Source organism: Rhea pennata, chromosome 6 (assembly GCF_028389875.1).
Source record: "Rhea pennata isolate bPtePen1 chromosome 6, bPtePen1.pri, whole genome shotgun sequence".
Lineage (NCBI taxonomy): Eukaryota > Metazoa > Chordata > Aves > Rheiformes > Rheidae > Rhea > Rhea pennata.
Genome location: NC_084668.1, coordinates 34,990,196 through 35,044,781, shown reverse-complemented (window position 1 = coordinate 35,044,781; position 54,586 = coordinate 34,990,196). Strand labels below are relative to the sequence as shown.

Here is a 54,586-nt window from a genome sequence, read left to right as displayed (position 1 = left end):
CAACTCAAGTTCTGGACGGCTCTCTCAGCAAGCCGAGTATGCACTGTTTTAGTGACACCATGTGGCTCACAAGGATATTGTTGTGTTGTGTAGGATCGCCTCCCTCAGACCAGGGTCAGAGCTAACTTTGGCAGAAAAAAAGTGAGAGGATCTTCAAGGATAACGAAACAGACCTTCGGCCTCATTCACAGGATCTGGAGGCCTCATTCATGGCAGCTGTAATGACAAACGTGTCATTTACAGACTGTGATCTGCGTGTCACCTCTGGGCCACAGGCCCTAAGCATCCTTTTCAATTGGGAAGTTTGATGGGAGCAGAGGAGATCAAGAGTTCGTCGTGTCCATGCCTCAGAACAGCTGGTGGCTTGTGCTGGTGCTAGTGCTGAACCCATCAACATGCTCAAAGCTTGAGTCTGATCTGGAACTTCGAAAGTTAAGTATAAAACAGAAGAAGTTCCACTTACATGAAAAAAAAAAAGGACTTAAGCAATTCCTGCATTTAGAAGCATAGCTGTCTTCCACGAGGCCACTGGACGCTTTGACTTTTCACCAAAGTCATTCTCACCCCATCAGAAAAAGGAGGAGGTCTGCTTGGGACGCGAGCCGCATTCCAGCCTGCAGCATTTTTCACTTAGGATTTTATGGGATAAACACACACAGGCGTTTGTTTCTGCAAGCCCAAGGAATGAAATCGGTTGCTTAGGACGGGGTCTGCCTCCCAGAGCACACAGAAAGCTCGCCAAGGCCGAGCAAGCTCCCAAGCAGCACGAAGCACACGCGGGCCCTGACGCTAACCTCTACGGCAGCTCCCTGCTCCCCTACGCAGCGACTCTCAGAGACCAAACGAGCCACAGACAAATTAAAGCAGGAAGCAGAACACGAGCTGGTAGCACTTCGAGAGTCAAGAGCTGTTTCGATCTCTAAAGAACAGTTTGAGTCTTCTTGTTGCAGCTGCCCTACTGGCATACCTGTGCATTTGTATCTGCCCCGGAGGAAAGTTACTTTTCCAGTGGTGAGGAAAGGGATAAGGGAAAAAAATTAACTTATCTACTTGTATGTGTCCCACAGCAGTCATTACGGAGTTTGATTTTAAACAACAGATCTTTTAATAATGTTTTACATACATGGAGATGTCTACGATTTAAATCAGCTTCGAGAAATGGTATTAGATGAAAAGTCAGTGGAAGACTTTATACATCTCGTATCGAGGAATTAAGCACAGGTTCAACAGGCAGATTGCTAGCGTGCACAATCCTTGCCACATCGGACAAGCCAGTGGAAAAAATACAATCCCTGCAATTTTATGCTTAAAAACAAGTGTATTCGGTAGAAACAAGGGGAGGATTGAACAGCATCGATGGCTTACTAACAAAGCAGGGAGTCAAATTTCATCCTTGCGACCGGCCCGCTGCGCTTTGTATACATGTACGTCCTTACTGGGATCGTAGTGGACCTCCTGTACGGAGAAACGGCCTCTCAGCATCTCCAGGAAGCTCAGATCCCGCTCGTAGCGGATGCGGCAGGACAGCAGGACGACGGTGTGCGCGGCGCACAGGTGCTCCAGCGTCCGAAGCAGATCCGCAAAAGTGTCTTCCAGGTAGACGATGTCTGAGCCCAGGATGAGGTCGAACGCCCCGGCAGGGAAGCCGCCTAGGTCCTTTCCCCAGGTGAGCTCCTTCACGGCAGCCCGCGGCTGAAGCTCGGGGGGTAGGTTAGCCCGGACGTTTGACTCCAGGAGCGCCAGCGCTGCCGCCCGGTCCGTGACGGTGACGCGAGCACCTAAGCGGTACAGGAGGGCACGTCTCAGGCGAGCGGCCGCCGACCACGGCTGCGCCGCAGCGCTGCAGCCTGCTAAGAAACCAAACCAGCAAAGGGCCCTTACCCAGCAAGGCGGCCACTATTCCCAGCAGGCCGGTCCCGGCTCCCAGCTCGATGACAGTCCGCTCACGGAGATCAACGCTTCCCGCCTCCAGGTAAGCGCACAGCACCACGGCCTGAGGCAGGGTTGGGGAAAAGGGGCCGCGTCGGCCATTTTGGTCGGCCATTTTGGTCACCATTTTGGTTGGCCATTTTGGTCAGCCATTTTGAGGCACGGCATTCGTGGCCCTGCCTGTGGTGGGGCGAAGGGACGGCCGCCGGCCACCTACCGCGTCCCAGACGACGGCCGCGACGCCCTGCTGCGCCCAGCTCTGCTCGATGCGGAGGGGACGGCCGGCGAAGTGGTAGGTGACGGCGGGGCTGTGCAAGCCGGGCAGGGCCCCGCCGCCGCTGTAGGGAACCAGCGCCATGGCCACCCTTCGCGTCGCCTCGCGTCGCCCTGTGGGGAGAAGAGGCCCTGAGGCCTGCGGCCGGGGCACGGCCGTGTGCCAGGGAGCGGGAAAGCTGTGCTTGGCTTGCCCCAAACTGCTCAGCGTGGCGTGGGGGCGACGCCAGCGGCGCCTCGCCGGCAGGCCCGGGCAGGCGCCCGTGTGCCCAGCCTGGCGTGTGACCCGGCAGGCAGGCTCAAGGAAAACAGCTCATTTTAGGGTAAGCAGGAAGGAGTTAAAATAAAAAAAGACACTGGTTCAGGTCCGTTCTTACCTCACTCCGTGACCGACAGAGCACAGACACGGTGTGCCCCACTGTAGGTAAACCCAGCTAGGTCACATGCAGGTAAGCTTCTCGGGATAATTTAAAAACTGTTTAAGAGCAATGTAATACGCAGAAGATGGAATAATCGAGCAGATGAGATAGGAACGAGTACAATAGCAATTTTAAAACTATACTCGTGTACTGCCTTTACCAAAATCTTCTCTTTGCTGCTTGATATTTAAAACTCTCCCTCAGAAACGAGCCCTCTGCACCCAGTGCGCGGCTGCACCTGGAGTCCAGAGCCGTCCACAACATGGGGGAAATGCTGCATCCACCACGTCGTCACAGTCACCACGGCACAGGCAGGTATAAATAGAAATAGCTGGATTTTTTTGTCTGTTGTTTGTCAATTCTGCAACTAAAAAGCTGTGATGTTGATAACCATCTGGCAGCAATGCCTTCCTCCGAATGGCTCTGCTCTGCTCTTGGAAAGGCTAGCAGCGACTACTTGTGTAGAAACTTCTGGTCATGCATGTATAATTCCATCCTCTCGACAAAAATTTCGGCTACTTCTGGTTGTTATTCTGCTGAAATATGAACAGGCTTTGAAGTAATGTTTTCACAAATAGCTATCTTGCTAAAAACTTCCATCAACCAACTAAACACTAGCTAATGAGAAGCTTGGAGGAAAACCAGGAAAAGAAAGCGGTCTTTCTCTCTAAGTAGCACCATATATGGTCATTCAAATGATTAGCAGTGAAATGATTAACACTTTTTATGTTTACTTCTCCACCAGTAGCTCCCAGACTCTCCACAGCAATGAGACAGATGGAGCGGTGAAGCCCTTGCTGTTAAATACAAAAGGAATAAAGCAAGAAATGAATCTGGCTCCTTGCAGCTTGTAGTTGCAGAATCAAGAGAGCCTCCGTCTGAACTGATCTGCATCATCCTGGAAACCAAGGAGGTGAATGAAAATGAAAGCCTAAGTTTTTTGCAGAAACTGATAGGCTATCAGTGGACTTTATATCTTGCTGGTTCAGCAAGATCCCTGCAAAAATGTTTAATATTGAGATGAATATGTGGTCTGATCTACCATGTCATTTCCTTTACACACAGTTACATTAATCAGTGCACGTAATGAGAAAAAATATAAAGATGCATAATTTCTTAAGAGAGCGCTGTGCACAAAGTGAAACTCAAGAAATTTCTGGAGCCTCTGAAGAAGGAATAGTTCCCATCAGTAACATTATGTTCATGACTTAAACCTCATGCCTTGATGAACTGTCATACATAATCACCACCTTTATTAACATGCTTTGTTACAGAAAGAGCACTTAGCTGTTAGTGGCAGTATGTGACTGCTCTCTCAAAGGCCTTGCAGTTCTAAAAACCGACATTACGCTGAAGTTTTAATTAAGCAACAAAAAGCAAAATGAGCAAGCTCTTCCTACTTGTAAGCAAGAACTGCAGTTCCAGCTGCACTTCATTTACTGGAAACCGCCTGTATTTATCACCATGCTTTCAAACATTCACAAACCTACAGGCATGTCTCCATTCTCCAGGCTTCCAGACCACAAGATGCCACGTGTCCAGTCCAGTGACAGGAGCATGCCTCTCATGCCGTGGCACATGAGTGAAATGTGAGAGTGCATCAGTTCACAACTGGGGTCGGATGTGGCCCTGCTGGGTCCTCCGACGGGGAAGGGCCGCCCTGTCATACTCGACTCCTCTGAGCGCAGGGCGGTGGTAGGTAAGTCGCAGTGCAGTGCTTTGATTTCCCTACCCGTTGCAGCTGGCTGGTGGTCTAGATCAGACTAATGTGTGTCTAGCATGTGGGATAGTGGGGGAGGAACAAAAAACTGTGAAACACTGTGTTTGAAATGCCAGTGCTGCTGCAAGGAAGTGAGAATCTTGCATTAAAAAAAAAAAAAAAAAAAAAAAAAGCCTCAGTTTTCACAAATTTGCTCTGGGGCTCCTAAAGGTCAAGCTGATGTTGCAGCACAACAAGCACCAACCCTTTCTGTTTCTTTTTAGTGAAGCCTGCAAGGGTCCTACACTCCTAAAAGTCCTTTTATGGGCCCTGAATATGGATCTAGAGTCTTAATTTTAGGTGCCCACATTTCTTGTTTTATTTATAGGTGCAGCATTATATAATCAGAGGGGAAATTATAGTGCAAGCAGTTTTCTTTAAAAACAATTATGTAGATAAGCAGACAACAGAGCATTCGCGTAGATGCAAAAGGATCTGCCCCAGTGCAAGAATTACCCTTTTAAAACCAGGCAGAACCCAAGTCTAAGAAAGCGTTTTTATATTTTTATGCATAATGGCATTAGCAGTGTTTCTTCTTCTCCTCTTTAGGCACTAAATCCTTCAGACAACAGAGACCAAGCAACAGTCAAGTCTAAGCAATTTCAGGTACCTAAAACCTAATGGGAAAGGCTCTTCAGAGCCCATCTCCAGTATCTGGTGACCCAGAGATGGAATTAAACCTTTAGAAGTTACCCTAAACAAACTTCTGACAGGAGCTAGATGTGCAATTTTACTCTGCTGAATGAAGTCACACATCCATGTTAGTGTCTGTGCTAAAATACTGGAAAGCATTTATCCTTTTCTCATAGGAGAGGAAACTTGTATACCTGCCCTGCAGTAACAGCTATTTTTAAGGCTTGGTATGTCAGCATGGTGGTTCTGGCAGCTCACTGCCGACAGCACACAGAGTACAACTTTGCAGGCTTTGTTCTTTTTTGCCTTTAATACATCTCTAATTCTCTTCTCGGATACTCTCCATTAACTCTGCCCGCTGCAGCTAGCTTTTCCTTAAACATTTGATAACTGAAGAGTTTTATGTTTATTAAGACAAAAGGAAGGGAGGATCAGAAAAAAAAAAGAGAAGCAAAGTTAAAAGTTAAAGTTAACTCCCATATGCTTGCGTTTTTAATGTGCCATCGGTATCACTGCAGTGATCCAGATGTTCATCTGCTGGCAAAGAATCCTCTGCATTGCCCATACTGCCCATACTATCTTAGACTGCTGCAGAGACAAAAGCGCCAATTTAATCTGTGACATGAGTACTGCAGTCTTCATGCTGTGAAACGCTGAATCCTGGGTGTGGTTAGGATATACTCACTGCCAGCCAAGAGCAGTACAGAAGATGACAAAAAAGTGTGAAAATTTAGAGCTACTAAAAATCCATGCTGTATGTGCTGAACAACCTCACTGGTTACTTTTTTTCCTAGTGCTAATGAAAATGCTGGAAATTCCTATTTCCCTAGCTACTGTTTTGCTTCAGGCTTTTTCCCTTAAATGGCCATAGTCTTATTTATGTTACTTGTCAGCTTCAAAAGACAATCATTCTTGCAATATTTTTGTCCTGTCAGCTGGTAGCAGATTTCAAAACAGGATGCCTATTTTTCCCCCATTATTTGCAACAGTGAGACACACAACTCTGAGCTTTTGTTTTCAGTTGGTTATACAGGTTCAACCTAGTGATTCATTTTTCCTGCAGCTATGTTTCCAGGAAAAGACAATGTCTTGGCTCTTCTCCAAGTTATCCATAGACTGCCTTGAAAGTAAGGTCAGAAAGCAGTCTTTCTCCCACAGCTGAGATACTTTCTTAGAAGGGGGGAAGATGAACAAAACACATCCCAAAGCTGATGTTATCTTCCTACAGACAAGCAAGGAAGCCCACAGCCTTGGGAAAGCATATTCAGTACTAAACCAAGGTGAAGATAACGATAGAATTTTCAGGACTTTAAATTCTTGGCCCTGTGAAACACAACTAAACATTTGCAAAGCGCCTTTTTCTATTTCTGGGGCTGCTGGTGACCGTGAAACTGGCTGGCTTTAGGAATATCCTACACTTCCATTTCCAATGTTGTAGCAGTCTCTCTGCTTCTTAATGCAGGTAGTGTGGGCAAAAACCATATCTGTGGATTCTGGAGTTTTTCAGGAGTCATTACTCAGGCAGGACCTCGTAACTATGGTTTCTGACATCTCCTCTCAGGGATACTGCTTCTCACAGATCATGGGAAGCATGGTTTTGCATTGCGAAGCAAAAGATTAAAGAGTTAGGTAGTTGCAAACACAAGCCCTAAACTTTCAGACAGGGAGTTAAACAAAAACATGCAAGAATCTACCTACAAGTAACCACAGTAGGGAGAGCTTGAGGTAGGAAGTGTAAAGACTTGTCTGAGAAACAGGATCCCTTTGAACCCAGGCAGACAGTGTGCTCGTGTGTGGAGCCAATGGGCCAAGCAAAGAGACAGAATTACGTTCTCTGGTGAGCCCACAAGCCAAAACACAGCTGGTGGCGCTAATATTAGTCCTGTCAAGCCTGGCAGTCATCATTTATTATGCATCCTGCATATAATTATACATGTAGCTAAGCTTACAGCTCAAAAGCTGCATGCAGTACTTGGCAGGCTAAATTCCTTGCTAGTATAGAGCCTTTGACCTCATTAGATGTACAGCAGGAACGTATCTATTCCTTTGTATTTTTCAGAATCAATCATGGGCCTTTTTCATCTCCACATCTCAAGAATCTAGGTTGCTCCTCCTCCTCCTCCTGTCATTATGATCTGACTTATGTTTCATTTCAGAATCCTGCCCAGCCTTAAAAGCTGTGTGAAGTTTTCCTGGTGGTTACAGCAACTTCCACAATGGGCTTAAGTTAGGATTAATTTCCCAGATTTTGGAAAGCTCCTTTCTCTTTTGGGAAAATTGAAACAAGCATAGACTTATTAAAATAAGTCTAACGTGAGACATCACTGAGGGCAGAAATGAAGACCTGTATAACAAACTTGCTCTCCTCAGGGAATAGTGACATTAAGTGTCAAGTTTATAAACTCCCACCAGCACTAGCATTAACACTAGCTGAAATCCATTTGGCAGTCGGTACCCCTGAGCTATTTCTTTGTAATTTGTTATATTTAGGTCGCATTTTCTTTGTGAACTCCAAAGCAAGAGAATTACTTTTCATCTTCATGAAAGAAAGATTTAAGTTAAAAAAAAATATTGCGTACTTACTGTGCTGCCTAGGCACGGTTTGCTGGCAGGACTGAGGACTAAGGAAGCGTAAGTGCCGAGATGGAATGGAATGGAATGGGAAAAGTGTGGCAGGGAAACCAGAACAGCTTCATTTAGGGTTTGCATCTGTCCAAAATGCAGGTTTTGGTTTGTGCCACTTCTTGCCTGAGTTATCCTAGTCTACTGCAGCACCAAGGCAGTGTTCAAATGAAAGTACATAATCCCTAAGAGGTTAATTGAGCATGAATGCTCGGCACTAATCCAAACTACAAATACTGCATGTATTTAAAGCTGTGTGATAAACTGTTTTCTCATCCCATTAAAGAAAAAGCTTTCACAATTTCGAGACATGTTTGCCCAGTACAGACCAGGACACAAGCTCTCTCCAGTTTGTTTGAATTTTGTCTGCAAACATGCAGTTTTGAGCCCCGCTCAGAACAGGCTGGAGGGTAGCGATTAGGCGTCTTCCCAAGAGCTACAGGCCTAATGTCTGGCTTGAAGCAAACCAACAAATATACCGGTGAATCCTATTTCCATCAGCCTGCAAGCTCTGCCAGCGTGTGTCTCTGAAATTTTCACCAAGTACCCCTCCACCTTGAAGCATCCTTCCCAAATAAGGTGTAGAAAGGGTGCAGTGCCACTGGTAGGACAGGCACTTTCCGGCAGCAAAGCGATGGCTGATCCTCAAACTCTTCCCTAGCAGAGATGTAACGCCCTACATGGCAGTAACTCTCCCACAATAGCTAGGACATAGTTATTGCTGCTCTGCAATACAACTTACTAATCTTTATGGTCCTGTAATCAGTGCAGTTCAGCAAGACCAGCCCACCTTTCTTGCACTATCATCTAAAATTAGAATTGCCTATCCCATCTGCAACCGTGGTAAAACAGGACAGCACTAAAACGAGGTGGGGTGGGGGGAACCTTGTAACTAATGGGAAACGCTTCAAGCAGACAGGAAAAGCCATTCAGTCCACTGGATTATGTAAAAGTATGGCATTTGCTGTTTGTGAGTTGCTGTTCATTGACTTTATTATTCTAGGGAGAAATGGTGATAACAGAGGACCAAGAGGCAGAAACCTCCCTTCTTGAAGCAGGAGAACACAAGGCTGAATCTCAAAGGTACATATAAGCTATTTTCAGCTTACGCATTCATTATTGCTGAGATCCACCATCCAAAATGCTTACTTATCACACAAAATGCAGAACTAGGTATATGCTGCCCATTGTACATCAAAATAATTGATTTTTTTATAATGGAACTGTCTGATGATTCACAGGGGTAAATCAAGCAAACAAAGTAGAAAGATGAGACAGATAATAGGAAGAGAACCAGGACTGGTAATAAATCATGATAGCTGGTATTCAGCATACTGCTAGAGCAGTAAATCAATAGAGTGCTAAGCTGCATAAATAAAAGATAACGTGTTTCCTCTCTGCAGGTTGTTGCTCAGGCTATACTATTAAATGGATTGCCAGATTCTGCAGAAAATACACAGAGCAACAGGTTTTGTCATATTATTCTGATAAATCAGACCTCTATTAAGATCATAAGAGCTATTTTGATAAAACTGAGGGGAAATCTAAGCAGAAGCAGATTTTTGTTCAGCTCTCCAGTCCCTAGTTAGCCACTTGCTCACTGTTTGTTTGCCCTCAAACACAGATTTTATGCTGCCCAAAACCACATCTTTGGCAAAGGGCTCCCTAAGGCCACACTGAAGCATAGATTTAGCACTGACTCAAGCCTTTCCGACATGGGGAAATTGTGCAGGATGTGTTTTAGAGTGCTGCAGTGACACCTCTGCTGGACCCATGCCATCCCTTTGCACATATTGACATAGCTGCAAGGAGCAGGACTAACACAATTTGAGAAATGGGAGCCCTCCCAGCTAGAAGTTACCGCTGTCTTTAATACTAAAATACTCCATTTTTAATATTAAATAGAGCAGATGCAAGCCAACTCTTGTTCTCACCAGGGAATTAATTATTTCACTAAACCAAACCAGCCCTTTAGCTCCTCTCTCTTCCCCACCATCAGCACCTCAAAATCACAGCTCCAAGGGGGATATGCACCGACTTTCTCTCCCCATGCCATGAGCTTTCTGAATCCTGCTGCCTGCCACAGCTATAAGCAGTTTTCAAAGAAGGTTAGAGAGGCCTTGAAGTGGTTCGTAAAGCAAATCTGCTCTGAACCGTGCTTGTAATCCGTAGAAAGGTCAGATTTCTCTGGAGTAACACGGCTTTAAAAACAGCATGTCAGAGAGGCTTAGCTGGCAAAGCTCAGGGAACACGCAGGTGAGCGAGCAAGTGTAATGTATCAGTAATATATCAGTATGAGGGAGCGATCCTCATACAAGACTGTAAATCACTTCGTTCCTCCCCTTTCTGTACCTGAGATTGTCATATTGGTTCTAGAAATACAGTTTTATGACTTCTTCTCAGAGAAACTAGGTTTGTTTGTTTTTTTCCGAAAACTGTGTGCCTGTTGTCACACGGAAATGCCAGTGTTAGGATCTTGCTACAAAATGGAGTTAAACTCCAAAATTGTCCATCTCTGGAGTAACTGCGCATACAATAGCATTATTTTATAATACTCCTTCAAAATATTTGTTTTCCTGTGCTTTCTGCAGTGCCATTCTTATCAGCGGCCAGCGTTAAGTCTTTGTGGTGACAGCGAGGTGATCCGCGGCAGAGCCACGTACGCTCAGGTTTATGAGCGCCTCCAGTATCAGGCCGTGGGTATCTTGCCCATCTTCCCTGGAGCGCGTTTGAGCAACTCTGAGAAGCTCAGCAAGCACAACCGCAGCTGGGTAAGGAGATATGTATATTTTTATATGTGTGTGTGTGTGTGTGTGTGTGTGTGTGTGTATACATATATATGTATAAAATACAGCCAAAGTCCCAGATTGCCAACCTCCAGGCGCAATGCATCTTCCCCCCACCTCATGCAGTTAAGGGTGCACAGCAGCAAATAGCAGGTCCTAAGGAAGCAGCGGGGTACAACGTACCCCATACATGGGTATATATACCTATAAATAGTGTGTTTATATTCCATATACAAGGGACCCTGCTGTGCTGGGCTACACCCCCAAATGCCTCCATACCCAATTGCCAAGGCTTAGCACGCATGCAAGGGCAGTGTGCAAACAACCACGAAAACACCACCAGAAGCCCTTAAAACTCTTAAAAAAAAAGAGGGGGGGCACCCCCCGCATCAGACACATGACAAGCTCCGGGGCAACCTCTGACACTCAGCCAGCGGCGCCCAGGCAGCCTGGAGCCCTCCCTGGGCTGCTGCACGAAACCACCGCAGCGGCAGCGTGCGGCAGCCGCGCTGAGCCTCATTCCTCCTATTGCTATCGCTATTATTATTATTATCATCATTATTATTACCGCTGCCGCCGCCGCCGCCGCCGCACGTGGGCCCCGCGAGCCCGGACCCCCGGGGGCGGGGCGGGGCGGGGCGAGGCGGGGCCCGAGGCGGCCGAGGCGCCGCCGATTGGCCGCGCCGGGGCTGCGTGCACGAGTGCGTGTGCCTGTGCGCCGGCGGAGGGCGCGGCAGGGCGCGGCGGCGTGACGCGCCCCGCGCCCATTGGCGGCGCGGCGTCACGCGGCGGCGGCGGCGCGAGGCCATTGGGCAGCGGCGGGGCGCTTCCCCCCCTCCCCCTCCCCGGCTCGGGGGACGGCGGCCGGTCGCGCGAGGCCCGTTGCTGTCGGCGCACGGGCAGCGGCGGCGCTCGGTGGCGCGCGCGGGCGGCCGTTGGGGCGGGCCGCGCCCGGCCGGGGCGCGCGGGGCGGGGCGGCGGCGATGCGGCGCTGACGCCCGCCCCCTCCTTCCCTCCCTCCCTCCCTTTTTCCCCTCCCTCCCTGAGCCCGGCGGCCCGGCCCCCCCCGCCCCCGCCGCAGCCCGGGAGCCGCCGCGCAGCCGGGGCCCGGCGGGGGAGCTCCGAGCTCCATGGGCAACACCGTCACCTGCTGCGTATCCCCGGACGCCAGCCCCAAGCTCGGCCGGGCCCGCGGCGGCGGCGGGGCAGCGCCGGGGCCCGACCGCTGGGCGGACGCGTACCAGGCGGCGGCGGGCGGCGGCGGCTCGGGATCGGCGGAGGCCGAGTCGGGAGACTCGGATCCCGGCGGCGGCGGCCCCCACCTGCAGCACATCAGCGACCGGGAGTTCCCGGATGGTGAGCGGCGGCGCGGGCGGAGGCAGCGCCGGGGGCCGCATCCCCGCCCTCCCACGGGGGGTCGGCGCCCCGTCCCCGGGGGCGGCGGGCCCGCGGCGAGGCGAGGGGTGGTGGTGTGCGGCCCGGCGGCCCCTCTACCGCAGGGCAGGGCCGGACCGCTGCCGCGGGGGCGAGCGGAGCAGCCGGGGAAGGGGCGGGGGAGCGGCGAGCAGCCGGGCGGAGGCTGCGGAGCTGAGGTGCCCCCGCCGCCCCCGCGGCCCTGGGCCCGCCGGCAGCCTCCGCTGGCAGCCGGAGGCCGTCGCGAAACGCCCTCCTGCCCAGGCGGGTGGCACAGCCTGCAGCTTCAGGTGGAGGTCTGGTTTTTAATTTCTCTTCAGCTGTGCGGTTGTGACTCAGTTAAAACGCTCAGGCAATTAGCAGAAGCTGCTGCATTTCCAATCTCTGTAGAACACGAGGAAGGAAGAGGGTGTGTGGGGATTAAGGGAGTTAAGAATTGCAAAGATCGTGCACAGCATATGACATCATTGTGACTGGACGTGGCTAATTTGTAATCTAGCTGTGCAGGATGCTCAGTTATAGCTGTGGAGTCATTGCACTGAGGTTCCTTTTTATGTGGCTCTCAGCACTCCCCGTTTGCTTTCCTTGAGCTAGCAGGAAGGTACAGGCTTGCTGTTCAGATTCCTTCCAGCTGTATCTGAAGTACTGGTGTTACAAAAACTTACTCTGTAAGATAATAGCTTCTCACCAGGCATACCTAGCAAGAGCTTGCAGGTTTGTGCTGTGGTTGGAATTACTGAGGCAGCAGGTAACAGGTTGGGGTGCTCCTGTATGTCTATCAAATCTTGTGATACTCTGATTACAGCAGAGTTAATAGTAGTATTCAAAATGTATTAATTAACAAGCATTTTGTTATTCCTTTTCATGATTATAACCATGCTTATGTAAAATATATGCCGTCAAAAAAAGCCTGTCTGACATATGTTATGTAGGATGCATACAATAACAATTAATGCTGGCCTTCCATGCTTGTTCTTGAACTTAAGGACAAATTTTTTGGCAGTTAGAAACTGGCTGCAGAGTGTGTGAGGAAAGCTTCAGAAATGGAGTTATTAAACTTCGGTGGTTTTGTGCAGTGCCGTATGGTGCAGCTGTTATAGAAATGAGATGGAACAGGCAGCTTCTTGGATCACCTTTGGGGCAGCTGTGCAATACAGCAGCACTGGGAGAAATTATATTTGCAATTTAGGAAAAACAAAATTTTGTCCTTGCAAGAATATATTATAGAAATCTCTTAACTCTTTGGTATTCGTTAAGGGAGAGCACTAAAGTCTCTAAAAATTCTAATAAGCCAAGCAAAAATGCCTAAGCTAAATAAATCTGCTCAGAATAAGAGTTGTATTTGTTTGAATCTTTAGTATGTAATCATGTCAGCAGTGCTCCAGTACTAAATAACTAGACTTAATTGCGAGTTCATCCAGATGTCAGAATTGGCCTTGAAGTAAGAAGTATTCAATTATGTGAGTGCAGACATGAATAAAACCATGTAGTCCCAGGATAAGATGACACAAATTTTATTTTTGTAACTATGGAAACTTTGATCTTGAGGCTTAAGATAATCCTGAAATTAGAGCTGCATCAATCATATGATTTAGATGATCATAAAGATCACTTATAGTGATATGCGGTTCACTGTTACGTGGCCTCTGAAGCAGATCTTGCTGCAAGTAACTGATGCTACTTGCCTACTGTCTTCTGAGTATATATTTAATACAGCTGTCTAGGGCTGTGATAAGTATCAAAGTTTGGTATCTTTATACAAGTACAATACTACATGGCCAATATTACAAATAAAGCTTTTTATGTCCATTTTTGAGCTTTATAGAATGCTAACTATAAAGCAGTGTTTGCCAAGAAAAATCAAGTGTTATGAAACAGACATTATCATGAAGTCTTACATGCTACTGCTGTTAAATTTAAGACCTTTTATAAAAATATTAAATCTGTAAATGCAGCACTTGCACATACCATATACCCATGTTTATCTCTTTTGAGCTGTAGGATGTCAATACTATCAGCATACCTAAACTGTGCAAGCAGCCTGTATATTCCTGTGCTGTTGAGTACTACAGAGCATTAGTTTGCTGATATCATGGTAGATAATTATCTACCATTCAATTTAATTTGAGGGATAAATATTATTTTGATTTTTTAAAAAATATGTAATATGATAGTTCAGCTAAGATTCCAGTTTTATTAATAACAGAAGACGTGGAATGTGCTAACTGGTGTTCTTTTCCTGAATGGTTTAAAAAAATAAAAAGAAATCAAGAGAAAGTCAAGATCATTCCAACAGATTTTGCTCTGTGATGCTCAGTTCTGGGAGTTTCTAAGAACACGGCTAAGTATATCAGAAAGTTAGCATCCAAGTTTAACGGAGAAGCTTCAGTCCTTAAATTTCTACCTTTAAGTTGTTTGTTGTTCTTAAGTCTAGCTTAATCTTTTTACACTTGTTTTGCTATAATTAATGTTTTAGTTACACTGGGAACACAGAAGATATCAGCTGTGCTTTGGACTTTGTTTTGCCTTTTTAGTGAGTGAGTGGAATGTGGTCCTCACAGGTCAATGTTCTTGAATGGGAATTATGCTATGACTTCACCAGCATACGACTTAACAGTCAATGGATTTCATATGCATTCATTTATGATTTCTTTTAGGAGTAGAAGAGGAGGAATAGATTGTGCAAAATACAGCATATAAATCTAAACTACTTAAGATACCTTTTGTTTTCCCCCAAAAAATCACAATTAGAATTGAAATACTTAAATGTGAAGTGAATTCGTATAGCGAATTAGCCTATAAAACACTGCAATTAATTGCTGTATGCTAGTGTCAGGAATTATATCATGGTCAATTATTTTACGTTATTATTTTTTTCAGATGATTAATATTAATATCTTTAGCATGTATCTCAAATTCTGAAGTAAGCTTTGGTTAAATAACCAAAATTCAGCACAGATGTAATTCTTGCTGAAAACTGAGACTTGACCCTTATCTGAAAAGACCCTCCAGGGGTATAGTAGAGTTTACAGTGGAACATTGGTTTGAAGATTTCTTGTCATCACAACCTGGATTGTCTCTGCCAAATCAAAATTGAACAGGAACAGCATCTCACCCTCCTAAAAAGGGGAGAGTAGGAAGCAACAATTAAGTAAGACAAAAAAAGAAATAAGTGTGGTGAAGATGAAAACATACTGTGAAACGGAAAGTGTAATGTTTTCAGAAAAATTGATTTGGTCAGGAAGGGATTGTCAGATCTACAGCAAAGAACAAATTTCAAGTATAGCTTTGTATTTTACAGTTATAAAGACACTGAACTGTAACATGTTCAGTGCATGCAATGAGAAATAAGCCTGTCTTCCCTGGAATTTGATGTGCTAAGCCAAGTCATAATAAGTAAATACAAAAAAAGTTTGAAAACTGATAGTTACTTCTAAATAGTTTCGTGTCTACTCTCAATGTGAAATGTTCAAGGCTAAAATTAACTTAATGTTTTGCTGAACAGTGAACTAATAGTTTTAAGCGTTCGTTCTTTTGTGTGCAAGCAACAGTCCAGATCAGTTTGAACTGACAGGGAAGACTTTCCTTCCTAAGTTTAGAAATAGCAGCTCTTTGATTTTAACCTTCTATTTAGACTATGTTGCACTGATCACTATTTTTTTTTAATGAATGTCTACTAATCTATTTTGTGGTTTTATTCCCTGTGATTTTTCTAGTTGTTTAGAGAACTACTTAAGGTTGTCAACTTTCTTGCTTCATCCCTCTGTTTAAACATAGATTTCAGTTTTCATGAATTCCTTGATCCTCTGATAAAGCTAGAACAAGGCCTCACTGAGCAGAGTTTTTTTTTGTTTGTACTTGAAAACATTATCTCCCTCCACCACCACTATTTACTGAGTTCAGCACCTCTGATGAGAGGTTTGGCTGATTCGTATGGACAAGGTGGAAGATTGTTGACTCTCCGAACTGATGAGTCTGGCTCCTGGACAAAATGATCTTGTGCCTTCATCTGAAGAATTAGGGGAACTGGAGAAGGTAGTGAAGGGAAAAGATGATCATGGATGTTAGGGAAAAGCAGATGGGATTGGGAGAAGTGCTGATCAGGATACAGTAATCGCACGCAGGTAAGATGTGGAAACAAATGGAAGAGGGCTTGGAAGAAGAGAGTTAACAGAATTAAATAAGTGGGGTTTACCTAAACAGGATCAGAGCTGAGCTAGTGGCTAAAACAACTCTTCAAGCACTTGTGAGCCTACTTCTTTTTTTTTTTTCAGTGAGCCCTTGGCTCTGAAAGCTGTGCCATGCTAAAATGGGCACGCTTCAAATTGCCTCTATGCCATGTTTATTAAGTAGTGTTAGAGACGAACAGATACTTGAGTACATTGATTATCTGTGATCTGATTTGGCCAATAACTTGTCTGTAAATCTACTGGCAGAAGATTTTAGTACTGTTCATTTATTCATCTATTGTATAATATCAGCTTACCTAAAGTATGTAGATGTTTAATTTGTTTTTAATGTTAGTTAAAAGTGCTTGTAACTTAAAAACAAACAAACAAAAAAAAAAAAACAAAAAACTTTTTGCCATGCTGAAAACTGCTGGCATCAAAGGCTTAAGCAGTTCATGTTGTCCTTTGTGGCTCCTGTTTGAAGATCTGTAGCTATATTGCTAGCAAATTGAGTTGTCCTAGATAAATGCAAAGCTGGGGATGGAAAACCAGTTGTAACTGCAGTATCAGTTCCCTATTTTTTTTTCCTTGTGTTTGCTGAGCTTTTCACCTAACTTATGCTCACTCTTCTTTCTTCAGAATTCTTGGTATCTGCTTCCTTTGACTGACTAGGAATTACAAAGGTATTTATAGAAATTACAAGTAGAATGAGAGCTTGGCAAATATGAAAGAATCAACTTTCTACAAGCTTGAAACTTCTTCCAGATTGTTGGCTCAGTATGTCTAATATGATGCCCTTTATGAAATGCTCCAAGAAATCCACGTATTGAAAGTGAGGGAATTGATAAGTCCTCCAGAAATGGTCCTGAAATTGATTTACAAATTTGAGAATTTGAAATGAAAGAAAAGCATGTGTATTTCTTTCCTTATGCCTGGGTACTACAAGCAGTTAAGGAATCTTCTATCTGTTTCTCTACCCACTAAAACTTATATATATATAAAAAAAAAAACTGTTAGCTGCAGAAGTCTGTAAGCCTTAGGTTTTTAAGAATAGTTGGTGTTGAACACACATTCATGAAGCTCATATGGAGGGGAAACTAGTTTGTTTTGTTGAGTGTGATACTTCAGGCTTGGGGTATAATAGCTGTTAAAACTAAGAGAGATTTTCATGAAATGGTAGGTATTGAAAGGAAACATGGTTAACCTGAAGGTTCTGATGAAACTTACGGAATTAGGGCAAGTGAATTCAGTTTCACCTTAAGGTATTTTACTGTTGTGTTTCTTTGCAACTTCTTTAGGACACTCTCCTGTTTTGGCTTTCTTGAGGAGACTTACTCTTTTTCCCCTACCTATCAGGGTAGGGGTTTGGAGAACAACTGAAATCTTATGACTAGAAGGCTCTGTCTTGAGTGTAATGGTTCAGTGTGGTGGGGTCATACTAAAAGGCAGAGCAACAGGAGAAATACCTCTTGCACCAGCCAACAAAAAGCAAAAGCAAAAATACTGCTCCTCCTAAATCCATATTATGTGGCTAAATTAAGCATAGTTCTAACAGTGTTTCTTCCATGGATAGGAAGGAGGAGGAGGAAGTTGCCTCTGAGAAGAAGCAGGAAAACACAACTGAACATTAAGAGCCAAGACCTTGGATTTGTAGATCCTTGCCAACAAGTTCATCTCGCTGTTTCTAAATCAATTTGTTTTTCTTCATTATAGTTATGAGTTCAAATATGTGCCTTTATCTTACTCATTCTAAAAATCATCTTTTCAGCAGAAGAAAATATGTTCTGAATTCTGAACTTCTCTGTGCAAAGAAAAAAGGGAAGAAGCAATTGTGTTTAAAAGAACTCAATGCTATTTATTTAAGAGTACAGTAAAGCAAGATGAGTAAGACTGAAGATTACATTTGCAGGTGATGCATGTATTAGGCCTGCCTCAACAACTTAGAGAAAAATCCCACAGTCTACCTGATAACATTCTGCAGTGTTTCAACTGGGTGTGTATGAAACGGCTTTACATGTGCTTGGAATTTTGAAAGGGTCTTGAATCATTACAGTAAACGTAGCTTTTGTGTGTGTTCTTTTTGTTGTTGGTGGTTTTTTTTTCTCCAGTGTCAAAAGCAATACTGACCTGTCATCAGTCATGACAGTCAGATGCTCGGAGAATAAACAGTTGAAAAGTTTCTTTTAAACTTCAAACTGCTTTTCTGTAAAATGGATGTATTTTGTATACAGGTGATTATTTTTCTTTATAGATCATAATGCAGTTAAGCTGAGGAGAATGATCATAGACACTGTAAGGGGAGAGTTTGTGCCTAAAATGGCACAAAAGAAAACTTGAGGAAACCCTGTTAATGTTAACTTTTATAAAAGCCTAAACTTCATGTAAAGTTTGCCGCAGAGCATTTATATGAACAATTGGAGGAAGAGAAAAATCTCTACATATACCAGTCCATTAGGTGGCATATGGCACCTAGGACACAATGCAGTGCATTTTTGGTTACTTTTAGATGAAAGATAATATTGGTTATGACAGACTGGAATTTCTCGTACATACTTGTTTTCCTTTCTGAACCATCTCTTGTAAGGCATAGAGAATGTAAAGAGTTGTTACAGGGAAAGCTTTCAGTTGACTGCCAGTTGATAAATTGCAGTTACCAGCATAGATTTAGGAATGCAAACTTTGGTTGATCTTACTTTAATGTGTAGAATTAGATTTTATTATTATGACAGTGAAAAAAGCAGAACTCCAAAGCTCTACTTTAGTTTCTCATTGTAGTGAATTGTGATATTTAGCACACATGAAGATTATGGAGGAAATAAAGTGGGCTGCATGGGACTATTTCTACTTGTTCTTTTAAATAATCTTGTATTAGATGCAGTCAAGAAATCATGTCTTATTTCACTTGTAAACTACTGTTTTTTTTCTAGTTCTGACCTAAAACCTTAGGGACAACTAGTTTTCTTCCTTTTTAACTGGTCCTGCTTTCACTCTGGAGTTTTGGATACTCTGGGCATCCTGGTTTTCTGCCAGCTAAAACGTGTAGAAGTGATTATAACATTTGAAGGTATAGAATGAAGCACGTGGAAGTCTACTCGCTTTCCGTCCGACCCAGAAAGGCTAGATACTGGGTGCAGTGCAATAGGTTTCTCTTCAGTTTCTCCCAGCACCGGCTGTGAACCGAGTACAAATGGGTCCGGCTGGCATTTGCTATGGAGACTGACCATAGCAGCATGGATCCTCCTGCAATTTGAGAGAGGCAAGAACTCTAAGACTGTATTGATTTTTAAACCACTGAAATGAATAGATAGCTTGAGCCACGGCTATCCTGCAACACTTAATAGATTGTCTACAGTTTCACTTTTAAAAAATTTTTGGTCCCAGTAGCAAATCTTAGATTTGTTAGTTCCTTGTTGAACCAGACCAGCTCAAGTGTATGTGTTGTAAAAGAGCAAAGAATTGATTAAGAGAGCTGATTCTCTACTGAAGTAATCTCTACAGCCTTCTAAAACGTCACAGTGCACTTAAGTACACGATGGGTGTTGACAGTGATGATGTTCTCACAGTAGTACCTTAAAAATCAGCTGAGAGGTATAGTTTTTAGATAGTTTTATGGTATCCCTCTGTTCCTTGTGTGAAGCCATGGTCTTTAGAAATAATCATTTAACAATGAACAACTGTGTAGGTTGTTTTTGGTTGTTTCTGTTTTTAATGAATGATTTCCTCCGGGCAGTGGGGAGTTAGGAGAGTGGTTTTCAAAGGACCTGTGCATATGCAAGTGTCGGTTAAGATTATGTCCTGCCAGAGATTTTTCCCTTGAAATAGAGTTCCTGTCTGAGGATTGTTTGTGCTTAAAAGCACTTTTTTTACACAACAGATCCAATGCTTTGTGTGTTTAAATTTGATTGTATTAGTAACTAAAATACAGCAGGGTTATATCTTTTGAGTCAGTCTTGCTATACGGGAGAGATTTATTCTGTTGAGGATGAGTGATTGAGAGAGCAAAATGGTTTAATTCGTGGAGAGTTTGAAGAACAGACTAACCTATTGTGTAATTGAAGGTGTAACAAGTGAAGGCAAATGGAAATAACTTGTGTGTGTGCCTGGTTCTGTGATATGTTTTGTGTGGCTGTTGATGAGTAAACAGTGTCTTGGATTTAGTAATTGGTCTTGTAATTTTTAGGTAAATTTCCAGGCTAGTACCAGAATAACATACTTTAAATGAAATGGACAAATGACTTTATATGAAGTTATTGTTAGGAATAACAGACTTTCTGAAATGCATGGGCAAATCTGTTACTCTAATTTGCTTTATGCTTTAATCTTTATTGGAAGTGTTAAGTAACTCATGCCTTTCAGCTCTGTTAGGTAATGAAATAAGGGAAGCTCAGCCATTAATCAAAACTAGCAACTTACTGAGCCAGAGAAGAAACTCTACAGCAAAGGGGTGATTTTATGGTTTAGTGCTTTAAATATGAGCTGTATCAAAACGTTGGTGCTACATGGGACATTGCTATCTAGTGAAGCAGATGATGGGGATAAAACTGTCACAGGAAATGTAATATTTTAGTGTCCTAAAATAGTGAAATTGTCAAAGGACTGATACTTAGTAACAGCAAGACATCCTTGACTGTCAGCTTTACTTATGAGGTAACTAAAGTGATGCAGTGTGTGTGGGGGGGAAGCTCTTAATATTAGAAATAGTATGTGGAGGTATGTAAACCAGTAGATAAGTAGCAAGCATTATAAATTCTTGAAACCCACACACATTCTCGTATGACAGAGATAAGCTAAAGTAAAGACTTCAGGCTGGTTTGGTATTGAGGAAAGGACATAAGATCTTGAGCTAGGGGCAGAGGTTTACTTTTAAAAGTAATATGATCTGCCCCATGGGGGGCTGTACGCTCTTATTACTGCATGGCAGTGCACAGCAGCAGCAGAAGTAACTGAGATTGTCTGAAGGGCAAGCAAACTGCAATGGATGCTTTTAAAATGGCAAAAGAGGGAAGCAAGTTCAGGCTTTTCCTTGCTATAATTTGGGATGGATGGTTTCATTTGACAAGCCTGAGTGTTCCATGTGAACTGAGTGGCACTGAGAGATGTAGAAAAATAGGAAAGAAGGCTATCTTAAATACATGCTCTCAAAAAGAGATGGGAAGCTGTTGTAGCACGACAGCTTTATTGTGTCACTCCCACAGACTTAATTTCTGGTGTGAATCTTCCCTTCTTTCCTCTTTGTCACTAAGTGTGAGGTTCTGATAGAAAATGTACTTCAATTTCTACTGAGTTGGGAGCCACTAAAAGAAAATGTTCTGGGATTGTCCCCCCCCCCCTTTTTTTTTAATATCATCCTGTTGCTTCTATCACTTCTCTCATTCCTGTTTCTGCATGTTTTAATTCCACTATTTATATTTGTCCCGTGGGATAGCATCCTTCTCACTTTTTTGTTAGCTGCCTGTGAAGCTTGAGCTTTCTGTAGTGCATCTGCTGATGTAGCTCCTAAATGAGGCTTATCCTTATTTTCAAGACTGGGTATTTTAGTTTTGGACTCATAAGAGCTGCTAGGATGAAGTATTAGAAATTATGCTTGGTTGTGAATTAAACTGGTCACGGATAGATTAATGTCTTCCTTTGACTTTTCTTTTGCTGTTTTTCCTATTATGTTTCACCTCACAGGCTTATCTGCATCTTGCTTTATGCCTCCTCATCAACTGTATTGCTGTTCCTTCTCAGTACTTTGTAAGCAGTGCTGGCAGTTCAGGAAGAGTGAAGCATATGACTAATTTTTCCATTGCTTGTCTTAGAGAAAAGCATTGTCCAGGGAGAACAGTACAGAAAGGAGGGAGGAAATTCTCTCACTGCTTAGAAAGGGAAAGTTATAGAAAGGTGATGTACTAAATGCATTTTTCTGCTTTCTTTGCAGTTTCTTACCTGGAAAAAACAGCTGTGATGTTTCTGCTAATGCCACATTGTTCTGGTGTAAGAAGCCTATTTACAGCTGGTCTTGATTACATGTTGTAGGATTTTGTACCAGGGACTGCACAAAGTGCTTTGCTGTTCATTAATACAGTAACTGTATCTGTTTGGATAATCCATGTTGTGGATTTAGTGTGCTACGAATGCTGATACACCTGACATTGTCCAGCAGAAAGCAGCTAGTGGCTGGCAGAACCACTGCAGAGCTGGAGCCAATAAAATATATTTTCTTTTCGCTGCTCTCCCTCTCTCCAAATGTAAGGTTTGAAGATGTGAGGTTCCTGCCTGGGTACAGGAAGACAAATTAGACTCACGTGGCCGTGTCTGCACTCTGTTTCATGATGCTTCTTACAGTGCTGCATATCTTAGACCCCTCTAATCCAGGATGGAGGCTGGTTATATTTGCATGCATTTATTCCTGTTAACAGCTTTTGGCCGTAGACTCAATTTCTAACATTTAAGAAGGATAAATGTAGGGACTGGCAGAGCATGAGAAGAGGCAAAAACAAAGAAAGAACCTGTTTTGAAATGATGCTTCTTGTTAACACATGCTTAAGATACTGGGAAGTTGATGTGGCAAAAGTATCTTTCTGTGGGAGAGGATAGGTATTATACCAGAGTCTCTTTCACCCCTCAAAGAGGGCATATTATGTTTAACATGTTTATCAACGATATGGAGGAAGCAGTGGAGTGCACTCAAGCTGCAAATGATACCAGATTGGGGAAAACTCAACAGGCTAGGGGACAGATCTGTGAAGTCAGAGGGACCTTGATAAGATGGAGGACTGGGCCAATGGGAAGCCTGATGAAATTCAGGAAGGAGAAATGAGAAGTTACACAATTTGGTAGCCTGAGAGAGGAGACCCTGGTTCAGGTCTCCAGGTCCATCCAGTAGCAAGGCTGAGCATGTCTTACTCAGGTGCATGTGCACAAAAACATATATATGGCTAATCATACAGATCAACATAGAAAGCACAACACTCACAAATGGCACCAAGAGCTTCATACTGAACACTGGCTGATCTGGATGAAGGTCTGTTAGTGGGGTGGGTAAGTGGGTATGTGGGTGTGTACCCCCTCAGTATGGATCCTTCTGGTAGCTGGTCCTATGCACTCAGTCTATCCAGTAGCTGGCTTCTGGATTCCCAGGTCTCCTCAGTTGCTGACGTCTGGACATACGAGCCCCCGAGGCCTGCAGCCCCATTCCAGTTGCTGGTGCTCAGACCTGCGTTTGTGTGCACACACAGACTTGTACAGAGGCACTTGGATCCTTCCACGAGGCCACCTTAGACACTTTCTGTGTACTGTAGCTGGCCCCTGCATCTCATGGTTTCAGAGCTGCCTCAGTGCATAGGTGCGTACACACGTGTGATGTTCTCTCTGTTAGCTGCCCCAGACCTATGGCCCTACCACAGCTGACCCCCAGGATTCCTCTGGTCTTTCTGGTAGCCAGCTCTCAGACCATCTAGTGTCTCTAGTATCAGACCCAGACTTATGACTGCTCCCATACACTGCTCCCAAACCTCTTACCCTGTTTGCTGGATAATGCCACTTGATGTTTGCTAGCAAGTACACACTGATGTATGCACCTGCACAATGTGAATGCTCTCTGGTATCTTCAGATGCTGGCACCCCAGGGGTGTGGACCCTCTTGACCCATGTCCCTTTGACCCTTTCCAGTGACTTAAATCCCTCATGTGCTCTGGTCTCTGTAGTTGCTGGCTCCCTAGGCACATCAGCCCCTGTGACTTGTGATTCCTCTCTATAGCTGTTGGCCCTTAGACCTCCATGTATGCAGAGTAGAGAGCCCCTCATCCAGGAAAATAGTTACAAAGGGAATTTAAGAAGAAGACAGGAACAGACTGTGGTGATCAAGCACAGGGGAGGGCCAGACAAGCATGCTGATCAGCAGCCTGGTTATGTGCAGCAAGCCTCTTTTATCCCCTTTTCCTGCCTTTGGTCCTTCCCATAAGCATTGCATAAATCTCGTACAATCTGCAAATGCTGCTCCCGAGCATTCTGTAATGAGTCCTGTAGTTCTGTAGCCATTAATCCCCCTTAGGCTGTAAGGTGGTGTGGGGACAGTTTACTTCTCCAGTGGATGTCAAACCCAGACAGTGAGCTGACCATCATCCTTGGATGTTGGTCATCTGGACCCAGTCCAGAAAGCAGCCAGGTCAGGGTGCTCTGTTCACTCCAGTTAGGTTATTGAGGTTCCTCTGCCTGGTAGTGTTCCCTAGTGATCCTTTCTGTGGAGGTGAGGCCTTTAATTGCATAACTGAACATCCTGCTCATGGGATGGAAAAACTGGCAGCAGAACAGGCTGGGGACTAGCTGGCTGGGGAGCAGCTCTGCTGAAAGGCCCTGGGATCCTGGTGGACAGCAAGCTCAATGTGAGCTGGCAGCAAGAAAGGCCAGCAGCATCCTGGGCTGTATTAACAGGAACATAACAAGGAGCTTGAAGGAAGTGATTGTCGCCCTTTACTCAACAATCATTAGACCGTATCTAGAACTACATCCACTTTTTGCCCTTCCCAATACAAGAAAGGCATGGATAAAGTTAAGGGAATTAAGCAGAGGGGGCACTGAGATGCTTAGGGGGCTGCAGCACTTGGTGTGTGAGGACTGAGGGATCTGAGCTTCTTCAGTCTGAAGAGAAGGTCAGATTAGGGTGTGGGGCACTTGCCAAGAGTATCAGTAGCTATAAGGAAGCTGTTGTGGAGATGGAGCCGGGCTCTTTAAGTGGTGCATAGCACTAGGATGTGGCACCAAAGGATGTAAATTGAAATGAGAGGTTTCAGCTGGATATAAGGAAACATTTTTTTTCCTCATGAGGGCAGTCAGGTATTAGAGCAGAATGCCCAGGGAGACTGTGCAGTTTCCAAACCCTTAGAGGTTTTTGAGACCCAAGTGAATAAAGACCTGAGTGACCCAGTTCCACCTCAAATGTGACCTAGCTTTGAGCAGGAGATTGGAATAGAGACCTCCTGAGGTCCTTTCCAATCTGAATTGTCCTATTCTAAAAGTTGCTGCTAAAGTATAAATAGATAATGTTCTATGTTTGCATAAGATCCGTAACTTGCTAATAATTATCTGTATTTTATTTCTGCATATTGTAGTTTTATTCTGTCTGTTGATGATACTTCAGTCATTTGTAGACTAGCAAAATACTTCTACTTTTGATTCAATCCTTTCCCAAATCCAAGAAGTTGTTTAAAATTAGTGTATTCCTTGATGGTCTGTGTTAAAGTCATTTTTAGTAAGAGTAGTAACATTAGAAACGGAAGTTTGTCTTGATACTGTCTGTTTAAAGTTATTTTGTCATATCAGTGATGTAAACTGTTGTCAAAAGTGTAGACAAGTTTTAAACAACTATTATGCTATCTTTTGATAGCGGAAATGTGCCAGTATGGCATATCATTGTATGTTGGCTTTTTTCCAAACATCAAGTATGAATTAGTTGTGCTGCAGGTATGAGCTGCAATGCAAATTCTGTATCAGGGCTTCTAAACTTATATTTTAACTGCATGATCAGATTCATGTGTCTGTTCGTTCTGTGCTGTGAGTGAGCACAGTAAGGTGGAAAAAGAAAAACTTTTCATAAGTTAGCTTTTAAAAACTTCATAGCTGAGACTGACATTTTTTGAGGGAGGAAATTGCTGGATGAATAATCTTCATGTTCCTAAGTAGATCTTTGTTACTTATACAGTAGAGATTCAAAATCACAGTGGTCTGTAACTTTTATTGCATCCTGGACTAGGGTCAGAACAATACTGTTGGACAAAGATCAGTGATGTTGTAAGACAAATATTTGGAAAACATCCAGGTCGAGATACCAGTGTAGTATACCAACGGGAACGTGGAATGAGAGGTCTTGAAGATGGACACGTTTTTGCAGTTACATTTACTCACTGACGCCTGAGGGCCGCGGCTGTGCTCTGCGTTACTTGCAGTAGCCCAAAATATTCACACAGTCAAGACTGTTAGCACCAAGACAATTTGTGCATACTTTGCCTAACTAACTATTTCACCAGAATTACGTTGACGGAGTGTGTAAAAATCTCAAGATTTTTTCCTGAAAAGTTGACGACATCTCTTAGATTACCTTGTAGTTTAAGGGGTTTAAAGGTATGACAACTGCATTGGCATACTGCCTTGAAGCTCTAACACATGCCAGTTTTCTAGTTTGCGAGCTTACATGCTTTCGTGGTTAGCGTGGCATAGATAGCCCATGTGAGGATCAGAATGGCAAATGGAAACGGATGAGAATTTGCTTCTTACAGGATATGCAGGATCATAGTTTTAAAGAAACGATTCTGTTCTTGTGCTCATAAGGTGGTGCCTATAGCGTGACTTCTCAGAACAACTGTTTTTTCTCTTAAAGCTAATGCTAGCTAAAAAATTCATCATGTTTACAGTTGCATCAGTCCAAGCAAACTTTTTAGTGATCAATCCCATCTTAATCTAAGCAAGTAATGTATCCTCATCTGATGGTGTCACTGGTTCACGGTGGCAAAGGATTAAAGCAATCAAGTTGTACTTAATTATATGACAAATACAGAGGGTTTTACTTGAAATTCCGAAAAAAATGAAATAGGATAAGATCTGTATTATGGTGTTTATCAGCACTGTTAAAGTTTCTTATTAGGATCTTTTACAAGACCACGAAGATTGTTTCCTGTTATACTGGATGCTTTAAGCATAGAGTGAAAGTAAGGTCAGCAGTGGCCGTTTCCTGTAACTTAAGCTCTTGCTAAAGTTCTAATTTGCTGCCCCCTACTGAGCACAGGCTCCACATCCAGCTGCCCTAACACCCAAGGCGCCTGTTGACTTCTGAAGATATGTGGGCGTTTCTGAGGTCTCCCTCTCCAGATTTTGTCTTGATGGGAACTGTGAACTACTTCAGAGCTGTATATCAGTAGAAATATATCCGAGGGATTTTTTCAGAGAGGAAAATTGCAAATTTTTGTTTATTTTGGTAAAAGAAAGATTTTGCTTTAGACAAACCACCCATTCTATGTGTTTCTGCTCTTGTCTCCGTCACTATGCTTGAGCATTTGAAGGCTGAGTGGAAATTCTTGCAGTATCATCATCATCGTCCATTGATGGTCTCTCCTTTTTTGTCTTTTCTGTTTCAGATTTAGCCTTGGAATCTAATCCGTCTGATCATCCCAGAGCAAGCACAATTTTCCTAAGCAAGTCTCAAACAGATGGTAAACTAACTTTTTTCCAATTAAAAGACAAGTGGTGAAGAAAACTGCAAAAATAACTGCCTGTTTTAATTATACATCTCGAGAACAATTAAATTGCTTTAATTCTTTAAAAGCTTAGGGATTCAAGTTTGCATGTTTAAACAGAAGTGTGTTCATAGGCTGTTTCACTTAACACTTAAAATCACTTGTTACTCTAAGGACGTTAAATATCAGGAGATTTCAGATTTTGGGTCCTAATAGTCTGAAGTCAGGCTTTAAGCGTTGTTTTTTTATGACCAAGAGCTTTTAAAAATTGCTGTCAAGTGGACATTTTTCTGTAAGGAATATTAAGCCTAAGCCATCAGTCTGTATCAGTTGCTTTTGAATATGTTGTTTTAATCAGTTTGAATAGTTTCAGTAGCATAATGATTCTTGAATTCTGTTTTATAATTACATGGATTTACTGTAATTTTCAATTTCTTTGCAGATCACTTGTTTATTTCATACAGTCCATTTTGAACAATTACTAGAGCTTATGCATACCAAAATACTTTTAAAAAGTGGAGATATTATCGTATTGCATAAGCTAAAAAAAATCTGACAATAGTAAATTTTGAAATTGCAACTAAAAAGGAGTTTAAGATATTCTTCAAAAAAAAAAAAAAAAACAAAACTTTTGTTCCTTTTATAGTTGTTTCTTGTTTGGAATGTTGTTTTTTCTAAGGCAGTAGTGTGCTTGTGTTGATGGACACTCCAGTGTGTCTGCTGCCTTGGCATAGCTTTGCTACAGGAAAGCAGAATCATTTTGACAACTCTGACAGTTCCAGTCCTGCTGTTCAGAATCCTATGGCAAGTAGTAAAATTGTTAGTTATATCCATTTCACAGTGCTTGGATAATCTGTGAGCAGCAGAAACAAGCGCTCGCATTATTAACAAGAAGAGATGATACCAAGGAAATGTAGGCCTCTTTCCTCAAAGGCGCTAACTAAGGTCAGTTTTCAAGCAGAGTTTGACCTGCAGATTTCAGAAACCCCTGGACAAGTTATGCTTAAGTTGTAATTAGCAAGTTGACATCGTTCCTGAACATTATAGGACAGCTTCACTGTGCAGCCTCAGATAACTTGGATAACTCTGCCACAGATAAGTTTAGAACTACGTAAATATCCTGCTGAAGGCTTTTAAATATGATTCTGTATTCCTCTAATGTAATGTATTAGTTGTCTACGCTTGCAGACATGTGGAAGAACAGTCTGCTAGGTGAGTTAATAACTATAAAACTATTCTCTGGAGTTTTTATTACTTGGATGAATAGATTTTTACAGGACGTTTTTGTGGACAAATTGGGCAGAATAATTTATTCTCTTATTTCACTGGATCTTCTTCAGTACACTTTTCGTAGAACTAGTAGAATTAATATCATTATATCCTCTTTCACTGAGATGCTGTCAGGATCATGAATTTTGGTTTAAGTAAAAAGACCAAAAAATTTGGACACTCTCTTCAGATTGTTATTTTCTCTAAATACATAAGAGACTATGTCCTTATGAGCACTTGTAAGTACAGATGCTAATGATCTAAAGTCAAAAGTTTGGAAAAAGGGGTACAGTCTGGTATCCAGGCTGGTCACATTCATGTAGCTTGTTGCATTTTTTTAAACTACATGTGTAGAACTCACAGCTCTCCTTTAAGAGCACTGTTTTGTTTTACTGCTACCCTAATAGGTGGAAGTTAACCCTTGCTATAGTTTTAAAATGCCTGACAGTTTAAAATGATGGAATAAGATGGGTTCAGTTGTATGATAAACACCATCTTCTGTGCTGTGAAATACATTTTTCCTTTTGCTGTCTAGAGAGCCTTAAAAGGAGGAGAGGGAACAACTATATAACGCTGGGCACCTCTCTTCGTTCTTGCAGGAACTCAGCAGCTTCAGTGTGTGATGTTTTTACTTCTGTTTGCTAAGTGGTTGCTGGTTGATGTTGGACATTGTCTGTTTGAACTGTTTGAAATGACCCAGTTTTTCATGAAGTTCAGCATTTTTCAAAGCCGAGACTTCTTCCGTCTTAGTGTCATGGATAAAAGTAACGTAGATGCGAATAGCTGGAAGTTGCGTATTGTTTATTAGCTGGATAAAACTCATTAGTTTTTCTCAAACTTTGCTTTTCCAGACACCTAGTAGTGAAATTTGAAATGTGTATTACTCCTGTACTTCAGAAGGTTAAGTGAATAGAATGACTTTTTACTAAGTGTAAATTGAGATCATATTTAAGAAACTTCTAAGTTTACATTCTTTCTCCCTTATTCTAGTGCGAGAGAAGAGGAAGAGTAATCACATCAACCATGTAAGTAAAACAAATTCTTAGAGGTAGGGTACTAATGTAAAGAGTATTAACATATTGGGACAAAGCCAAATTCAAGAAACAACTGTAGCAGTTGTAGGTATACAGTCCTATATGCACTACAAATCCTTCTTAGCAAGATAAAACTGAATTGTCTTTGCCTGTCTTTAAAAAAAATGAATAACCGGGCAAAGTATCACAGAGCACGCAATAGCTGATGTCAAAAGCATAGTAAAAGATTTTCAGTGGTATCAATTTTGACTTTCTCAAAACAGTAATGGAGAAAGTATAAATCAAACTATCTGTGTTGGTATTTAAAACAAAACTGGATTCATTTCTCAACTTACTTGAGCATCATTACAGGACTTATTTTAAGAAATATATCCAGCAAGAAAAGTGATGAACAAACAGTATCATCAGCATGATGAACAAATGTTAACCTGTTAGTTTTAAAATCTGCTCTAAGCTTCTTCTGCTAATATTAGTTGCTTTTCCTTGACAGTTCACTTTGGTGAAATGTATGTGAGATGCAGTATCATTACTAAAAAAATCTATTGACTAGGAAAGCTAAGAATGGAAGTTATTAACACAAAGCCTAAAAAATACTGTCTAGCAGAAGTGTTCACTGATAAGTTGCTTGTAAGGTAATGATATTTCAAGCCCGTTACATTTTAGCATGATTGTGGGGCTTTCTTGCTGTTCTTACTGTTCTTTTAATTACAGTTTCAGCTTTAGTCTGGCACCATCGAGGTGCAATCTGGCACTGATTGCATTGTTTCTGCTGGCAGACAGCAACTGGAATGGGAGATGTTCCCAGGCATCCATTAGTGGTGAAGGATGGCAAAGCTTCTATATGGAAGTCTTTCAAGTGTTTAGACTTGTCATTTAAATAATAATGGCAGAAACTAATGAATCTCGAACCCCTTGATTAAAACTGTTCCCTCAGTTATGATGGCCTAGCTGTAGTTCAAAACATTCTCTAAAAATGCTTAGAGAAGCCTGACTTACTGATGTAATAAGATAAGAAAATTTCTTAAAGAATAAAAGCTACAGTATGAGGACAGGTGATGGAGTGTATTGCTAGTTCTAAATAGTACTGGTAATGGTAGTCCTTCATTTCCCAATTCCAGGTGCTAAGCAAAGCACGAGTGGAGAGATCTATGTCAGGAAGAGTTTTTTCTTAAAAAAAAAAGAAAAAAAAAAAACTCTAAGCAAAACTGTCTTTACAGGGAAAGGTATTGTATTGAATAAGCAGAAAATATAAACATGTAGGAGATGGTATAAAAGAAGAAAGATGATTATGGAGACAGAGGAAAATCTAAGATGAGAATAGCGAGGAAAGAACGAGACCAGATCTGGCAAGAACAGGATGGGGAAGAGCTGAAAAAGAATTGCTACTTCAGTTGTAGCTCTTTCTGCTGAAAACTACTTGTGTAAAACTTGTATGTTACAAGGAACGGCATACAGTTATATCGTATAGAAAGAACATCCTAAGCAGCTGGATGGCTACAATAAGGTAGTTTACATGCCAAGAGCAATCATTTACAAAGAGCTACTCTGCAGTAGCTATCTTGCACTTTCTAGGTGCAAACCCAGTATTCGATTTAGTAAACTAAACCTTACAGAATCACTCCTCATGAATTTATTTCCTATTCTTATTTTTCCTCCTAAGGTTTCCCCTGGGCAGCTTACGAAAAAATATAGCTCATGCTCAACAATATTTATAGATGACAGCACGGTCAGCCAGCCTAATCTTAGAAGCACAATAAAGTGGTAAGTACCATTTGTCATCAACAAGGGACTGGGTAACACTGCAAGGTTTGTTTGGGTTTCTGTGGTGTTCTTGTCTGTTCCAAAGCCGGCTGTACGCTTGAGTGATAGGAGCACAGCACTGCCGGTTCAGATTGGTCATGGAAGGGCTCTGGGAGTCCGGTTAATTATACTGCTGTTGGTGAGAGCTTCTTTCAGTGACAGCTGATGTGCCGCTGTATTTCAGTACAGTTGTCATTATGCACTTGAGAACTTGAGGCAGTGCTGAAGTGTGTCAGCATTTTGGGTTTAAAATTAAGGGAATTCAAAGTCTTCAAATTGAAAGCCAGTTCCAGAAACTCTGGATCAGGAAAAATTTGAAATGGATTTTGCATGGAATTGTAGGAAAAGTTTGTAAGACTGCATTTGCTGCTTGATAGTGGTATTAGCCTGCCCTCTAGTTGTGGATAACTGTATGTTGCTGGGTTTGGCTTTAGTTGCAGCCTTTCTACTTTGTTTTTGTATATTTGTTATTTTAGGTATGTAGATTTGATAATTATTTAGTCTTTTTGGCGCTCCAGTGGAAATGGCTATTTGAGCTACTGTTTTGGATACGATGGAGATAGTTCTTTGTGCACAGATGATACCAGCTGAGAATTGAGAAGATAGTTTGCTGTGCTTGAAGGGAAAGGAAGGCACACTGGCCTCAGACCCAGAATGCTGTACTGCTGTAACACTTCAATAAAGTTTGGAAATGTCTAAGTTGATCTGTCACTTTCAAATTTGGTTTCAAACGGGCATCTAGCATCTCGCTCCTCCAGAGAAGAGGGATCCTAAAAGATGGTACTTTTGCCATTTTGAAGCGGTGTACAGCTTGCAACAAATCAGAGCTTTTCTATGATGGATTCCTGCAATGAAATATTCTTGCTGTCACTGCCAGTAAAGTATCTGAAATTTTGGCCACAGATGAGCATCAACATGAAATCTGTTACCTTATTTGACTCAGCAGAGTCTGAGATCTACTCTTGTTCCCTTCTTGAATTATGCTGGCATTCTTTATTCTTCTCCTTTTAGACAGAACCCATAATTTGACAGGCAGAGGCATGAAATTAAAACATCAGCAGTACAACACTATATGTAACATTGAGTAGAATGGTTATCAAGCTTTAGTTGTGGATAGTCCACATTTCCAATAAATGTCATCTAATCGGGTAATGAATAGTTGTGTGTTTAAAATCTGGTATAACATTTCTTTTGTGGCATAAATGCATGAACACGGAACATAAAAGTAGTTTGGCTAGCATATGTGGTTTCTGCATTGTTTTGGCCAGTTGCTGTTCAGGCGGATAAATATCAAACCAAGACACAAAGTACTTGAGAGGTGTGAAGGGAAGCCTGTACATAATGGATTCTGAACATTTTGTCTCAAACGGCAGCTTATGGATCAAAATGGTATGCACAGAATATGCTTTGTTAAATCCTTTTTTTTCCTTTCTGTTTTTTAGTGTTACATTAGCAATATTCTACCACATAAAGAACAGGTGAGTGATTTCTAAGTTTCTTTTTCAAAATAAATTAACTGTTTTTGAGCCAGGGAAAATGGCCTTGGTCACTTATGTAACTGCTAGTATAACTTAAGACATAGCTATTATAACTTAAAGAAGTTGAAAATTTTGGCAACTTTATAGTGTAGTTGCTTTCTCTTTGTACCCCTTCTTGAGCTGATATGGAAAGGTCAGTAATATTACTTACTATCTTTTTTAAAAATCTGACACAGTTTAAAATGATGGAATAAGATGGGTTCAGTTGTATGATAAACACCATCTTCTGTGCTGTGAAATACATTTTTCCTTTTGCTGTCTAGAGAGCCTTAAAAGGAGGAGAGGGAACAACTATATAACGCTGGGCACCTCTCTTCGTTCTTGCAGGAACTCAGCAGCTTCAGTGTGTGATGTTTTTACTTCTGTTTGCTAAGTGGTTGCTGGTTGATGTTGGACATTGTCTGTTTGAACTGTTTGAAATGACCCAGTTTTTCATGAAGTTCAGCATTTTTCAAAGCTGAGACTTCTTCCGTCTTAGTGTCACGGATAGAAGTCATGTAGATGTGGATAGCTGGAAGTTGTAGTTTACTAGCTTGATAAAACTCAGTATTATTTTCTGTCTTCCTATTTCATCCTCTGTCACATGATTCATCAAGAATGAAGCATGAAAAGTCAGAACAGTGGAAGTGAGGAAAATGCACGTAACTCACTACAAATCAGCCTTTGGGCTTTGTTTAGCTTTTACTGAATACAGTGATAGAGATTAGCTTTTGTAGGTGAATGAACACTCTATCCCGTGTGCAAATAACCCTTGCCTTTATAGATAATTATAGTTTATACTTTAAAATTACAGCTGCCTTTTTAAATAATGAATGCTATCAATGAGATGGTTTCAAGTTTGAAAGGAGAACTGTACTAAACATAATATGAACTATGGCTTCTGTATTTGGAAGTTTAATTTAACTTGCTAGTGAGAACATGGGAGGTCATTGTTCATTGTTAACTTGTTAAATGTTCGGTTAAAGATCTCATATGAAATACCTTGCAAAAATACAACAAAATTTCATACTATGTTCTATGAAAAGCTGAATGATAAAATATGTCCCTTTATTCTCTTTAATGAATTGTACTTACTAGTAGAACATACCATTACCAGTTAAGTCTTCCTGTTAAAACAGAGATATTTTGCTTTTTAGAGATTCAGACAGATCATTGGATATTTTTGATGAAAAATCTCATCCCCTCACAGTAAGTGTAACTTTTTTGATCCTGTGTGTATATGAACATGCATTTTTAATCTTTATTCGTACTGTATAAGTCCTAAAAATGTCTTAACACCAAGTCACAAGCAGATTGATCTTAAGTTAAACTGTATGTGTAGAGCAGACTGTCCTCTGAACTTCTGATACTAGCTGGATCATGAATGCAACCCAGTCCTTCAAAATATTGCAGTGTATGTTTGTTTTCTATACAATACCTGAACATAAATAGAAAGCAAGCTGTAAAGTGCTCATACTTCCATACTGCATATCAGGACTTTGTCTTGTTTTATTCCTTTTTCCCTCTCTTTAATACTGCAACAATCAATTAAAAAGGCTTTCCTGTTTACTTGCAAAGACATAGGTCAGTACCTATGTGTGTAACCTTTTAAGTTGATTGCAAACAGGGCTACATAGTGCATGAAGCATCACACAAAGCAGGAGACAGTGAGTCTGGTCTTTAAAAAACCCGAAAGGCAAAATTTTAAAGCAAATACGCTTAATGCTGCTTATGCTAACAGGTAGGGTCGTTCAGGATGTGATTCTAATGTGGCTCGTTCTGGGACACCTACAAAACCTCATAGTACAGAATAGTCCAAGGCTGTGTCTTTCCATGTCCAGTTTGAGAAGCATTAGACTTGGACTTTCCGACGGAGTGGCCTGTTTTATTCTGTCTTTCATTTCAAATGAATTTAGCAATGCTTTAGTGGCTTTAAAAATTCAGTTTGCTCTGGGAATTACCTGATCAAGTGCAGCTTAATTTATCTCGCAGCTTTAGCTTGTTAATAAACAATGTTAAATGCTAAAGTTTGGTAGAGTATCACCCCTAAACAGGACCCAGTGTGATAGAAATTGTACAATTTAATAAATACAGTTCTTTACTCAATAAAAATAATGAATTTCAGGAGAAGACCTATATAGAAGTTTTCTTGCATGGACAGTGGCACTTCAAGGGAAATATCTGGTCTAAAACTGTTTTTAACTGCCTAAATCAGTTGATTCATGTTGAAAATTCTTTATATAGGATGAACTCCAGTTTATCCTGACAATTTTTTTGTTTATCAATCTGACATCTTTTGATCCTTTATTATAACCTACTTCCTATTTATTTAGTATGCAAAGAGGAAAAATCATTGTATCCTTCAGGGAAAACTTAAAGGTTTGTTCTGTCTTAGTTCTGTGTACAGATAGAAACGTAGTAACGGCTGTCTGTCCTACTTTTGAGAGAAAAAATACAAAAACTATTGCTATAGAAAAAAATTTCTATAGCAGTAAAATTTTGGGCCTAGTACATAGAGCTCATTTGAAAAGGTTAATTAGTTGGAACAAATCTCCGGACACCTTGTCCTTTAAGGGTTCAGTCACAAGGAAGTCCAAATCCAGACAACTGTCCGGCCTCGGTTGTCCCTAACTGCAGAAGTAACAGGCTTCAAGTTACCGACATCACAGAGCTTCATCACAGTTCTCAGTCGTAGTCTTTTCCTCTCAGTTCCAGTCAGCACTAACGTGCTTCCAGGTGAGCTTTTGTACTGCTGGTAGTGACCAGTTCCGCATGGCTCCTTTTGCCTTTCTCCATGGCACTTTTTGGCCTTTGTTCGGTTTTATTTGCCTCTTTTTTGCCAGGTTTGCAGGTGTAGGATCACTAATTTAGCTTTTGTGCCTCAATCTCAGAAATCTTGATTTTTATAGTCTCAGCGTTGTTCGAGTGCCTTGAACCAGAAGCTGCTCTTGTCTTTGTTCTTCGGAACTACGTGCTTCTAGTATTCCCTTGTCTACGTAGCACGCCGCATCCTTTGTTTGGGAGGGCCTTAGTGTCCCCAGCAGAAATGCGGTGTGGAAGAGTACACTTGCTGCCTTTTTTGACTGCGTTTGACTGGGTGTTACAATGCTCCGTGACATTGACATGAGACCGTCCATGGGGATAGTCGCAAGTATCTCCCTCCAGGTACTCTGCAGAACTGCAGGAATCTTAACTTGACATGAAGGAGTAAATGCTTCACGTGTAAGCATCACCCATGCTCGGACTACCGGGTGTTTGCGCCTGTTGTTGTTGTTGAATCCTATGCAGACAGTATGTTACCTCCCAGTTCTGCTTGTGCTGGTATTAGTAAAATGTGTTCTTTCGCCCTTTTTCAGCTTGAAGGGGAATCTTGTGAAGTCTCTTAAATTTTGCCTTTTTAAAAAAGCAAGTGCTTCCTTTGTGTGTATATAACTAACTTTCCTGCAGGGAGAAGCAGCTGCTGCTGCTGCTTTTTTTTTTTTTTTTTTTTTTTTTTTTAAGTCTGTAAAAAAGTTCCATGGACAACAGCTAACTCCAGTATTAATGCTAGTAGTTTATACTCTTTCCTATTAGCCTCGCAGATTTAAAAAGTTTTCAGAACAAAGGTATTATCAGCTAAAGCTATTGTTTTTGACTTGGAACATTTGTAATATTGCAAGACAATAATTCAGAGCTCTTTCAGTAGAGCATTTCATTCTCTGTGATACTGAAGGCTGTACACACTTCCGCTTGGTGAAAAGAAATAACAGTGTGTGGCTGTTCTTTAAAGTCAGTAATAAGGAAGACAGATATTCAGTAATTCAAAGGACTTTATTTCAGCGGGAAGAAGTTCCGGATGACTACTACAAGCATGACCCTGATCACAAGCACATCTACCGGTTTGTACGGACACTTTTCAGTGCTGCACAGCTGACAGCTGAATGTGCAATAGTGACACTGGTAAGAGATGCCTGATTACTAAAACTTAAGCTTTCGGAAAGTGTTTTTTCCCCCCTCAGTGTATGAACTGCTGAACAGAGATTTAAATAATTTACATTATCTGATGAAACTTTGTTAACATTGAAGAAACTGTCCAAATGAGTTCATTTGAAAAGATTTCTAAATGGTCACAGAACTGGTTAACTTAAAAGGAATTTACCTTTTCTGTATTTGATTATGTAATGCCTAACCACTTGTCCAACCACACATTTGTTTGTTTCATAACATAAAAATCACTGAAGAGGACTGAAGAAAGGCAGAACAGTGGGTTACCATAAGCAGTGGGGTATACTAGGATCGGCGGCATGAACTTCTTTTATTTCTGTTGTGTAGAGGGAAATGGGAGAAGCTCCAAGCTCATAGCAACAGACCCCCTAAGGCATCTAGAATCAACACTGTAGGAAAGCCAGCAGATGGACTTTCTCATCATCATGTCCTTCAGCCACTGCCACCTTTCTTTCAAACTAGTTTTCACCAGTCAGTCTGAATCTTGGATATTTTTCCTCCAGTTCATATGGGGCTGCTTGGAACTTAAAAACAACACAATAATCTCATTAAAGTTTACTACTTGATTTGAAAAAGTGAGATGGATTTAAAACAATGAATATGATACTGATTATTTTATTTACACGAACACACACACATATACATGTATATACTTAAAAAATAAAAGAGAAAAGCAATCTATATAATCACTGCAATAGATGATCTGTTGAACTGTGCACTTTGTTGCACGCTAGACTTCAGTCTTCATTGCGGCTTCAGTCTGAAAAGCAGTCTGAAAGGAGAAAAGAGCTGTCAGCAAAAGATGCATAAGACAGTGTGGCAACTAAGCAGACTTAGCTTCAAGGACTCTTTAATAATGAAATAAGTAATTTAAAAGGCTTTTTAACTAAAGATAGTTATTAAAAAAGAGCTATGGAAACTCCGAAAGCATTTTGAGTTTTTTGCTTTTCCAAAAACGTGCAAGCAGTTTTTACAGAACAAGGTGATACCTAACCTCAAGCAAGTTAGCCAGCTTAAGTATTCACAATATCAAGGGAAATGGAATTGGTTTTCAAAGTGGATTGTACCACTAGATGGCTCTGTTATTTTACAAATGTCTCGAGTCCAGTTGAAGGCTTCCAGCAAAGCATGGGAAGAAAGTGCACGGAGATTCTGCTAACAGGCACTGACCCTGCCCTTAGGCCTGTGCAACAGCTTCTTGCACCTTCTGTGTTACCTGATGTTTCATTAGGATCTTGGTCTAGGGAATGGAACATTAAAACTAATCTATATTCAAATTTGAAAGTGCCAGTTATTTAGTAGATGGGCCATTATAGAGGTGTGAATTAGTAGAAAACGTTAGGAAAAAAAAAGTAGGAAAGGACTTTTTCAACATCTTTTGGGGTGATTTGAGATTACATGGGGGGAATGAGGAAAAGACCTTGACATATGTCTGAATTCAGTACCTTTCTGTCTAGCACTCACTGATGTAGATGAGAGTGAGGGATGACATTGTTGTAAGTGAAGAACTTGAGTCTGTTCCTTACAGGGTGAAACAGAATAGCGCAGTGAGGCCTTTCACTGTGGAATGATATAAATTAGCCCATCTTCATCACACGAGCAGAGATCACTGTGCAGGTTTTAGTATGTCCTTTTTAGCTGAAAGTGCTGAAATTTAACTGTGATAAAAAGCTAGTGTGGTACTGAATGATTAACAGTCCCAGGTACGCCCTAATGAGAACTTGTCAATGACTGAACTCTGGCAGGCTGTTTCACTGAAACAGCAGAGTTTATTGCTCAAAACTGATTCTTCAGTATCTTCACTGTATACCTTAAGGTGGTCCAGTTCATATGTTGTACTAAAAAAAAATGGAATATGTAATTTTTGCAAGTTTAAATTCTAAAGGGGAAGTAATAATCACTGAGGTTTATTTTGGCAAACTTAATGGTAAAGAGATAAAATAGTCATATTGGAGTAGCATGCTTGCTGCTCAGAACTCAGCTCCAGGTCTTAAACACACTTCTAAAACTTTTTTTTTTTTTTTTTTTTTTTTTTTTTTTAACCTTTTTGTAGGTTTATTTGGAAAGACTTTTAACCTATGCAGAGATTGACATCTGCCCTAGTAACTGGAAGAGGATAGTCCTGGGAGCTATTCTGCTGGCTTCTAAAGTCTGGGATGATCAGGCCGTGTGGAATGTGGATTATTGCCAAATATTGAAGGACATTACAGTTGAGGACATGTAAGTTGCAAGGTTTGGTTAATCTGCAGTATTTTTTAGAACTGCAGTTTACTTCATCGTGCCTTCCTGAAAAATTGTCTGTCCTCTGGTGCTACGATATATGCATGATGCCTATGCATATCTGATGTCAGGCCTCATTCCCTTATTATAACCTAGGAAATTTTAGATAATCCTGCTTTGAGACAAATCAAAATTAATATTTCTAATAACTTGGATGAGTAACTTTAGTTTTCTTACCTTTTTTTCCCCCGGCAATGAGACATGGAAGTGGCTACTTGCTTTCAACATATTTTTCATATTAGCGTAACTCTGAAGTGCCCAAGTTACAGTCTTAACAAAAATCTTTCTGAAAAAAAAAGGAAAAGTCCCCTAAATCTTTCCTTGCCTTTTCTGTTTTAGAAATTGCAAAATTGTGAGGTAAGCTGTAACTTGTGACTCGTGTATCTGCTCCCACATCAAGTTAAGGCCTAAATATTCCAGGGTCTGAATTCTTAGATGCTGCTTTTGGCAGACAAGTGTTATTTGTGTTGGTATCTGTGGTTGCATGTGGGTGCATCCGGCCACTGAAGCAATTCATTCTCTTTGGGCGAGCTCTCTAGAGTTGCCTACATGGCTGAGAACAACGTTCACAGTCTTACAGTAATACTGCTTGTTGTATGAACGGTAGTTTCTCCTGTATATTCTTGCCTCAGATGTAGATTTCAGTTTTTAAAAACCTCGAATCTGTTCCCTTTTCTTGGTGCACTCACCTGCAAGCCCTGCAGTTTCTGCAGCTTCAGAGGATATTTGTTCTTGTGGCTGCAGGCTCGTGCTCTGGGCTGGAAGAGTGTTTATGGGGAGTGCATTCGACCCGTTAGATTTTCTGCTAAATTCCAGCTCACAAAGTTCTGGCTCTGCGATCCTTGAGAATTTCAACATTGTTGTTTTAATTCTATTACTTGTTTCTGTATTTCCCTCATTATCACAGTGCTATAGATGCTAGAAGGCTAGCTTAGTATCCTGCTTTCCAGCCTCGATAAACTTTATGAAGTTTTGTGTGGTTTTGAGTTTTATCACACCATTGAGCTGTAATTAGTTTGTGTCCAGGCCTTGTAGTAAAAGACAGTACAGGAGCATGCTGAGGTGGAGGAGGTTTGTACTCAGTACTGATGAACTACTTATTTGAGATACTCTGAAACAGTCTTCCTTAGATTCAGCCTAAGGCCAATGCTTAAAATCCAGTAAGTATTTATCTAGGACTCTTTAGTAGGAGGGATATCCAGTTTTCCTTCCTTTTAAGTTTTTCTTAATAGGGGAGAGGGTATCTAAAAGTGGGGGAGTTATCTACACCAAGCCCACTTTTTATTATTCAAGGTATTTTACATTGCAAACAGCAACAGCAAACGTAGTATCTTGTTTTATACATACTCCTTTCCTGTGAGTTCTTTGTCTCCAAAAGCAAGGTTCTGCCAGCCATGCTTTCAAGAAGGCGTAATTAGTGATTTTATACAATGTACATCTTCACTGAACCTGGCTCAGAGTGCTCGTCTGTCTGAGGAACATACTTGAAGCGTTGCTGCAAATAGCTCTGAGATGGCTGAAGTGGGGTCAGCAATGCTAGGAGTGCTGGAGTATGCATCTTGCTCTTTTTGATGTCTCTTCTTATAGCCCTATTTGGGAAAAATCAAACTGATAGCACTGAAAATACCTGTAACAAGAGAGATGTTTATTCTCTATTGTCAATGGTAGGTGTCCTGAATTTGTCAGTACTTACATTTTCAAAGTACTGGTGGTGGTAGGGGAAAGAGACTGAATTTAGGCTTGTTTTTTCCCCCAATCTTAAGATGGGATTTTTCAATTTCAATCTCATTTGAAATAATTCAGGCCTTTGAATTTAGGAGTGGGCAGAGACTGTACAGCCCTATTTAACTGTGGCCCAGGAGTGTCCAGCCCTGGCCCTGCACTGCTGCAACTTTGCAGAGTTCACTGCTCCTGGGTTGAGTTACACCACCAGAATTGGGACCTTGGAAAACTGCTCAAAAAAGATACTCAGCCAAACTGTAAACCCAGTTTACAAAACTACTTTTAATTAATAATTGGCACGATAGTTAATTGCCTGCTTTAGTAGCTCTGATATGTCTTGAACTAGTCACCTGATGGTAAACAATAGCTATTTTGGATACCAGTATTACAGAGTGGAAACAATTGGCAAAGGACTTCAGATATAGTGGGATTACAGTGTTGGAGACAGCTGGTGATGCTGCCGAAAGAGAAAAGCCCAAACTCCAGCAGCTCCCCGACTACAGGTTTCTTGGCAGAACGCTGCCAGGGATCAGTCCCGGGGAGGCCCTGTCTGCCAGGACTGCTGCCAGAGCTCTGCCCTTTCCCTCAGCATACCCAGAACGACTTCACTAACCTGATGCATGCTCTTGTTCAGCCACTGCAAGCCAAGCATGGAAATTAAACGCCTCAGAAACTGGCAGAAGGGTTTATATCAGTTTTACTCACCCAGCTTCTGTGTGTGTGTGTGTGTGTGTGTGTGTGTGTGTGTGTGTGTGTGTACACAAGCCGTGGATCGTAGCCAGGCATCCCTTCCGAAGGCTGCGTACGTGCCCCTTCGCTCCCCCCACAATCGCGCACGCTCCTTACTGCCCAAAGGTGCTCGTTTCGCAGCGCCACCCCAGAGCTGCCTGTGAGCCCTGGGAGCTGCCTGGCACTTACAGAAACTACTAGCGTTAAAGTTTGTTAATGGATATGTGATGCAGGTTGTATTGTGATCAGCAGATTAGTTAAGTTGCCTTAACCTCTTCCTACTCAAGATAGGTAAAATATTCATCTTTTTTGTTTCCATCTCGAGGCATTTGTCCTTCAAGCGAAGTTAAGTTTTGTACTGAGTTTGGGTTCTTTTTTTTTACTTACTTCTAGTGGTGAAAAAATCAAAGGAAATTAAATGGACATTTGGAAGTCATCCTTTGTCAAAACTTGTTTGCTTTGATGAGAGTGAATCCATAATCACTGAAAAATTAACTGTGCAGCTGCTAATCTTAACGTGCCTGCTTGTAAGCGGACCCATGCTGTTCATTCTTTTAGCTACATATATTTGTAAATAAGGCATAGGAAACACATAGGCATTATGCTTTCCCAGGTTTAAAACCACTATTAATAGACTTGTTAATCCAACGAAGGATTGTGTTTTTACACAATTAAAATGTATTAGTGTACTCACTGCAAAAGGGGCAGTGAAGAGCATTTATTCATAGAGTAAATCAAGCTCTGATCAGCTGATCATCAAAACATTATCTGATTTACATTTCTATAGGCTTATGACCATATGAACAGGAAATTAATTTTGGCACTAGGTTCAATGGTACTCAAGTACATCACGCTAGCAACAAGCACAAAGCAGTTATTCATATTGAGACCTGCCAGCCAATACAGGACACAACCTGGATGATTCCTTGATTTGTTACCCTGCTCTGATAGATAAAACATCCATTTTAAAAGCTCCTTAGAAGCAAGAACAACCTTGGCACTGAACCTTCCAGTGTATTCATAGTTGACTTATATAGCTACTAAATTCTGTAAATACAGGTCTGTTACCAGTAGAAACATGAGTTGTTGAGAGTTAGTGCTGAACTGAACTGCTTGTTTTGGGTACCACCAGTTTCTTTTAGGCTAATTTGTAGGAGGGGAAAAAAGGTTTTTTCTTCTGTAGAACATCTCCAATGCACTTGACCACGGCACGGTAGCTGAAGCTGCCTTTTTCATGTCATGAGTCTCTTCCACTTTCCTCCAAATATTTTGCTCTCTGAAAATAGACTAGTGAGTAAAAACTGGACAGCGCCCTTTGACATTGTACTTTGTTATCCTGCCTAATGCTATTGAGGAGAAAATTCCTTCTCCCACCTAATGCTGCTTATTTATTTATTTATTGGAGATGAATCCATGTTGCTTCAAGAGGCTTTTTTCCGTGAGATAATAGCAGCAGCTCTTCATAGATCCATTTGTTGCCGTGGTGATCTGCCTGCTCCTTTTGTTAGTCCGCCTCTACTTCAATAACCCCCCTTCCTGTTATCAGCCTGGTGAAAATGTCTGCGAGTTCTTCAGAGCTAATAAACAGCATACATCACTCCTTTCATCTGATCACTATAGCGTGGGGCCGGGGAGGCCGGCGCGTGAATTGTACAGCTGCACTAATGGAACTCGGCAGAAGGAGCCTCCCCGGCCGCGGCACGAGCGCGCCGCAGCCCAGCACCCAGCGCCCGGCCCGAGGTGCCAGGCCCAGAGCTGCACCTTGGTGTGTGCGCTGCTGCACGAACAGGCTCTCCGAGCCAGTGCTGCAGCCTTCCCAGTGACTCTTTCAAAGTTACTGGTTCTGAAAATAAACTTGAGGTCTCCGCAGTATTTGCAACCAGCCAAAAAGAGTCTTTTCCTTTGTCTTCTGTCCCTTTTCTCCTCCTAGGAACGAGATGGAAAGACACTTCCTGGAGCTGCTGCAGTTTAATATCAATGTTCCTGCCAGTGTTTATGCCAAATACTACTTCGATCTTCGCTCCCTGGCAGATGACAATAACCTGAGCTTTCTTCTGGAGCCTCTTAGTAAAGAAAGAGCACAGAAACTGGAGGTAATGGTCTGAGATTGGGTGAGCAGGGGACTCCGTGTGTATGTACAGTAAGAGCATCTGTTGCTAATCATATTAAGTGGTGGTTAGAAAACCTAAAAAGCTTTCAGATTAGTGTATTACAGGCTAATTTAACCTTTTTATAACTGGCATTAGCACTTTTAAAACCATGTCTTATAGACTAAGCTAATATTCAGAGGAAAGGGCGGAAAAGAGATTATGGAAGTCTATCATCTAGCAGATCACTAAATAAAATGGTTGTTATTTGGGAACCATAGTTCAGCTAGGCTACTTAAGACTGAAAGGATTAGTGTCATACGTAATGGATTGTCTGTCCTTCCCTGCTCATAGTCTGTATTCCAAGCACCTAGAGACAGTCACACTCAGACCTTTCTAACTACTACCAGCTGAAGGTTTCCCACTGCATCTCACTGCACAGCTGCTTTTAACTGTAGCAAGAGAGCTCTTACTGCTCTCATGGTTTATTAAACTCATGGTTTAATAAACCATTTGTTTGAGGACAGCTGCAGAAATAACAGTATGTTTCATTTAACAACTTTTAGAACATTATCATCTTTCTAAAGAAATTTTGCTTTAACTTAAGCTTTTGGAATAGGCGCTTCTTAGCAATACTTCATAATGTCCAGAGGAGACTAAATACAACTTACTGCCTTCTTTTGCTAGATGGAAAAAGCTACCTGCTGTGAGTCCCCACAGCATTCTTTCTTTGGTGTGAAGGCTCATTTAAAACCACCTTAACTTTTGCAGCATCAGTCTCTCTCTCTCTCTCTCTCTCTTCCTAGTTGCTGGATATGTGTAAGACATTTTGAAAATAAATATCTATTTATTTTACCTGGGTTCCCAGGCAAAATTTCATGTTGGATCAATGCAACCTTTCATCTGTCCAGGTTTAATTGATGACCATGCATGTTGTTTTGTTGACCTTTCAACAAAGCCGTTAATGCAGCCCTTATGTACACTGATACCGCAGCCCCCTTCAAAGAGGGGTGGGCTGCAGTATTCTTGGCTTACATTGTTCTATTGTGTCCCCCCAATAATTCTGCCAAGTGCCAGGTTTTTTTTTATTTGGTCCCATAAGTGGTTGAACTTACTTTGGAAATAAGCGTGTTCTCTCCTGGTCCTTTGGAATGCTAGGTATGATATGCCTATGAATTCCTCTATTTAAAGTTAAGCAATGCAACTCTTCTGCTTTGTCTCACCCTTGTTACTTGCACTTTAAGCTAACACTGTCACTAATTGTAAATGTGGTTGTAGGGCAGTTCATATTCCACAGGAAATTGTTTACTGAACTGCTCAGTGCCCAGGCATAAGTGAATGTTTTACAGATCGTGAGCCTGTTTTGTTTCTTCTTTGCTAGTATTTGGGGGTCTGGTATTTAAAAAAAAAAAAACAAGTACTTCTTTTCAGTGCAGCATATGGTTTGCCATAACATACTTACTAATGCATGTATGTATGTAGGGCATTTCGGTTTTAATTTTAAAACGTGATGATAAATATTCAAACTATTTGCTTAACTTTTTTTTTTAATCCTGCCTTTGGGTTTAGAAGCAGAGGAGCAGTTAGTTGATAGGAGCCTGTGTGAAAGAGTGAATTAGTATTCCAGGGATTGAAAACTGATTTACACCATATGGGGGACTGGGGCTAAATATGTCAACACAGGTTGCGCTATGATTGATGTGCTAGCATTAAAACAGGATGGAGAGTCTGTCTGGTCTTGCACCAGGAGCTCATGCAGCCAGTGTCTCAAAGAATGCCACTCTTGAGCCAAATGCATGCCTCCAGAAGGTCGACAGAAATAAATGTAAATAATTATTTTAAAATACACTTAGGAGTTTATTCATGCTCAGAGTGCTTTTCACCTTTTGAACTTCAAGCACACTGGGCTGTGCTGAATGGGTGCTGCCTTAAAGGGAAGGTGGAGGCTTGTAGCTGACTGCAGGACTCTGAAAGTTCATCTGGTGATAGATGGTAAATTATTAATGGAAGTAAATGTTCAGAACTGAAATTTAGTTCAGCCTCCTCGTACTGATATCCTTGTTTATTTGCATTGATAGTGCTTGGAGGCTCCAATGAGAAATAGGCCTTGTAGGTGAGAACTCGGAGTATTTTCTGGACAGTCACGTGTCCTTAGGATTTAAATAGTAAGGCTTGATAGTAGAATAGCTGCACCAGAGCAAATGCTGCTTGACCAGCTGAATAAGCAGAGCTGGAGCAAGCAAAGTGGCTGAAAAAGCAGTTCAGTACTAAGCTGTGCACGTGTGCAGCTGCTCAGTAGCGGTCTTAAAGCATCAGGGCTAGTGGCGTGCCACGGAGCGAGGGGCTGTGCTCCCCCCTCAGGCCTCTTCAGGGACCGGTGGCACGAGCAGGCTGGGGCAAAGTGACGGCAAAGCAGAGGCCCAGCAGCCCTTCATTTGCTAATGTAACTAACTGGTATGAATTTGTAAGTGGATCTAGGTAGTGAGAATGGTGCAAGAATGAAGATACTCAGGTACAGAAATCACTATGCTTTTTAGTGACGTCTTCACTTCTGACATACAGGATTCCTGCTAACAGGGGAAGAGAACTCTTAATAATTTCTTCCCTCCAAGTCATGCCTACTTACTGTCATTCTAGGGAGAAAGCTAGTAGCATCCCCAAAAGGTGCAGGGCCTGAAGTGCCTGCCCTCCTGGTTACTACACTGGTAAAAGCTGCCTTGAAACGTTGAGATCCTTCTAATGTGCATATTTTTCTTTTCCATATCTGAACCTGATTTCCAGGCTATCTCCCGGTTGTGTGAAGATAAATACAAAGACTTGTCAAAAGCTGCTATGAGACGATCTTTCAGTGCTGATAATTTAGTTGGTATCCGCCGTTCTAATGCCATCCTCTCCTGAGGCGAGCGAAAGGTGCAGCACCACGAACCAGCATCCCTAAGAACCGGAGGAATACCACCACTCCATGCACACAAGCCAGCGGTGATGGTGTCTTCCAGCAAGAGGAGGCGAGGAGGGGTAAAACTAGCCAAGGGAGCCCAGAGCTTAAGGAGCATTCTCAGTGCAAAAGATGAGACCTTTGTCAAATCAAACTCTCTTCCTTTAAATGTATCCAGAGGTGCAAAAACAAACTTTTCTCAATCTCTCCCCCACAGATGTTTGCTTACTATGTAGGCCTATAGCTGTGAACTCTTGAGGTTTTTAATAATGCGTAGTTTTAAATTTTAGAATTTAAACACTAACAACCTGACTATAGTTACAATGTTCTTCCCTCCTCTCCCCTGTCATCCAGAATCTCACTGCGTTTGTCTTTCAGGTCAATGCAGTGTTAACAAAAACAAAACAAAACATGGGACTCTTAACAAATTATAAAGCCACTCTGGAGCTGAAAAACTGTAGCATAGACAAGTGTTGACGGCTTTTCCCTGGTTTGGCTACTAAAAGCTGCTATTATTGGTGATCTGTTCATAACCAAGAAGCTGCCTAACAGGAAGGAATCCTAACTCTGCACCAACGACTTACTCCAGTAGAGATTGTCAAAAGACTTTGAATGTTTTGAGTGGGAGCAGAGAAATGGTTTTTACATATTGTTAAAATATATAGGGTCCATGCTGCATTTCTTGTGAATTATGGTGCTTCTCTCATTTTCTGATACTTACTATTGCTCTGGAAGAGATGCAAGCTGTATATTTTTCTGAGGCATTGAATGAGAAAGTTGGTCTGGAAACATCATCACCATCTCAAACCGTGTAGCAATCCAGCAATGAATGGCATGTGTGCAGCACTGCTTCTCGAGCTCTCTGCAGATCTCTTGTGCTATATCCAGTGGAGTTCCTAAAGCTGATATTGTGCATCCATCTGGCTCTTCTTGAGTTTTTTTTTATTTTTTCTAGGAGGGATTTACATTCATAATGAGAGAGTAATGAGTTTGAGAATCCTGACCTACCTTACAGGGTAGATTGAGAAATCTTGTGTTCAATTGAGAGTTATCAAAAATATTTCCATAAAACTCAAATTTTCTTTCTTTTTTAAGAAGTGAATTTTACCTTTTGCAACTACTCTTCTTGAGGCTTGGGTTTTGTTCTTTCTGAGACTTTGGAATGGAGCTTACTGTAAGGCTCTGAAACTGAACTCTAAACAGGATAAGTAAGTATTATTAGACTCTTCCTGTTACAAGTCTTTGTAATATCTTCCCCTCTTGGAGTCAAACAGATTCTAGGTAGTTCATCCTAGGAGCAGATCTCACTCGAAACGGCACAGTTGTTGTGCACTTCCTCTTCCAGCCAAGGTCCAGAAACGTGCACAGAGTATCATCAAGTCCATATGCCTTTGAGCGGGAGGGCGCCCGGGTGTGTAACCCAGCGTGGCTGCACTCAACTGTTCAAATGATGCATATAGTATTTTATGGTATGCAAATATGCCAGCCCCTGGCTCTCAAATCCACGGAACATGGCGCTTCAGGTATTGATCACAATTCAATTTTGAAAATAATGCTACATCTTCAGGTGGTTTTTCCTTTCTCATGTTTGTATTAAAAGAAAAGCTAATAAACTCTATTTTAAATAAAGGTAAAGGCGCAGCGTGTATTCTGTAGCAGTGCGACCATCTTGGGCGTGGAGCTTGTTTGGCAAAGGTGAGCCGCTCGGTCCGCAGCGCCGGGCAGGGCGCAGGCCCTCCGAGCCTTAGGGAGCTGCTTTGCAGGTCCCGCGCGCTCTGCGGACTTAGAATTTGACCCAAGCAAGTAAGTAATTGCTCACGGTGTCTCTGCACTTACTTACATGGCCTGCAGGTAGGGCCAGTCTTGCTGGCGGTGATTTGCCTTCTTTTAGTGGGCCTTGAGGCCCCTTGGACTGGCAGTAACAAGTGACCAGCTCCTAGGCTGACTCATGCTCTGAGAGCAGAGAAGCCTCAGCTCTGCCAGGTGCCGTTGGCACCGTGGGGCCGGGCCGGACGTGCTCTGCGGCTGCCCGACGTGCAGCGGCCGCAGGTGCAGCACCAAGGTGCTCAGCAGCCCCTTGTGTCACTCACTCACCTGTGTTTTTTTGCCAAACGTGATGGCGGCTCTGCTGCTAACCCGACTGGCAGGTGCAGGACGACGCACGCCGACGGCTGCTGGCAACGCAGCCTCCCAGAGACAGCGGCTGAGAGCTGTGGGCTGCGGCCCTAACTGGCATCAGGTTTACTGGAGTGTAACCCAGAGCAGTAGCTAGATAGGAGTGTTGATCTGCAGGGCACCACCACAACGTTACTTCTTAAGGGAGGAAAACGGGCGATCCCCTTGCTCGGGAGAAGCCCTGCACGCCCATTTAGCTGGCTGCGCCCTTCCTCTCCCCTCCACCTCCAAAAAAAAACCAAAAATTAGAACCAGGAAGACTCAGCTAGTGGACATCTCAGGTTAAACAATAACAAGTAAAACACAGAGGTTCCCCTTTGAAGGGAAGAACAGGGGTGGTGTTCCTGAGGGCACTGGATTTAGATCGTTCTGCTGGAACCACCTGAAGGGGTGGAAGAGTTCCCCCCCCCCACTACTCTTTCTTTCTTTATAGGCTGACAACTTTTTTTTTTCTTATTATTATTTTAAAGGCAAGAGGAAAATTAGAATCCTAGTTAGCATACTAGAATTAAAGAAACCGTTACCGTCCTTGCTGCTCCCAGGCCGGAGCAGCAGCCTTGCGGACGGCGCCCTCCGCTCACTCTGCCCAAGCGCCCAACGGCATTTCAGGTGCGCCGGGCGCCCCCCGGCCCACACGCTGCCGGGGGTGGGGGCCGGACTCCGAGGCTGCCAGGCCGCTTGCTGCAGCTGTGCTAGCTGCTCTGGGGCCCACAGGGACACCGGCGGCACCAGCCACCCTAAGCTGCGCAGCGCGCGGCAGCCCTCAGCGCAGGCCAGCGAGGCGCTGCCGCGCGTCTGGGCCGCCGTGGCGCCCCGGGTTCGGCCGGCCTGTCCCTCTGCGTACGGCAGCGGGTATTTTGTCGCTAAGGGCATTTTACACGAGAACTACTTCAGGGTGGGTTTGGCAGCCGAGCGGCCGGGCACTTCAGCCGTGGGATAAATGTCAAGACCAGCTCTTCTGGGTAAGAATACAGGCGTCAAGAACTAGCCGAGCAAGCGGCCGAGGCCACGAGCGCAATCGCGGCAAGCGCTCTCACACACAGTTGCCAGAGGCGTGTGCGCAGTTGCCTCGGTCGGAGGTTGGCACGGGCAGCTGCTGCCCCCTCCCACAGCTCGATACTGCAAGTGCCACTGCTTGGGACTGACTTTCCCTAACACAGTGCGGGAAAAGGCGCCGTGGCACCGAGGGGCGCGACGGCACGCGCTGGGTTCCAGGCTGCTGCGCCCGGGCACCTGCGCTCCTGCCCCGGGTCTCGTGGGCGGGCGTCACCTGGGGCACAGCACGGGCCCGCTGCCCGCCGAGGACACGCAGCCGGCGACCCGCAGCACCCGCCCCGGCTCACGGCGCTCTGCCCGGCAGCGGCGCTGCCAGCTCCCACCGGCTGCGAGCGCCTGCCGCTCGCCAGCGGGCGCCGGGGCCGCCCCGCGCACGCTGGGCTCGGCTGCTGCCCGCTTCGCCCGCGCTGGAGTGCGGCAGGGCAGCGCCTGGTGCGGAGGAAGCGTGAGTCAGGCCGGGCCGCCCGCTCCGACCGACCGCATTATCGCTGGGCGCAGGAATGCTGCTTCCAGGTAAGCGATCCTATCCGGTGGGACCCGGTGTGTGCCTACACACCTAGCGATAGCAGAGTCCTGCACCATTAGTCACCGCCGAGCCAGCCTTAACCCCTCGCGCGCCTTCCCCGAAACGGGCGCGCGAGCGCACAGCAGATGGCAACACGGACACTTAAACCGGAGGGCAACTTCCTACCTGACGCGGAGCTGTCATCTGCTCGGCCTGGCACGTATCAAAGGGCAGCTCCGGGCCCGAGCGCAGCGCAGGGCGAGGACCTGAGACTGCAAAATGCCAATAAAAGTTGATAGTTAATCCTCCTCTGCCAGCGAGGGCAGCCTTGAACTGTCAAGGAACCGGCCCACAGCGCCTACGGCAGCCTCGGCGCGGCCGCACGCGTCTGCAACCCCCCCGGCCGCCGCGGGCTCCGGTGCGTCCCGGCAGCACGGCTGCAGCTGCACGAGCCCCACGCAGAGGCAGAGCTGTGCCAGGTTAACACACATGTACCGAGAGATCCCGGCACCACGCAAGCCCCACATGGTGGGGGGAGCCCTGCACGCTCCCCTCTCCCCCCCCCCCCAAGTTTTTATTGCAATTACTCATCTCATATAAGCAGGAGCAAAGAACACAACACACCTTTTTTTTTTTCTCCTCATAAATAACTAATCTCTATACTTCTCTTTGAATAAAATTTCTTCAGCTTTTCACAAAATATAATACAGTTATTTAAACAAAGTCAAACAGCATCAGGAACCAAAGAGGCAAAAGAATGACATGTAATTTGTCCACAGTACACAGGGCACCAAACAGCAGCTCCTGTCCCACCGGCTGTAAATCGGCGCTCAGAAGCCAGGCTCAAGTACAAGTTGATTGTATCAACCTACCATTAGATCAAAGCTGAACATGATCCTGTATTTTTCAATAGGCAACAGTTAATCTTGGATTAAAAAAAGTAAAATAAAAGCTTTACACAGTCAGTTACACTTAAAAAAAAATCCTTTCAACGTGGTTTTGTTCACTGTATTGCATGACGTGTTTAGCTGTATCTGCAAAAGGCACTATAGAAAGAGACGAGTCCGGCGAGGCGTCATTTAGACCAGTTTGGAGTTATTTAATGCCCTGGATTACAACGTGAGACTACCCACAGCGCATCTGCGCCTGCACTGCCTCACCGACGAGCACGCACCTGCCCCAAACCCGTACCAGCGGTCCCTACAGCTCCTGTATATACAAGCCAGGCTATAGTACAGCTATGTACAGTCTGTAACAGAACGTGGTGCAATCCTGCCCGGGACGGAGCACCGCAGCCAGCCCTGCCGCCAGGGCGCGGGGACGCGCAGCTGGGAGCTGCGGAGGGAACCGCGTCCCTGCCCTGCCGGCAGACCTGCCCGGGACGGCGCGGGACGCTCGCGCGACGCCCGACACCCCTCGCCCCCCAGGCTTCGGTTCTAACGCGGCGCCGGGAGCGAGCGCGGCTCCTCGCGGCCCCTCGCGGCCCGGCCGGCAGCCACTCCTGAAACGGGGCAGAAGCTCCCGGGGGGCTGCAGGGGCGAGCACCGTCGGGGGGCGGGGGAGCCTCAGGTGCTCCCAGGCAGCCCCCAGCCGCGGCCGAGCCCCCCGGCTGCCGTTGCCCGGACTCGGCCCGGGCCCCGCCGCGTCCTGCCCCACGCAGCCCTGCGGCCGGTCGCCTCGCAGCAGCTCAGCACTGCGCGCCGCCGCCGGAGCCCGGGGAAGCGAGAAAGGCTGGTGGCGCGGGAGCTCTGCTCGGCGTCCCGGGGGCGGCTGCACGCTCCGGCGGGCGCGCGCAGCGAGCGCCGTCGAAGGCGGCGGGCCGCCAGACCCAGCTGATCTCCAGCAAACCCCAGCGCCCGCGTAGGAAATGCCCCCGGGCGCGCGGGCGCTTCCCGGTTCGGGAAGAGCCTCCCCCGGGAACGCCGCGGCCCCCGCACAGCCCCGGCGCCCCACGGAGCCGATGCCGCGCACCGGACCCACGGTGGGATCGCGCCCGGCCCCGCTCAGCTCCCCCCGGCTCGGCCGATGGGCTCCGGCGCGCTCCCAGCTCCGGACACAGGGCCCCACGGCCACCTCCTGCTCCCCGGCGCGGGGCCCCTCCAGCCCTCCCCTGCCGGCACCAGCGGGGGGGCTGACAGCGCTCCCCCCATCACACGTGGGACAACGGGACCTGCTTGTGGTAGGGGGCCAGGCTGGGCAGCGCCGTCCTGCCGGCCAGCGCCGGGCTCGCCTCGCCGCACACCGAGGCGCCCGCGGGCTTCCTGCCCCGGCAGCAGCGGGCCGTGAAGCGCCTCCAGGACTCCAGGGTCTTGCCGGACCAGATCCAGACACCCGAGGTGATGCCCACCACAAGGCACATGAAGTACTTGAGCATGAAGATGGCGTAGTCGGGCTTGGGGCGGTGGGGGTCGCCCGGGCAAGAGCAGTTCTGCGCCCGCTCCCAGGCCTCCCGGTTGTGCTGCTCGTAGATGTAGCAGGCAATGACGATGGTGGCCGGCACGGTGTAGAGCACAGTGAAGATGCCAATGCGGATCATCAGCTTCTCCAGCTTGTCCGTCTTGGTGCCGCCCTGCTTGATCACGCTGCGGATGCGAAACAGCGAGACGAAGCCGGCCAGCAGGAAGAGGCTGCCGGTGAAGAGATAAACCACCAGCGGCGCCAGCACGAAGCCCCGCAGGTTCTCCAGGCTCTGGTTGCCCACGTAGCAAACCCCAGCCACCGGGTCACCGTCCACAGAGCTGAGGGCCAGTACAGCGATGGACTTGGCGCTGGGGATGAGCCAGGCGGCCAGGTGGAAGTACTGCGCGTAGCTGGCAATGGCCTCGTTGCCCCACTTCATACCAGCAGCCAGGAACCAGGTGAGGGAGAGGATGACCCACCAGATGGAGCTGGCCATGCCAAAGAAGTAGAGGAGGAGGAAGACCACAGTGCACAGCGCGGGGCCCGTGGTCTCGTAGTGGACGTGATGGTGCTCGGGGTTGCAGGCCACACTGGCGTGCCCTGCCACCAGCCGCACGATGTAGCCCAAGGAGACGAAGAGGTAGCACGCAGAGAGGAAGATGATGGGGCGCTCGGGGTACTTGAAGCGCTCCATGTCGATGAGGAAGGTGGCCACAGTGGTAGAGGTGGAGAGGAAGCAGAGGATGGACCAGAGGCCAATCCAGAAGGTGGCAAAGGTCTTCTCGTCCTGGGTGAAGTAGGGCTGGTAGCAGGGGATGGCGCAGTTGGGCACCTGCCCCGTGCGGATGCGGTTGTAGAGCGGATGCGACTCCTTGAAGATGGGCACCAGGGGTGCCCTGCACTTGCACGCCCGGCCGCAGTCCGGTCCCGACGGGCGCTGCCCGCTCAGCGGCGTCAGGTTTTTGCCTGTGTCCTTGGCAGGGCGCGTGGGCTTCCCGGCGAGAGGCGGTGAGGTGGTGGCCTCCGTGCGGTTGTAGCCCATGCACAGCACCTCCGAGTCGCCCAGCACAGGCAGGCGGTCGCAGCTCATGCGCTCAGGCCAGGCAAAGCCGTACTGCTGCATGATGGGCGAGCAGCCGGCCTTGGCCCGCTCGCAGACGGAGCGGCAGGGCGGCAGCGGCTTGGCGTAGTCTGGCAGGCAGATGGGGGTGTACATGCTGCAGAGGAAGAAGCGCAGGTCTGGCGAGCACTGGATCTCCACCAGCGGCCAGAACTGGTGCACCTCCAGCCCGGCCTCGTCCTGCGTGTCGTGGTTGAACTGGTTGGGCATGTAGGTCAGGTTGTAGCCGATGCCCTTGCACATGGGCACCGTGATCTCCTGGCAGGCCGGCGCCTTGGAGCCGGCGCGCCCGGCCGCCGGCAGCCCCAGCAGCAGCGGCAGCCCCAGCAGCAGCAGCGCCGGCACCGGCAGCCCCGCGCCGCCGGGGCCGCCCATGGCAGCCCCCGCGCGCCCGCCCTACCGCCGCATGCCGCCCGCCCCGCGCCCGGACACCTGCCGCCGCCCGCCGGCGCCGGGACGGGGAGCGGCGCCGAGAGCGGGACCGGGACCGGGAGCGGGAGCGGGAGCGGGACCGGCCCCGCCAGCGCCGCCGCCGCCGCCACCTGCGCTCTGGGGCGGGCGGGCGCCCCCGCGCCGCCCCGCGCCGCCGCCCCGCCCCGGCCCCGCCCCCGGCCGCCGGGCCCCGCCCCCCGGCCCCGCCCCCGGCCCCGCCCCGCCACGGCGGGCCCGGCCCGCAGCGGGGCACCGCCGGGGAGAGCGGGGCACGGAGGGAGAGAGGCAAAGAAAAGGGAAAGAAAAAAGGGGGGGGGGGAAGGAAGGG

At 44.5% G+C, this 54,586-nt stretch overlaps 3 protein-coding genes and 1 long non-coding RNA gene across 8 annotated transcripts; 1 reads left to right on the top strand and 3 right to left on the bottom strand.

Annotated features, from left to right (window-relative positions):
* Positions 1-1,081: 1,081 nt before the first annotated feature.
* Positions 1,082-11,049, bottom strand: METTL21A (methyltransferase 21A, HSPA lysine). Of its 4 annotated transcripts, none has more exons than XM_062578762.1 (5): positions 10,990-11,049; positions 2,580-3,154; positions 2,147-2,316; positions 1,882-1,993; positions 1,082-1,778 (listed from the first exon to the last, which is right to left on the bottom strand). In XM_062578762.1, exons 3-5 carry the CDS (start codon positions 2,285-2,287, stop codon positions 1,381-1,383), a joined length of 651 nt encoding a protein of 216 aa, XP_062434746.1. In that variant the 5' UTR covers positions 2,288-2,316; positions 2,580-3,154; positions 10,990-11,049; the 3' UTR covers positions 1,082-1,380. The 4 variants fall into 4 exon arrangements, with proteins under 4 accessions (XP_062434746.1, XP_062434744.1, XP_062434747.1 ...); XM_062578760.1 differs by having other exon boundaries at positions 2,580-3,157; positions 10,990-11,025; XM_062578763.1 differs by lacking the exon at positions 2,580-3,154 and having other exon boundaries at positions 10,990-11,033.
* A 428-nt stretch (positions 11,050-11,477) lies between these two features.
* On the top strand, positions 11,478-48,199 carry CCNYL1 (cyclin Y like 1). The gene is made up of 10 exons (XM_062578338.1): positions 11,478-11,777; positions 27,115-27,189; positions 29,473-29,507; positions 31,177-31,277; positions 32,759-32,794; positions 33,991-34,042; positions 36,653-36,772; positions 38,871-39,037; positions 43,479-43,641; positions 46,417-48,199. The coding sequence occupies exons 1-10, from the start codon at positions 11,552-11,554 to the stop codon at positions 46,531-46,533; spliced, it is 1,092 nt and encodes a 363-aa protein (XP_062434322.1). The 5' UTR covers positions 11,478-11,551; the 3' UTR covers positions 46,534-48,199.
* On the bottom strand, positions 37,435-50,629 carry LOC134141836 (uncharacterized). Of its 2 annotated transcripts, none has more exons than XR_009958732.1 (3): positions 50,493-50,629; positions 48,665-48,970; positions 37,435-37,589 (listed from the first exon to the last, which is right to left on the bottom strand). It is a non-coding gene; the product is annotated as an uncharacterized LOC134141836 (long non-coding RNA). The 2 variants fall into 2 exon arrangements; XR_009958731.1 differs by lacking the exon at positions 48,665-48,970 and adding an exon at positions 39,275-39,383.
* Positions 50,630-52,379: 1,750 nt separating this feature from the next.
* FZD5 (frizzled class receptor 5) lies at positions 52,380-54,084 on the bottom strand. The gene has a single exon (XM_062578609.1). It carries the CDS (start codon positions 54,067-54,069, stop codon positions 52,456-52,458), a length of 1,614 nt encoding a protein of 537 aa, XP_062434593.1. The 5' UTR covers positions 54,070-54,084; the 3' UTR covers positions 52,380-52,455.
* Between the last annotated feature and the right edge of the window lie 502 nt (positions 54,085-54,586).

Excerpts from the sequence above, each read along its gene's own strand:
- METTL21A (XM_062578762.1), bottom strand. The coding sequence starts at position 2,287 with ATGGCGCTGGTTCCCTACAGCGGCGGCGGGGCCCTGCCCGGCTTGCAC. Across the intron at positions 1,994-2,146 it reads CGGCCGTCGTCTGGGACGCG|GCCGTGGTGCTGTGCGCTTA; the intron begins GTAGGTGGCCGG and ends ACCCTGCCTCAG. Across the intron at positions 1,779-1,881 it reads AATAGTGGCCGCCTTGCTGG|GTGCTCGCGTCACCGTCACG; the intron begins GTAAGGGCCCTT and ends TGTACCGCTTAG.
- CCNYL1 (XM_062578338.1), top strand. The coding sequence starts at position 11,552 with ATGGGCAACACCGTCACCTGCTGCGTATCCCCGGACGCCAGCCCCAAG. Across the intron at positions 11,778-27,114 it reads CGACCGGGAGTTCCCGGATG|ATTTAGCCTTGGAATCTAAT; the intron begins GTGAGCGGCGGC and ends TTTCTGTTTCAG. Across the intron at positions 27,190-29,472 it reads AAGCAAGTCTCAAACAGATG|TGCGAGAGAAGAGGAAGAGT; the intron begins GTAAACTAACTT and ends CCCTTATTCTAG.
- FZD5 (XM_062578609.1), bottom strand. The coding sequence starts at position 54,069 with ATGTGCAAGGGCATCGGCTACAACCTGACCTACATGCCCAACCAGTTC.